The following is a 72089-nucleotide window of genomic DNA, read 5'->3' on the forward strand; positions in this document are numbered from 1 at the left end:
TCCATCGGGGGTACGATCGTCCTGCGGTTTGATGACATATTCTCTATGTTTAACCTTCATCCGCTGCACTACACCTTCGTTCGGCTATTTTCGCTGAGTATGGAGATGCGGATCATTAGAGACAAGACCCCAGACATTGTGATAGTCGACCCCTTCTACATGTGTGCCAAGATCTTGGGCAGTGCTGGGGACCGGCAAGTCGCGGGTTCATACCTCGAAGGCATCATTCTGGCAAACCCAGATAAGGATAACTCCCTCGTGCCTTACTTTCCCGAGTAAGTCATCCCCTCACGCCCCGTAACATATGATTTCTTTGATTTTGATTGTTCTTTTTTGTTTCTAACATTCCGTGTTTTGTGCAGTGACACACATTGCACACTCATCCTCTTAAGCCCGAAATATTCCATGGCCACGTATTTCGACTCAGACTGTCAGTCGAAGAAAGACAACACAAATATCAAGAAAGTTCTTGATGATGTTCTCCCCGGCTATGCCAGATCTGGAGGCACCTTCACCAGGCCAGTTCGTAGGTACGGCAAGCACGTGTTCGCCCAAAATACGATGTTCCCCTACGTCAAGCAGCCTCCTGGCGGTCAAAAGGATGCCTACTACGCCCTCCATCACATGCGGGCGATCGTACGGGACCATAATCACCTTCTGCTACCAAATAATCTCAAAGGTTGGGCCGCAAGCTTGTCGGCAATCCAGGACGCAGACATTAGACAAGAATTCTTTCGCATCGAGTCGGAGTTTGCGGAAATCATCCATCAAGATGTCCTTCGTACCTTGGGGCAGTTCTACCTCAGATATCAACCGTCCAACAGTGATATAGACACAACGCTACAAATACAGGATGACAACGCTCGCGATTTCATGACCATCACGAGAGACGGCGGCTTCATCCACACTCCGGTCCCTGAGTCGAGTCGAAAGTAGTGATGCTATGTGTAGTTCTGAAATATCGATTAGCTCATGTTGTAATTAAACTTTAATGAACTTGTATGTCTCTTTGGTTTGGGAGCCGTTCAACTTAGATGTAATCGATGCTATTTATTAGTAGGACCATGAATCATGCTATTAATGTCTTGCTTTTCTCTTCCGATCCTTTTGTTGCATACTTATATATTGCTTATGTATTGTCTGTGAATTGCTACTAACGTTTTGTTTGGCTAGTTCATAGAGATGCCGTCATATGTCGTGTACAAGGGTAAGGTTCCCGGAGTCTATGACGACTGGGAGGAGTGTCGGAGACAGGTTCACCATTTCAGTGGTAACAGATACAAAGGGTACACCCCTAGGGCGGAGGCGAAATCTAGATACACGTGCTATCTAGCGAGAGAGAGGAGGGAGCGGAGGAGGAACCGCATGAAGACTAGTTTCATCGCGATGATGCTCATCATGATGACCGCAGCTCTCTTCTATGTGATGGTAGTTTAGATGATCGATATCAACTTGTAATGTGAAGACAAACTCGCTACTCGCGGTCTCGAGACTTGTAGTGTTCTATCTTTGTTCGGTCTTTTGTATTCGATAAATCCGCTGTTGCTATGTGGTGCTGTCTATATTCCGTCCAGTAATATATTTTGTAACCTGTGGAAATAACAAAAAAGAAAAAAATCCCTAATATTCATACTAGTGGCGCACCACTCAGCACTTTAGTGGCGCACTACAAAAAGCACACTAGTGGCGCATCATCAACTAGTGCGCCATTAGTAAGCCGGAGCACATGGGTAAATATGGCCCCTGGGAGGCATACTAATGGCGCACCATGGGATATACTAATGGCGCACTGCGTGGTGCACCATTAGTATACCAGATACTAATGGCGTGATGCTAGTGGCGCACCTGTAGTGCGCCGTTAGTAGCCAAAATAGGTGCGCCACTAGCAGGCCTTTTCCTAGTAGTGTATTGACATGTTGAAGTCATGAAACAATGATGATATAGTGCAAGAACATGGAAAAAATGAGCATGGCATTAAAGTACAGTTTAAACATGGCAAAACATTATTACTAAGCATCTCCATATGACTCATAGATCAATGGCAATCAACATGACAAGATGCAACATGATATAAGCTGATTCTCAGACTTAGAAGAAATCTGGGAATGCAAAACATAACATTACGATGCTGACTTTGGAGGCACATAACAGCAAGCATAGCAACTTAAATAAACATGCAAAAGGCATGGACATGTAGTAGGCATGATATACTTCAATTTAGTCCATGGGCACTAATTCATATGAAACATGGAGTAATCACAATGATTCATGCAAAATGGAATATGCTGTTAACCGGATGACAGATTTAGCATGATGGCAACTTGAGAGCAAGAAATAGACAAACTACAGCAAGTTAGAATGACAACCAAGGGCATGGCATCAAAGTACACATAACAAGGGACAAATAATATCAAGGCATCATATACATCTGACTCATGGATTAGTGGGAACCATCAAGACAAGATTGCATGTTATAACAGTTTCAGCAAGTGTAAATCAGCAACAGCAACATAGCATGTTTGCAAGCTTGGAACAAAGGTCATATGAAGTCCAAAATTAACAAACTTGACATGTGGACAAATTATGCATAACATAATTCAAAACATGTAATTGGAGCATCACCAAAATAGGCATATATCAATCAATATCAAGATCACAACATGGCATCATGAAGTTAACAGAAAATTGGAACATCATTTTGGCATGTTCATAGCAATGAAAACATATGCTATAGGACATATATGAGGCAAAAAAGGCATGTCATGATAGAGCATAACATGGACATAAAAACATGTGAACCAAACATCTCCATATTATGCATGTAATTGATGGTATCTTCAACTTAACATAGCATCACAATGTAACCGTTTTAGACTTAGTAAAATTCCCCAAGTCTCTGAAATCAGCAACATTAAGTAGCACACTTTGGAAGCTTGATGCACTCACCACAAGGCACATAAAAATACGTGGATTGCACCACTTTGAAGATGGCATGAATATGCTCCTAAAACATATAGACATGATGCACAAAAGATGCACACACAAAATGCAACGAAAAAGACAAAACAAGAAGCTATGTTAAGTTTCAGCAGTTAACATCATATAGCAATCTTGCAACAGGTATTAACATGGCATAATGCATCCTAACATGCATGAAAATGACACTATCATGTATATCACTCTGAGATGAACATTTTGACATATTATACATTATCATAGGACCAACATGCACAAACTTGTGGCACCTCAAACATGGATATATGATGTGGGTTTTCAAGGACTTGGTCATTTTCAGGGATAGGAAAAAAACACGAAGTGAGCGTCGGGTCGCTATAATGCGCACGGGCGGGGAAAAGATCTGCTCACCATGGGCTCGGCCTAGAACTGTGGAGAGGTGGCACAGGCCGAGCGGAGCTGGGCCATGCAGGAGCGGGCCCGACAGGGGATGGAGCTGGGCCGGCCCACACACAGTGCAAGGGAGCTCGAGGCGCGCCAGCCTCCTCGATTCCGAGCGGGACGAAAGTCACGGCGGCCAACGGCGACGACGGGCAAGGGAGGGGCTCCGGCGAGGCGCCCCAGGACGGCGAGGAGGTCGGGGAATGACAGGGCGGAGCAGATCTGGCGTGGGAAGACGAGGGGCGCCGGATCCCGTCGTCGGGCAGCGCGCACTGGCGATGAGGACCACGGGGGGGCATTGACGGCCGGCGAGATCCTGCAGAGGCGACGCGGGATATGAGAGAGAGAGGAAGAAAAGAAGCAGGAGGGGAAGGAGAGGCGGGGGTGTGACCTGACGGATGCCTCGGCGGGAGGCGATCGACGGTCGCCGGCGACGTGGCGGCGGAGACGGCGGCACTGGAGGGGTCGAGCGGTGGGGCTCCTAAGGAGGAGGGGTCGAGCGGCGGTGCGCGTGGGCGCCTCGGGCCCAGATCTGGCTCGGGACGGGCCACGGATGGGCCTGCAGGCTACGGCGGTTGGTGGGAGGGGAGTGGAGGTGAGGTGGCGGCGCGGAAGAGGCCACAGACGGCGGCTGGTGGCGGCGCAGCCACTCACGGCTTGCCAAGTGGCGGCAGAGCTCTGGTTGGGCGCTGAAAGCAAGGAGGGAACCGGCAGCTGTGCAAGGTGGGAGGAGGCCAGGGGGGTAGGCTAGTCCAAAAATGGGCTAGTAGGTGTGCTTAAATAGGTAGGGGGAAGGGTTAGGGGGTTTTCATCCGTTTTCGGACCATTCGATCGCCATCGGGCGACCCAGATCGGAGGAGATTTAGGTGAGGGGTTGTTGGGCTGTGTAGATGGGTCGGGCTGAGAAGAGAGAGGAGGAATGCAGCCCGGCAATTGTTTCCGAAGACCGAAAACGTCCGACGAAAAGACCAGCTATATTGCCGATATAGTTATCCGTTGGGGCATCAAGCGGACTTCGAACACGATGAAATTTGATAGGCGGTCTACCTAGACTATAACAAGACTGCACGCCAACTTTCATCCCATGCCGAGAATGTTTTTATCCCACTTATAAAATAATATTTCGGGGGTGCCACGGGCACGTGCAAGTGTGAATGGGCTCCGAACGGACAATGGAAGGAGCGGGGAGACCGGGACGGATGCAAGTTTTGAAACACATGAGGATGCCATGCACATGATGACATGGCAAAGATGCAGCATGCAAGCACATGACATGGCAACAATGGTGAATAACTGGAAGACACCTGGCGCATCGGACTCGGGGCCTTACAACTCTCCTCAACTAACAAGAGATCCCGTCCCGAGATCTTAGGAATGAGATGGGAGAGAAAGAGGAAGAGGTGAAACAAAACGCAAGAGATAAGTTGACCAAAGACTGAGAGCACTCGGGTAGAAAAGAGGAATGACGATTAAGACTATTTGATCGTGAGCTTGTCATGGGCTAAGTTGCGACACCCTTGCAGGGTTTAAACTTTCAAGAGCCGTGCCCGCGGTTATGTGGCAGATGGGAATTTGTTAATATCCGGTTGTAGAGGACTTGAAGTAAACTCTTTTAAAATACACCAACCGCGTTGCGTAACCGTCATGGTCTCTTTTCGAGGAAGTTCGAGAAGAGAACATGGTTTGGGTTATGTTTGATCATAAGTAGTTCAGGATCACTTATTGATCATTTCTAGTTTGCGACCGTTTGCGTAGTTTCTCATCTTACTCTAGTATTCGTAAGTTAGCCACCATACTTTGCTTAGTGCTGCTGCAACCTCACCCCTTTACCCCTTCCATACCTTTTATGCTTTGCTAGTCTTGATACCCATGGTAATGGGATTGCTGAGTCCTCGTGGCTCACAGATTACTACACCAACAGTTGCAGGTACATGTAATGCGTTGATCATGACGTGAGAGCGATGTTTCCATGTTTTGGAGTTCTTGTTTCGCTTCTTCTTCGTTCGAGGGATAGGTTCCTGGTTGGCAGCCTGGGCTAGCAGGGTAGATGTCGTTTGAGCTTTTGTTTGTGATTCATCCGTAGTCGGATGTTGTCTTATGTATGATGTATTGATGTATTCTTGCAGCATTTGTATGCCTTGTATGTATCCCCATCTATTATGTAATGTTGACATAATGATATCCACCTTGCAAAAGCGTATCAATACGCGGTTCTATACTTGGTGGGACCTTCGAGTCTCTTTAGGATAGTATCGCATATTGGGCGTGACACATGTGTACCTACAAGCAACCAGTAAATGGTAGAAGTTAAACTGCAATTGCACAAATTATGTGAAATGCTGTAAGAAATGGGATGCAGCTCACCTCGACGGCAAACAAAAGCATCGGCCGTTATGACCCTGCATCCCATGTCTTACAACATTTCACATAATTTGTGCAATTGCAGTTTAACTTCTACCCATTTACTGGTTGCCTGTAGGTACACATGTCAGTGGCACTGATCCACGCTTCGACCTGGAGGAACAGCTCGCCTCCGTCGTCGCTGACTTTGGGCTAGCTCTAACCAAGATGAAGTGCCCCAGCAACTACCTCTCAGGACTTACCAAGTATGTACTCTCCTGTTCATTCTTAGCAATACCAGTTGCAATTAATGGCTATGTTCTGTACGGTCAATGTATTAAGCATGTTCTAGTAAACATGCCTAACACGTTTTTGCTACTTTCCCTACCTTTTTATAGACATCTGGGCCATTCTCTGCTCTGGCAGCACCTGCCTTGTGATGTTTAACTATGCCAATTGCATTTTTATCAGTACCGGTTTCAATGTCTATTAATCCTATTGAAATTAACAGTTGAATCAATTTTTAAACAGTTGTATTTCAATGGCTACAAACTTACAAAACATGACTTAGGATGTTGTTAAGCCTGTTGCAATTAACAGTTGTATCCATTTTTTAATATGTCCATTTGCTACCATGCTACTCTCTGCAATGAAGATATATTAGAGATGTTGCCCATTTGCTATTTTCGGTGGATGCTAACCCTGTTGTACTTAACCTGCTTGTCCATATACTTATGCAGGGTCATAATGGCCGATGTTGTTGTTTGCCGTCGAGGTTAGCTGCATCCCATGTCTTACAGTATTTCACATCATTTGTGCAATTGCAGTTTAACTTCTACCATTTACTGGTTGCCTGTAGGTACACATGTCAGTGGCACTGATCCATGCTTCGACCCGGAGGAACAGATTGCCTCCGTCGCCGGTGACTTTGGGCGGGCCCTGGCCAAGATGAAGTGCCCCAGCAACTACCTCTCAAGACTTACCAAGTATGTACCCACCAGTTCAATCTTACCAATACCAGTTGCAATTAATGGCTATGTTTTGTACGGTCGATATATTAAGCATGTTGTAGTAACACATGCCTAACACGTTTTAGCTATTTTCCCTACCTTTTTATAGACAACTGGGCCATTATCTGCTCTGGCAGCACCTCCCTGTGATGTTTAACTCTGCCAATTGCATTTTTATCAGTACCGGTTTCAATGGCCATTAAGCCTGTTGCAATTAACAGTTGTATCCTTTTTATAGAGTTGTATTTCAATGGCTAAAAACTTACAAAACATGAATTAGGATGTTGTTAAGCCTGTTGCAATTAACAGTTGTATCCATTTTTTAATCCGTCCCTTTGCTACCGTGCTACTCTTTCGAAATGAAGATATCACTACAGATGCTGCCGTGTTATTGCCATTTGCTATTTTTGGTGGATGTTAACCATGTTGTAGTTAACATTGGCTTTCCATGTACTTACACAGGGCTACAATGGGCGATGATGTTGTTTGCCGTCGAGTTTAGCTGCATCCCATGTCTTACACACCATCTATTCCTAAATATAAGTATTTTTAGAGACTCCAATATAGACTACATAAGGAGCAAAATTAGTGAATCTAGATTATAATCTAAACTATATCTATAATTCTATATACATCCGTGTGTAGTTCATATTGAAATCTCAAAAAACAATACTTGTACTTAGGAACATAGGTAGTTGTATTTTACATCATTTGTGCAATCTCAGTTTAGCTTCTAATATTTACTGGATGCTTGTAGGTACATATATGAGTGGTACTGATCCACGCTTCGATCCCTTTTGCGTATGGGCAATGAGATATTCATGAACAAGCGTCAAGTGAGGAAACTAAGAAAGACTGTTAGGCGAAAGAAATGGGTGATTGGAATTAAGCTCTTTATTTACACTTTGTCGAAGACAACAATGAACTTTAGGATGGTAAGTAATGTGTTGCCTTTTCCCCCTGCTCACAACAAGTTACTCTATTAGACCTCAGTATCTGATATTTTTCTCTTTTCAGTGTTTTCTGAAGCTATTTACTGATGATTACCTTGCAAACTACATGACCGGAGTGGAGGCAACTAAGGTTAAAGTATATAATTCATGCTACCATGATAATGCTCTAGAAGTGTTCCTGAAGGCGGTGAAGGATGGGCGGGCGATCATCACAGGGGGTTGGAAAAAAGTGGTTCGTGCCTATGGCATGCAGGAAGGCACATTATGGGCATTCCGCTTCTTGAACACCGTCGACAGTCAAAATGATTTACACTTGTCTCTTCACCTTTACCTCCTTTAAATATTGTGGTTCATCATAGTTAATTGCTGCCTAATCCTGTAATTACTGAACATATTGTACTGGCAATTTTATTTATGGATTCGTTGTTGAACCATTGTGCTAAGAATTTGAATTGCACGTTTCATATTTCAAAATTTCCAATTAGAATATTAAATTCCAGGCAAAAATAAAAAGAGAACAGACGGTCATGGAACTTTGCAAACGGTTCTGGCAGTAAAAGCGCTTGTGATGGATATCCCAATGCCACACAATTTTCTACATCAAATCGTGTGTGATGTAGTTGATGAAAGCAAACAGTTAACCAAGGCAGAGCGTGTGTGATAGTTACACCTTTCACACACGAGCATATACATAAAACTATGTGGGATGTACATATAAACGGAAATGTTTTCCCTGGATTGATTGTGTGGGATGTACATATAAACGGAAACGTTTTCCCTGGATTGATTGTGTGGGATGTACATAAGAATGGAAACGTATTCCATGGATTGACTGTGTGTGATATACATACGAATGGAAATGTTTTTCTGGGATTCACCTTGTGGGATGTACATACCTACAGAAATGATTTTCTCGGATTATCGTGTGGGATGTACATACCTACGGAAATGATTGGGTTTCGATGCCTCGCCCAATGGCACACGGCCCCAGCTTGGGTCCTAGGAGGGCCTATCCCCGATGATTTATGGGTCGTGTGGAAAGGACACCCTATCACACACACTCACTTGGTGATAGTTCCAAATGCCGTCGCGGGAAGGGGTTAAAAACTGTTTGTTGAGGACCGATGCGCACCAGTGATAGTAGATATGATCAACATGGAGATGTTCACCATTGATGACTACCCCATCTCATGTGATGATCGGACATGGGTTAGTTGATTTGGATCACGTATCACTAAGATGACTTGAGGGATGTCTATTTAAGTGGGACCTCTTTAGTAATATGATTAATTAAACTTAAATTTATCATGAACTTAGTCTTAATAGTTTTGCATATCTATGTTGAAGATCAATAGTTCGCGATATATATATACATACATAAACACTATTCTGATGACAACATGAACTTCCTGAGTTACACGCCTGAACTTCCCTTTGTAGGAACCCGACCTTCGGACTATCTTTTCAACCGTGTCTCCCTGCGTGAATTTTTTTGGCCAGTCATGTTCTATGTGATGTAAGTGTAATCTACAAATAGTTTTTAGCAACTAAATGCCCATTTTAAATAGGAATCTCGCTCATTGGTGGATTTGCTCTCGGTTCGTGATGAAACAAGCCTCTATTGCAATTTTACTGCCTGAGTTGTTCAACATGAACTTCCCCCTGTGCTAGGTTGAACTTCAGCCAACATTGCCCAAATGGGGCTTGTGAAATACCGTTGGAAAGCTATGGACACCAGTATCATGACCCAAGTTAAATTTTTGGCAAAATGTAAGCGATTTAAGAGCAGTTTTGGAAACCTTTTTTCTGCATACAAAAAACGTGACATGTATTTTTTATTGTATTTCCAAAATGTTTATCGGAATGAGGCAAATAATATGGCGTTGGAAAGCTACTGCAAAACCTCTTCTTCCACATGTTGAAAGTTTTCTCTAATTCCCTATGGTTAAAGAGGAATTTGGAAAATCGTAAAATTTTACAATCCGAACAGCCAAGTTCGTATTTTCGATGTCATTTTTAAACGGCTAATCCAATTGAGGCAAATGATATGGCGTTGGAAAGCTTATGAAAATGCGCTACTTTTTCATGTTTAAAGTTTTTTCTAATTTTGAATGGTTTAGAAGTAATTTAGAAAACAGTCCAAGTTGCACCGAGTTTGTATTTTCGAGCTCATTTTTTAACCGGACGTCCAAATGCAGCAAATGATATGGCATTGGAAAGCTTGAGTAAATGCGAAACGTTTTTGTATATATTGTTTCTCCCAATTCCTTACTGTTTTAAGTCAATTTTGAAAATGGCTAAAAACATATTTTCACCGTAATTTCTACAAACTTTACCGGAATGGGGCAAATAATATACCATTAAAAAGTTATAGAAAATGCAAAACTTTTTCATGTTGATGGTTTTCTCTGATTCCTAGCCGTTTTCAAGTAATTTCGAAAACGACGGGATCATTCGTTCTGCCTTTATCGCGAAACAGATTATTCGAAATGCACCGCGTGAAGAACTTGAACTTCTTGGCATGTCTACTTGAACTTCACTTTGTTTTCACGTGCTTTTTTTGTTCGTAGCTCTCCATCCACTCACCGGAATTGAGCAAGTGATATAGCGATGTAAAGCTGATGTAAACATGCAACTTTCATGTGTTGATCATTTTTTCATACTCGCGACGGTTTTAAAAGTTTTTTATCTGAAATTCATTGAGTGTAGTAGTTGAACTTCCTGCTCTCTTCACGTTGAACTTCTGTGACGTACTTTCGTTTGCAATTTCCTCATACACTCATCAATGTCACACAAATGATATTCCTTTTGTACAAACCTCTCTCAGAATAAATTTTTTAACTTTCTCCGACCGAGGACATGAAACTTACACCAATGATATTCATGCCATTTTGACGTAAATTAGAAAATGACGAGATCATGATTTCTGCCTTCATCGCAAATGGAAATGCATTGCATGAAGTAGTTGAACTTCTCGGGCATGTCTATTTGAACTTCACACTGTTTTTCACGTGTTGTTTTTTGCACTGCGTGAAGTAGTTGAACATCTGGGGCATGTCTGTTTGAACTTCACTCTGTTTCACTTTATTTGTACTTTACTTATATGAAACACACACCGGTTGTTATCACTTTGAACTTCTCTCTGGTTTGAGAGAAATATTTTAAAACACAAAAAACAACATATTTTTTATGTATTTTGGACATCTAAATACACGGTGAACCTCTCTCACAATTTTTTTTGAACTTTTCCTCACCGAGCACTTGAACTTCTAGCAACCATTTTTTTCGTCTATGAGTTGTTTTTAAAAGTGCAAAAATGGCGTTGTGTTTTTTAATTTTTGAACAGTTAAATCCTAGGTTTTAATAAACTCTGAACTTCTCTGTTATTTTAATTTGAACTTCACCTTTTTATATTTTGAGTAAAGAATTGTATTCGATTTTTCTATGGAAAAAATCAAGCATGTAAATACAAGGTAAACATATCTCACAAGAATTATTGAACTTCCCTAGACAGACCACTCGAAATTCTTTCAACAAACCTTTTAAACTTTTATTTTTCTATAGTTTTATTCTCTGATATGCATTCCTTAGAGTACTTGAACTTCTCGTTGTTTTCACTATAAACTTCTGTCACATTTTTGCGTATACGTCGAATTACATACAATTGAAGGTCGGACGCCATTTTTTGCCATTTTAAAACATCTAATTGGAGGTCGGACGTCCCGCAGTATAAATTCCGAACCATGCACAGAGGTGGACGTGAACTTCTTACAAAAAATCTGAGTTTTCTATATACTTCGAACTTCTCTGTTATTTTAATTTCAGCTTCTTAGTCACAATCTTAGAAAGGAAATATGTTTTTAAATAAGCATCAAACATTTTTTGTAAATTGCACTTCATAGTTTTCTTTTTTCTTAGATACGGTAATAATTTGAGTTTCCCGTATACATCGAACTACTCCTCTATTTTAAATTGAACTTCATCATTTTTATTCTTTACTAACAAAGAAAATCTAAGTTTCTTTATAAATATAAAACTTCTCTATTTTGTAATTTGGACTTCTTGGTTTCTTTCTTTTAGTATCAAAATATCCTAGTTTTTTCTGGACCCCCTCCACATTTTTTAAAATTTTGATTTATTTGTGAAAACATAGACACAAATGGGAAAGGGAATTATGTGTGCATAAAGTGGGTAGAAATTTCCAACTTTCCCTCGTCGAGCACTTGAACTTCTAGAAAGAAATGTTATTAATTTTTATGAGTTGGTTTTAAAAATGGCAAAATGGCATTGGTTTTTGTTTTTGTTTTTCGAACATGTAAATCTTAGGTTTTTAATAAACTTCAAATTTCCATGTTATTTTAATTCAAACCTCACGTTGGTTTTATTATCTATTAGCGGTTAAAATTCGGGGTTTCAATAAACGTTGAACCACTCCATTCGTTTAATTTGAACTTCTAGGTTTCTTTTAGAAACGGGGAAATCCATTTAGTAATTAAATTTTCTAAACTTTTTTTTGTTATTTTAATTTGAGTCAGTTGTTCCCAATCTGTGCACTTGAACTTCTAGCAACAAAAATTTTGGACTTCGCCTTTCTACTCCTATTTCCTCATACGAAACACACACCCATGCGGTATGTGAACTCCCGTCTGTTGTCAATTTGAACTTCTCTCTATTTCACTTTAGTAACGAAAAACATCTGATTTTGTATAGACATTGAACCGCTCTAACTTTTTTATTTGAACGTCTTTGTGCATTTTTTAGAAATGTGAAAATTTGAAGTTCTTGATTTTATTTCTTTTAGTACCAAGAAAATGTGAGTTTTTTTATAAATAGAGAACTTCTCTATTTTTGAACTTTGGCCTTCTTGGTTTATTTTTCTTGTAGTAAAGGGAATATCCTAATTTTGTAATAAGTATTGAACCGGTTCGTTATTTAAATATGAACTTCTAGAGTTTTTTTAATTTATAAATGGTGAAAATCCTTTTTAATGATTTTTAACTCCTCTATTTTTAGAATTTGAACTTCTTGTTTTCTATTTAGAAACGATGAAATATCCACTTCAAAGTGCCATGTTATCTTCTGAACTTCTCAGTTATTTTTATTTGACCTTCTTGATGTTCCCGTCACCAGATTCAGATCTTCTAACTTTTATACATTGAACTATTGTGTGATTTAATTTTGAACTTCTTGTTTCCATTCTTTCATAACGACCAAAGTTTGAGTTTTCTATAATCATCGAAATGCTCAATCTTTTTAATTTGGACTTCTTGGTTTTATTTCTTTTAGTAGCAAAAAAAATTATTTTTCTATTAAACATCAAACCACTCCACTATTTTTAGTTGAACTTCTAGATTTTTGGGAGAGACAGGGGAAATCTAATTCATTATTTTTTATGAAGTGCTCAATAGTTTTAATTTGACCTTGCTTGTGTTTTTTAAACGTGAAAATATGTTATTTGTTACATATTTTAAGCTTCTTCAGTGTTTTTAATTTGAATTTATTTGTTATCATTTTTCAATAACGGGAAAATCCGTGGGAGAAAAATTTTGTACACCCATAACACTTTCTCTGAACTCTCTAGTTTACTAAATTTGAACTTCAACAATTTACACTGCTCTAGGTGATGCTTGTTTTCTTATTTGGTGATTCTTGTTTGTCCGTAAAAATTCCACTTTTTTATGTGAACATTGACGGAGTGTAAGTGTGGACTTTATCTGTGCTTCTCATTCAAACTTAACTAGTGTATTTTTACTTTCTATGTTAATTGTTGATAAAAGATTTTAGTTGATGTTTTTAGTGTGTTTGATCTTCCATGCTTTTCACACATGAACTTCAACTAATTTTCATTTTTTAGTAGTGTTCTAATTTTTCAAATTTCCTAATTCTAGTCTCCAAGCGAACAATTCTAAAATTAAATGTCATATTAAACCTATTTTTCCTAAATGCGTGGATCGCTCAATAATGGTTGGGTCGTTGAGCATGGGAAGTTTTCCTTTTTTTCTAAACTTTGTGTGTGCGTGCGTGTGTGACTAGATGGGTTTTGAAGTGACTCCGTAAAAGCAGCACAAATCACTCAACAACAGCAAGAAGTTTATGTTGCGCACTGTTCTTATAGAATCCAAGTAGCACTAGCACTACGAAGTGACACTTGAATCATGATCTCAAATTCTCAACGGTCAACACGCAGTAACAAAAGGACATGCAAGAACGGGCAAACCATAGAGTACAATGTATGCACTTTCCAAACAAATAGTAATTTTTTATACACAAGTTGTGCATGTTTTTACACCACTCCTTTTGGTCTTTATCTCTCTGTCTTATCTCCTAGAAGTAACCACTTTATTCCTTGTCTTTTCTTCTCCGTGTAGATGGTCTCTACTTATCAAGAGACATGAACCGGAGGGATGCCGGACGCTCCTCAGCGATTAGCGACTCTCGGCCGTTGGATCTCTCCCTTGATGTGTTTTCGTCCGTTGGATCGATAGGTGGAGGAATCTGCGCCGTCGGATCGAAAGAAGCTCCTCAGCCCGCTCCTCAGCCCGCCCAATGCCACCGCTCGTAAATAGTCTGCCCCGCCGGGGGCATTTTCGTCATTTCGCTCACAGGGGGTATAAAAGGGCCGGCTCCCGTGGTGAACCCTAGCCTCCTCCTCTCCCCTCCCGCGCACCTCCTCTCCCCGCGTCCCAGCCCCCGCTCGCCCCGCTCTCTCCCCTTCCTCTCCCTCCCTCAGACCTCGCCGCCCCGCTCACATCGCTGCCGCCGACGCCCTCGGACCACGCCACGGTGGACCTCGCTCCTCCCCGCCCCGCCTGTCCCGCTCGCCGTGGCCGTGGCCAATGACCGCGGCCCCGCCGTCCCGCCCCGCCCGCCGCGGCGGCCATGGACGAGCTCGAGCTCGACAGGGGAGCAACGGGGAGAGGAACATGAGGCTAGGGGGAGGAAGAAGATGGCCACCGCCGCCGGATCACCGTCACGCCTCTGCTTCAACCCTAACCCTAGCAATTCTGCTGCTGCTCAAGGTGCGTCCATTTCGATTTTCTACTGGTCCCTCCCCTCCCCTCATGCTGCTGCTGCTCTTGGTCACACAGGTGCACGCATGCGTCCAACGGCGAACCCTAGCCTCGGACAGCAGCAGCGGCCATCACCAATGACAGTAGCGACAGGAGCGGCCAGCAGCTCAGGTGCACCTATCTCTTCCAGGAGCACGACGCCCCACCCCACCCACTACCCCTTCCCCCGCCAGCCATGGGGGCTGGCCCCCTGCCTCTCAGATCGTGACCTGAAGCCGGCTCAGACTTCAGGTGAGTACCTCTGTTCCTCCACCCCTGCTATCTCTTGTGCTCTGAGCGAAATGTCCATCAAACCAGTGTCAATTTTGGGGTCTGCATGAGGCTTCCAGGCCGTAATTTATGTATCAAATCTTTCATGTAGATGATGTAACAGATGCCTGTTATTAGATGATTTTTTTGCCATTTAAGATGACAAATAAATTTATCAATTGTTTCTTCTATGATGGATGGTGAACAGAGGATGACAACATGAACGGTCGTGATTCAGTATTTTGTGCACTCAAATTATTGAACAGAAGGGGCAAGAAGGAAATAATTATGTTATTTGTATGAACTGTGTGTGTGCTTTCTTCAGGATCCGATTGAGAAAGTTTAGGTCTAGATGACAAGAAATAAAATATGGAAATCCCATGTTTTTTAAGGATTTTTGTTTGTTAATTCAATGGTCCACTTCTAAACTGTTTGATTTTCAATGGTGGTGTTGTTCAAGTAGTGGGTTTGTTCATGATGCACATGGGGAATAACATGATTTTTGTGGTGAATATGTGGGAACTGTCATGATTTTAAGGATTTCCCTTCTTTCTTCCTCTTGCTGATATAAATTATGTTTTAGCATTTTTTTCCCAAGCTAGCATCTGCAAAAAGTTTCTTATTTCATTTTCCAGCTTCTGACCCTGATTTGACCAGATGCAGAGATGTGATGCTTGCTCTGTTGCCAGTGCATCCTACTCTCCTGGCAACCATAGTGCCCTCACCATAACATGAACAACAGAGGGCTGGTGCGCTCACCATGACCTTGATGGCGCAGCGGAAGTTCGAGTCCTCTGTAGAGAAGCATCCAGTGGCGGAGGCTATGAGGTTGCATTCTTATTTCTCCTAGGTGAGCTTCTCCTCATTTTTCTCGATCAATTATTTGGAGGCAGTGAGCGTCAAATAATATCTCCTCTATTTCTATTGCTTGACCAAGAGGAATTTGTATATATCAATTTGTGGGAGGCACACATTCAGGTTATATTTTTGCTAGGTTAAATAAGATTTACTTACATTAAATGAAGTACAATGATGTCCTGCTATTTTACAGAGTGAACGAAAAAACTTATGCAAGAGCATATGTCATATGGTAATAACCTCTGTTTGTTAACCATGACAGGACTATGTTTAAACATTCAACAACTCTGGCCAACATATGAAACAAGGCCAAGTCTCGCATGGGGATGCAGCCAATCCTCTGCTTGCTTCCAGCACGGCGCCGGCCGGATCCGGCTCGACCACAACCACGACACCGGCATTGGCAGCCATGTGCTTCTTCTCCATCACCACAAAATGAGAATGCAAGGTCTCTATTCTGCTCCCCCTCCCCCTCTGCTTGCTTGTTTTGATTTGGCCGCTCCCCTTCCTCCCTCACTCCCTGATGCACGCAGGCACAAGCAAGGGGAGACCATCGCTTCGCTCCTCTGGGCCGCCGCTGCTCCAACCCTACTGGACGCCATGCAAGGTATCTCTCTGCTTCCTCTCCTTCTCATGCTATGCTCTGCTTGTCCATACCCACCAATTTGGTTACTGCAACTTTCGTTCTTCAGAGAGGACAAATTATGCAGAATTATGAATCTTTAACTGTGGTCTGAGAAGAAAATTGAATCTTTCTTCAAAGAGTAGTCGTGTTGTGACAAAGAAATCTGAAACAATGAATGTCTGTGACCTCTGCAGGTCGCCGACGTTGTGGAGCTGGACGAGGTTTAATCCCCATTCTTATTTATCTATGCCTACATATGTTGTGCGGCTGCAAGGAAAGATTACTCCCTGTAATATTAGTGCTACATTGCCTACTCAATAGTGTCCTTTTTTTTCTTCCAAAATTTAGCTGCAGTCATGGATCACTAACCTGTACATTATGTTACATCTCACGGTTATCTGACTTGCCTATGCAATATATCTCTATCATTCATATATATATATATTAATTCATGGAGAAATACATTTTTTGTTATGCTGCTCAAGATGTACGCCCTCTGTTCCATATGAGCCGAGAGGATATTTTAGAGGTTTATGTTTTCTCATATTGGTTTGGTAGTTATATTTTGGTTAGAATGTTGCTGCTCCTAACCACTGGTTATGTGTTTTTGGGACAAGGTGCTTTATACATTATGATTGCTTATATATGTGTCATGATTTAAATGTATTTAAAATCAATTTTTTCGGGCTGAGATCCATTCTATATTATGCGAGCCATTTCTTCATTTCAATATGATGCTATCTTTTTTTCATTTCTTTTGGTCTAGGACAAAGGGTATGTGGATGTTTCTGTTCAGATAAAAGACTGAATTAGATGCAATCTTTGAGAAAAATTTACATCCTTCCACTATTCCCATCTTTGTTTTGTTATTTTTGCTATTTCAGACAACGGGATACACCACCTTGATGAAAATATATTTACCTAAAGATTTTATTTGTTTGGATACAACCTCTGAATTCAAAAGCAAAACATGGATGTCGTGATAGCGGTGGAAGAAACACTCTTAATTGTTTCTGATAAATAACGATGCCTTTCTTATACAGGTTTTTTGGTGCGTTTGTGCTCGTTGGCGGGACGGTGCAAGGCGCAACTCCGACGTGGTTCCTTGCCGGTTGGGCGGCGTTCACGCGCAACCCCGGCGTGCACTGAGTACTGCCTCGGCTACAACCTCCCTCGGTGAGCCCCATCTTCCTCCTGCTCCTCTGCTTCGGCTACTATATGGGACATGGCCATGGCTATATTGATCCATCCATCCATCCAGAAATAAGAATAGAAGCTCCTCAGGCCGCACCACAGTGATTTGGGATTCCTGGCCGTCGGATCGGGTGGCTTGATCGGATCTGGGCTGTTGGATCGACCCCTGTAACGACATCGTCCGTCGGATAAAAAAAGTTACTGCTGGAATGAATAGTTACTCCCGTTTCGTGCCACCGCTCGTAAATAGCCTGCCCCGCCGGGGGCATTCTCGCCATTTCACTTTGTCTATGGCGGTGGCGTTCGTGCTAGGGCGATGATGATTAACTGTGGCTGGAATAAGTGTGCCTTTGAGCAATCAAGGCACCTGTGGGTATCAAGTTGGATCCTCCCTGTTGTCTCTAGAATCCTTTTTGATCCTGTGATACCTATTGATCTGTCCTTGGATGGTCATTCTTGTTGAGTGATAACCAGGGCAGCTCCATTGTGTAAACAGATTGATCTGGTGATAAGAGATGATGGGGATAGGTTATATGATCGAGAAAAGGTGAATCTGAGCCCACTATGCAATAAAACTGCAGCTACCTCCCCTAATGTGTGTAGTATTGAAGGCAAAAGAGAACTTTTAATGTCTTGCTACTTTAAAATTCCAAAAAGGTGCATTCTTCCTTTGCTGGTTACTTAAACATGATTTTTTGTTTTGCTTTGGTTCTGGTTGAGATACTAAAGGTTGTTTATATATGAAAATAATAGACACTTGTAGTTTTGTATGCCTCACCTGTAGCTTAGGATCCAGTGTTGTAATGTTTTGCCTGGGTAAAAATAACTCTAATCAATAATAGTGGTTCTATCCTTCTGATTTGAACTGGGAGAGGGCCACTGATTCTTGATCTTAAGGTGACCCCATTTTTCTATGCCTCATGCTCATGCTGCTCTATGTTCCCTTTTAAAGATTCTTGCTTGCATTTTGGGTTGGTTTTCTGCTATATGTTCCCTTTTAGCATTTCTTTCCGCTGTTGCTGCATTCCCTTTTTTGTATATTACATGTTCTTTTTGTATCTCATTCTGCATGTAACATAACTAAATAATACATTGAGATGAAAGGTTATATCTGATATCATTGAGAGGAGCAGGCCAACATCCCTACCTCCCTCTTCAACTCCCACCCAACACAATTGTGGTGAGCTCCCCCTCTCATCTACCTGCTATTTGTACATTCGGTTTTGGATGCATACAAATTGTGTATGCCATGACTAAAACTCGGGCAGCAAATTGTGTGTGTGTGTGCGCGCGCGCGCGCACGCACATCACATTTTTGTTTAATTTTGGATGGCTCAAACCGGCTGGAGCCAACTTTGTGTGCGTGTGAGTGCGCATCCATTGCATGTAAAAATCTTGTTTTTTCCAAACTCTTCTACTGTCGGATATGTAGATAAATTGCTTATCTGGGCAGTTGTAGTACTCCATGCCATTGTCAAGGATCTGCACTTTCATCGCACTAAATGTAGTTGACTAAAAAGGTAAGTTATGCCTTCTCTCTCGCTAATCAATTTTCTCTTGGCTATTCTTTCTTTGCAGATGATCATATTTTGTGTATTTTCACTATGTATTCTTGTATCTATATATGTTGAGCAGATTGTTTCCTCTATGACCATGATTCTATATGATTACTGTGGTCTCTAACCTTCTCTTCTTTTCTAATTAGAACATGATACTAATCTGATGTATCTCCTATTTGCGGTGACTATTAAATATGGAGTTTCTGTGTTGTCTAATGAAGCAGTCAAGTATGCAATCTGAGTAGAATATCATTTAAAGGTCATTGACCCAACAAATTGAACTTAATCTGAACCTCCCCTGTTCCTGCTAAATATCCCTATTTTTCTGAACTTAACAAAGAACAACATCATATATTAGATCAGCACACAAGTGAACCGGAAAGCATTTTATTCAGTCTTGGTACCCTTAGTGTAAAATTATTCCTTACTGGTTGGGAATTTGGAGGTGCAGTATGTGGTTGGTGAAAGATTTTTTCTCTCCTAGGCTCCACACATTCTCTTCCATCTAAAACAACCGATGCGGTCAAGTGGTGTAGTAGTTGATGGTCGAGAGCTAAAATCAGGGCACTGTTTTGTTTTAGGATTTGTGTAATCTTTAGATCCACCTTTACCATCACAATTATTTGCCTGAGCTCTGGTGATTACTCCCAAGGATTACTCCACCAAATAACATTACCGAGGTATCACTGTGTGCCTGGCTGTTTATTCATGTGTAGTACTACAGTGTGTGGCCTTCTCTGTTTTGTCAAATGCCAGTACTTGCATTGTGACCCTTGATGTAATGTCTGTCAACCTGTAACCCTTTGAAACATGACCTGTTGCCTATTGGTATTACTGATATAAAAGAGATATTTTGTTTGTGCTGATGCAGGAGGGCAGCAGCCTCGATGCGGCGATCACGTCGCTCCTTAGCGTGGAGATGTAGTGCCACCTGGCCGGCAGAAGGAAGTCCGCCGATCGTCGAGATCTGCTTCAAGGACGGCGCCTGGAAGAAGCTCAATGACCAGATCATCGTCCTCTCCAATAGGAGGGGTCAGTTCAAGCAGGTACAACTAGCTCACCATTGCTAGCTCCCCCTCCCACTTTCTTCTTTTGACTGTGTCAAACTTGAGCCTGTAGCTACTATTCAGATATCGTGTCAGTTAATCTTCAAAAACGGAGGTGAGAATTATATGTTTGGACAATGTAATGGTTACTTTAATATTGAGATGTCGAGGGTCGTTCCCGAGCTCCATATTTAGTTATTGGATGCTCATATACCAAGGCGCGCTCCCGATCTGTAGTTATTTCTGCATCACCACAGGATGTTTGTTGTTTATTCTTCTTACCCGTGTCGGTATTCTGTTTGTCCTTTATACTCGAAAGATATATATGACAAGCCCTATTAGTATTTAGTAAGCAGAGGCAAAATGGGTTGTTCTGGCGCGGTGCTTATTTGTTTTGGACCGTCTAAATTCTGGTTAACTGCAGCTCATCCATGGTTGTACCTTTTCCTCTTTTTCCCCTTGCAGGTTGGTCCGCTGTCTACAGGTGCTCGTTATTCTGGCCAGTTTGTCGTGCTCTATCTTCGACCACCTCTTTGCAGGTTGTCCCCTTCTCCCCCTCTCTTCTATGCTTTCCAGGCCTAGGCTTACATTTCTTCCTGTATGAAGCGGCTGTTAGATTTTCTTTGGACAATGGATGTATCTTGCTTTTTGTTCTCTTATTGGTAGAAGCCTAGCATCTAAAACTATTATTCCCTGCCTTTATTTTTGTGCTTGCTTGGCATTTGGAATTGGGCATTTTGGTCACTTCTATAGATCCTGGTAGGACCTAGGATTTTTTGTACCTTTCTGCTATGTCCTAGAAGTAGCGTGTTGATTTGTTTGTTGGAACTGCTCGCATGTGTCGTGTTGTTGGGGCTACGAGACAAACCAATATCGTTCTAGATATGATTTATAAAAAATGTTCGTTGGTCTGTACCTAAAGTAGTATGTTGTTAGGAAGACATTCACTGGGCTGGTCAGCTTGGCCTGTGTCCATTCTGTCTACTTATTTTTGAATCTCATCTAGGTTTATTTACTCTTTTAGGTTCCTGCTTTAGTTATCATGGATCCTTAGGTTTGTTTGATTTAATGGAATTGGGACCTGCATGTTTTGCCTATTTCAGTGAATTTAGATCATATTCTTCTTAGGCACTAAACTTCTTTGCAAAGAATGTGTGGAGAGGTGGTTTAGCTCTCTGAGATGGTTTTGCTCAAATTTACACGGGGTGGTTGTCTCTCTTCCATACATTGTTGTCTCCTTAGGAGATTGAAGAGCTTCTCTTGGTTGCATTCATTACTAAAACATGGATGTTTCAGAGCAAGTAGCACACCATGGATTTAAATGTTCAGTTAACTTTGAATTTGTTGGAGTTACTAAAACATGGAGTTAAATTCACAGTACCTATGAATTTAAATGTTTGAGTACTCCAAGCATGTTTGATATCAACAAATGTTTGATACAGTATGTAGCGCCATCATCTCATGATTCTGCTCATGGTTTCTTTTTTACTGCCATGAATGTATTTTGAGTAAATCAACTGAAACTGAATTTTAATTCAGTTCACAATTCACACAATTTTGGTGACTCTTGCGTGCTCAAGCTTTGCATCGTTTGGATGTGTGCCAATTCCTTCATGGATTCATGCTGGTCCTTGTGTTGCATTGCAGTAACTTTTTCCGGCCTTGCTGGAGGAGATGAAGCACATGGCAAAGCAGGAGTTCATTGCGCACTTAAGAAGGTATAGCAGTGACCAATTTCGCCTGTAGTAGTAACTCTTTCCTGCCTTTGCTGCATTTTTCTCTTCACTACAGTATACTGCACCATCAGTGATGCAACGCCAACAATCACCATTTCAAAGAACTAGAGATCATTTGTACTCCTGATTGTATGCATACATGGAAGAAAACCCCAGATTGAAATTAGAATTACCTGTTGATAGCAAATTGGCATTTAACCCTGGTCAAAAAAACGAGAGATCAATTTGCAAGAGCTGGATCAATTTGCATGTGCACTGTAATTTTTTATTTTTTCAGGCGTACTTCTCTTACAGATCAATTTGTCAATTTTCAAGCCAACTTGTCGATTTATAGGTTACATTAGACAGAACTTCTCTTATAGATCAAGTCATGTTTCTCACCATCCTCCTCATCACGTAGCAGAGGAGGCGTCCTGGAGCGCGGTGGAGGCATTTTGGACGTGGAGCACGGCCTTGCGGTTCCTGGAGCCTAGGGAGGCCATGCGAGAAACCTGGGGCAGCAAGGTACTGCGTCTTGCTGCTCCTCCCCCATGTCTGGAGCTCGCCTGGAGCTCCCCCATGCCTTGAGCTCGCTAGAGCAGAGGCCTGCAGAGCGCTCCCTGGGGCAAGGCCTGGGGCGATCTGCAGGGAGGAGCAGAGGCCTGGAGCTGCGGGGAGAAGAGGTATGTAGCTGCAGGGAGGAGCTGAGGCCTGGAGCTGGCGGCGAGCTCTGGAGGCGACGACGCAAGGAAGGAGTGAATCATGAGGGAGAGGGAGGAGCGGATCGCCAACTTTTGAATTGTATAAGGATGTAATTGAAAAATGCTGTTTAGTTCAAAATGTGTGTCCGTTGCGACAGATATTTCGGGACGGAGAAAGTACTATTGACATGGATACACTTTATTTATCAAGGATTTTTGTATATCATATTATCACAGGAAAATGATCTATGTATGCACTTTTTATGGTCATGTACAGTTCAGAGCCAGTGTTATTTATCAAACACATAATTTAAATAAGGCTTGTGAAAAAAATTGCCCATAGAAATGATCACTTTGGATTGGTAGTGTCAAAAGGATGCAGAACATTTGCAACATTTCTTCCCATATTCATGAGACTTTCACTCTGTTGTTGCATTAGTCAAGTTTAATTTCATTACATATGTGTGCATGTATCAGTTTTCATATGTAAAGTGATATATTTAAGAATTATGAGAAATTTTGCCAAATTTGGTGGGCACAAAACAGAGGCATCCGGAAGCAGGACAAACGTCATTGGTATTTTGTTGGTCATTTTTTGCATCGCATCTCAAATGGAATGGCACTAATGGAGGCAATTGAACCAAGCTATCTATTGTATGCCTAACTATGGCTTTATAGTTGTATCGCCTCTGGTGCCAATGTTTTCTTCTTAGCCCTGAACCCGATAATCGGTAATCCTGTTACATGTTCTAAACTTGCCTTCATATAAATGCATCATGTCGTTTGATCTTCCGTCACTTGACCTCCCGCACGCCTCCTCTCCCCTCCTCCCACCCACATCGCCGCTGCCGCCACCTACCGCCTCGAACCGCGCCGTCCGCGGCCAGATCCGCCGCAACAGAGCCCCCCTTCCAACGACGACGAGCAGCAGTGGAGGGAGGACGAGGAGCACGACGGTGGCGGCGGCGGGGAGCAGCAGCGGCAGGCCAAGGCGGCGCAGCAGGCAGCGGAGGGAGGATGAGGAGCACGGCGGCGGTGGCGGCAGGGAGCGGCGTACAACGCCGCCAGGGCCGTGCTGATGAGTCCTCCTCCTCCTCCTTCCACCCCTGCAACTTCAACCGCCACCCGGAACCCTACCGATGGCGCCATAGATCAGATCCTCCTCTCTCCTCATCTCCCTCGCACTACGCCGGCTGCAGGCCATCTCCGACGAGCTCATCCACGGGTCTCCGACTATGGTGCGTGCGCATGATCCCTAAATCCCCTCTCTTGTTGGTTTCTTAATCTCGCCTCCTTGTGATTCCTTTGTTTGTTTTGTGTGCAGCTGCTCCGATCTGGAAGAAGGGGTCGGTGGAGCTGCTGCTGCTGCAGGTGGATGAGGCACGAGCTCTCATGGCTCCTCCCTCCTCCTACCCCCTGACGTGGTGAACTCCACCCCCTCTTCCTACCCCCTGCACATCTATCTTATTTTTATTGCAATTGTGGTTCTGGACACAACCTGGTGGTGATTGCTATTGTGCAATCTCATTCAATTTTAATCAATACACGTTTTGTTTCAGTTTGAATGTGTGTGCAACCAATCGGATTTCTATTGTGATGTTTAATGCTTGCTGGCCCCTTGTTGTTAACTAGGGGAAGAAGAAGAAACCTTATCTATTTGATTTGAGGAGAATCATGTGTATTTCTTTCATTAGAAGTACCACTGCTTGTATTTGCGTGTTTTCAGCAGCCATCTATCAAAAAAAGCTACAGTTTTGGATTGTTGATTTAGCGGCATCAATCATTAATTGTTCTGCTATGTATGTTCTTAACTATGACTACCCGTTTAGGCGGCTCTTAGGTTAATATGGTCTTGGTTCTGAGTGGATCTCCGACTATTCCGGGTGGGCATGAATCTCTTCGTTGTTTCTTCATCTCCTATTATTCTGATTCCTGCGTTTATTTTATGTGCAGGTTTCCCTGATGAGGACAAGCTGCTTCTGCAGGTGGACGGGCCCTCATGGTTGCTGCACTCTCTCATCGGGAGTAGGCAGGAGAAGTGTCAGCCGCCGAAGCAGACGAGCCGAGCCATCAGTGGTTGCATCTTTGACATCCTTTCCTAGCGTGGTCGCCAGCAGAGTGCTCGAGTCTGGAGGGGCAGCAGACGGTGGTGGGCGCTTGCGCCGCCGCCATCTCGTTCGTCCTGCCCGCCCGACCCCCGATGCTCACTTCCCCAGCGTCGTCGCCGTCGTCCACAACCACCGCCACCGCGCCCCCACCCTCTCCCCATCGCTGCAGGGCCCCACCTTCTCCCAATCCCCTCATCCTTCTCTCCCGTTGCCAGTGGATTCGCCCCTCGCGGGATCGATTCTTGTGTTTGTATTTGTTGGATTGCTTGCTTATGTCTAATGAAGAGAGTATATGTCCTGCCGTATACCTAGAACTCTTATGTTTGGTTAATTATTTTGATTTAGTTCCTTAGGTTAATATAATTTTATTGTGGTTTTTTACAGATGTTTCATTTTACCTAGGGATAAAAAGTGCAATATAAAGGTTCATTAAACAAACTGAACTTATATATGATCATTTAGGTGCTGAATTTGTCTATCTGAACTTTATTGGTACTGAAATTATCTCATATAAAGTAAGTGATTCATTTCCCCTCGAGTGGATAAACATATAGTGGAAGAAGGGCTTCTATGTCATACCCATGCCTTCATATTTAGTTCCATGCTAAAGGATCACTAAATCTCGGCACCTCCATTGTTTTTCTTATCAAACTAGAGGGCTTCATAAATATTGTATATATGTCTTACCAAGACATTTTCTAAGTAACATAGTGAGTTCAAATTGTTTTTTCTGTAACCTTTGATAGAAGGATCCACACATGTTTTGTTTTCTGCGTGTATATTTGTGCTACCAAGATTGCATTATATTTTTCTGAGTCCAGAGAGATGGACCTTGCTTATGATGGCAGTCAGTGTTATGTTTACTTGATAATCCTTAATTTTCCAATTCACAGCTTTGTGTACTGCTGTTATACACACACTTCCAAAGAAATATCAGATTTTGTTCTTTCTTCTTTTAAAATTAAATATGCTTGAATTTCCTTTTGTCGATTTCTAAACTCACCTTCCTGATAGTTTCCATACATGCATATACCCTTTTTGGTCATTATAGAAATATATTGTTTTAACGATGCCTGTTAGCTACATATGTCAGAATGTAACTAATTAATTTTACTTCTCGCGAAGTATATTTCTTTTGTTTCAATAAGAATTATGCACAACTCGATATTTAAAGGTGCATTTGTCTAATTTTCTTTATTTCAAAACTGCATATGCAGGAGAGGCTCACACTAAGGGAGGGCTAAATTGTGAGATATCCTTGTTTGGTCCTTTCCATATACCTACAAGGCATGAATCAAGATGGCATGGTTTATCATTGAACTGAATGCTTCCATGGAACTTTGGTTTCAGGTGATAACATGAATATATAATTTTTATGGTTTGGCTAGATGGTCCTTCTAGATTTTGTCTGATTGTGTACAAGTAGTCGGGTTATAATTACCAAAACTTACTATTTTCGACCGTGGCTGTTACTACCTTAAACAACGCTGATTTTCTTTTAGTACTACAGTTGTTGCCCACTGCCGCCACGTCCGTCCAGCTAGCGCGTCACATCTGCCACTTCTCCTCCACGGTGTTTAACATAGGTAGCACGTGGGTTGTGCCTATGTGAGCCATGACAGTGCTGCCCGCACCCCTGCCTCATTCGTGAGCATCACCAAGCACTAGGAGTCTAGGACTGACATGTAACTGGAGTATTGAGTACTGAGTTTCAATACACCACGTCGATTAACCTCTGTCCAAGGCGAACATGAGAATGATACTCTAGATATGGTCCCACTTATTCTGGTTCACAAAATGCAGTAGGTAAGGAATTCATTTATATTTTCCATTACATTTGGTCATAAGATTTTACTTTGCTTTGCCAGGAGAGTTTCACTTCATGTAGCGGCGTGGATGTCCGGGGAAGTGGTTCCTCGCCGGCTGGATGGCGTTCAGGCGCAACCCCGGCGCCCACTGATTACTGGCTCGGCTACAACCTCCCTCGGTGATCTCCAACTTCCTCCTGCTCCTCAATTTCTGTTTGGGGAATTCTTCAATTGATAAATTGAAATGACTACTGGTTAGGTAATTAGTTCACTGAAAAGATAGGCCATTGTCGTTTAATATAGTTTTTGGTCTCATTAACAACACACGTTGGTGTCAAGACGAGCGACATGGCCTGCTATGATCAACAACTTCTGAGTCATAGGATTTGATGCATTATTCTGTGTGAAAAGGGGCAATGAATGCGTGAATTAAGTTTTTTTGGTTTGAAGCTACTAGCAGCAATTTCTATGTATAACTATACTAATAGATGAGAGCATGTGTGCATATGTGGTTTTCAAGGAGAATTATGTGACCGTGGCGTTCGTGCTCGTCGGCGGGACGATGCAAGGCGCAACTCCGACGCGGTCGCGTGGTGGATGTGCGGTGTAGGAAGCGGTTCCTTGCCGGTTGGACGGCGTTCACGCGCAACCCCGGCGTGCAGTGAGTACTGCCTCGGCTACAACCTCCCTCGGTGAGCTCCATCTTCCTCCTTCTCCTCTGCTTTGGCTACTGTATGGGACATGGCCATCCAGAGATAAGAATAGAAGCTCTCCTTCCAGCTCCTCAGCGATTTGGGCTCCTGGCCGTTGGATCTGCGCGCTTGATGCGATCCGAGCCATTGGATCGAGCCCTGGAACGACCTTGTCCGTCGGATAAAAAATAGTTACTGCTGGAATGAACAGTTTCACCTCGACCGTGCCACCGCGCGTAAATAGCCTGCCCCACCGGGGGCATTCTCGCCATTTCGCTTTGTCTGTGGCTGGCGTTCGTGCTAGGGCGATGATGATTAACTGTGGCTGGAATAAGTGTGCCTTTGAGCAATCAAGGCACCTGTGGGTATCAAGTTGGATCCTCCCTGTTGTCTCTAGAATCCTTTTTGATCCTGTGATACCTATTGATCTGTCCTTGGATGGTCATTCTTGTTGAGTGATAAACAGGGCAGCTCCATTGTGTAAACAGATTGATCTGGTGATAAGAGATGATGGGGATAGGTTATATGATCGAGAAAAGGCTAATCTGAGCCCACTATGCAATAAAACTGCAGCTACCTCCCCTAATGTGTGTAGTATTGAAGGCAAAAGAGAACTTTTAATGTCTTGCTACTTTAAAATTCCAAAAAGGTTCATTCTTCCTTTGCTGGTTACTGATTCTTCATCTTAAGGTGACCCCATTTATATAGTGGTTCTATCCATCTGATTTGAACTGGGAGAGGGCCACTGATTCTTGATCTTAAGGTGACCCCATTTTTCTATGCCTCATGCTCATGCTGCTCTATGTTCCCTTTTAAAGATTCTTGCTTGCATTTTGGGTTGGTTTTCTGCTCTATGTTCCCTTTTAGCATTTCTTTCTGCTGTTGCTGCATTCCCTTTTTTGTATATTACATGTTCTTTTTTATCTCATTCTGCATGTAACATAACTAAATAATACATTGAGATGAAAGGTTATATCTGATATCATTGAGAGGAGCAGGCCAACATCCCTACCTCCCTCTTCAACTCCCACCCAACACAATTGTGGTGAGCCCCCCCTCTCATTCTGGTTAACTGCAGCTCATCCATGGTTTTGTTTTGGACCGTCTAAATTCTGGTTAACTGCAGCTCATCCATGGTTGTACCTTTTCCTCTTTTTCCCCTTGCAGGTTGGTCCACTGTCTACAGGTGCTCGTTATTCTGGCCAGTTTGTCGTGCTCTATCTTCGACCACCTCTTTGCAGGTTGTCCCCTTCTCCCCCTCTCTTCTATGCTTTCCAGGCCTAGGCTTACATTTCTTCCTGTATGAAGCGGCTGTTAGATTTTGTTTGGACAATGGATGTATCTGCTTTTTGTTCTCTTATTGGTAGAAGCCTAGCATGTAAAACTATTATCCCCTGCCTTTATTTTTGTGCTTGCTTGGCATTTGGAATTGGGCATTTTGGTCACTTCTATAGATCCTGGTAGTACCTAGCATTTTGGTCACTTCTATAGATCCTGGTTGTGCTCAAATTTACACGGGGTGGCTGTCTCTCTTCTATACTTCTATAGATCAGGTTTCTCCGCTTATGTTTAGCCTTTGTTAGGTATACCTCTTTGCTGTCTTGATGTGCGCATGTGCTACCTTCTAATATTCATGCCTCATTGCATTCTAATATTTTCCTTGCTTGTACTCAGGTTCCAGCTGTTATTTCAATGCATCTTATTCATGGATGCATGCTTTACATGCTCTTCTAGCATATGTTTGTTCTTGTGTTGCTTTCTCTTATCTCCTAACTGCCTCTTGAGTGCAGGAAAATGCCTCAATTAATTAGTTTGTTGCTCCGTTAGTCGCCATGGTCAGATGATGCTTCAGGTTTGCACTTCACATTGAGGTATTAGCCTGGTTACTAGCATAGGTTTTCCTGTTGTGCCGCTTACTGCAATTTCATTATTGATTTGATAGGAAAACTGGTGTTTATCTACATGAGGGACCTGGTTGTATTACCTACTACATGCATCGTTAACTGGGCACCAAAAAACCTAGATTGTGCATCTCTGTTTGTTCATGTGGTGATTATCCTATTGTTTTCGGCATCAGTGAGTTATCTCTTCCCTGTGTTTTTTGCGTGAAGTCTTAGCCAACACCCAAGGTTCTGTTCCTGTGTAATTATTTTGCATTGTTTCAGTTTGTTGTATTACGATGCCTATTTTGCAGTCACACAATCCAAATGTAATAGTAGGGAGAAAGATGATGATGTTGTGCTTTATATAACAATTCAAATTCTAGAGTCGCACTTTTTGTTGATTAATCATTCTGACCAGTAATGATTATTCCTCTTTGTTTTATTGTATTGTTGGCCAATTGTAGGTGTATATTTTCTGTATGGTATATATTATGCGAGTTATTTCTAACGCATCTTGATTTTATTTTAGAATCATCTAACTCAAGCTCATGCCTTTGATCTTTGTTAACTAAAGCTTCTGTTATATTGGATATCAAATTATCTACACTTGAACTTAAGATGTGATGTATCATACTAGATTTTCACTCCTTTAAAAAATCTTAGTTAGCATTCAGATTTTTTTTAGAATAGATGCTCCTATATTTTTGTCAGCGCTTGATGTACTTTGTTTAAATGTTTCTTCCTGGTAGGATCGATTGTAAACAGTGGATGAATGCATACCTTTTCAAGCTTAAGCATTTGATGTTTGGTGATGTGGTATTTGCTCTTTAAAGACGTTCCTACTACTTTCTTTTTTGATAAATAGACAAGTTGGATCCAGTGTATGTCCATGTGTGTGCCTTGGTTCAGTACGCAATGAAATCTGGGAAAGTGGCTTCTGTTTAACATTGTCATGAAAGATACATTCACATGTCTTGAACTTTCTATCTTGGTTCTATTTGTATTGTTAGTTTCAAAAGATATATTCACTTCTTTGCGACTTTTATCTCTATAACATGTCTACTCTTCGTTTAGATATATTTTTTATTCCACCTATGTTGTTGTGAGGGAGCAGGCTTCTTATGGGGAATGGTGATGATTTCTTGAGCTTTCATTTTGTTCTCCTTTCTATCCCAAACATAGTTTTCGCAGAGTCGATGTATGTGCCGGTTTGCCCGGATAATCCATGTAGCGGTTAGTCTGTTTTTATTCATATAATTACTGGACTCCTATAAAAAACACGAAGATGTACTGCGCTATATGTTCTCTGATCCGTTGAGCCCAAACATGTACAAGTGGATCTGATCGTTAGATTTTAATTATATTTTGGACGTTGTCATAGCTAGCAATATATAGTGCAGTTTACTTTCTTTGTCCTCTTGTGGCCACTAACTAAATCTTTTGTGTTTTCTTCTTTTGCTCAGGGCCCTATGCTCCTATAGCTTGAATTAGGGTGGTGCCAGTGATTCACAAGGTAATTTCACCTCCTTTGAAAATAAAGTGTCTCCGTGCTTCACTTTTGGCCACTTTGATTCTAATGCACATATGTGCATTCCTTTTTTGTCATTTATGCGAATTGTGTACTTCTACAATGACAAATCGGTATATCTTAGCTGTATGTTGTTGAGTCATTTAAAATGGATGCAGAACCCTACATTATAAGTTGATCATGCTAATTTATAATACCTCTGATCCATAATAGGTGTCGCAGCTTTGAACATTTTGGATCGGAGGGAGTAGTTTTGTTGCCTACTATTGGTGTAAAGCTCTTGCTCTAGGCTCACACGATCTAATTATTGTTCTATATAGAACACCACCTTTTAGTTTTTTATAATCCCTCAATTTTCTACAGAAATATGTTGCCCCAATATGCCTAATTTTATATTCAGAGGTAGCATTGATGCACTTGCCTCCTTCAAAAGGCCATATGTGTTGCTTTGTGCTACTTCTCTTTCATATCTAGTTATTTAGAAATAGCTATGGTAACCTTTTCTATTGCATTCATTTAGCTGCATTTTAGATTCAATCTGTTTTCTTAACTACTTATTATAGTGTCACATGAACCTTTCTTTTACTGGCCTACATGAACAGTGCGAACACTGGTTCTTTATAAAGGCGTTATAAAGATGTAGGTACTCTTCAAAGCAATTAGAAAGAAATAAAGCCTCAATCAACGTAGTTCAGAGGATAGAGCCCATGGTGGCTACCATTGATGTCTGAATTGTGAAGTACAATCTTCTGCACTTTGCTCTACAGGCACAGTGTTACTAATTTGTGTTCAATCTTAGTATTCCATTTATCTAAATTTTGTATAGTTTGCATAGTGCTTAGGTTCATTAGCTAATTATATTGTTTTTGTAAATCTTCCATATTATCATTAGCAAGGTGAAGTCATTCAAGTATTGGCCACTACTATCTGCATTAGCTTCGCCTCAGAAAATAACCTTTTCACTTGGAAGGAGGAAGTAGGAGTTCTCAGTAATGGTTAACTACAAGCTACAGTAGATGTTCTTTGATTAACAAAGACAAATGTCCTACTATTATCGATGTTTCCAGAGCTTCGTTCTCAATTTGTCTGTTATCTCATTATGTTTATGAGCAGCTCCAAAATCTGATACTTATGCTTGCCAGTATGAATTTCTTGGCTATATTTTATAGAACTTATGTCTTGACGCTTTGTACTGAACTTGATGCAGTCCAATTCAAGTCAGTTGTCCTGAGCAAGCACTATGTCTTGCTTTTGGTACACTTTGTGCCTTTATGCTTTGTAGTAAAGTTCAAGGCCAGTTGTCTTGGAAACAACTATACCATGCTTCTGGTATATCATTAATTTGTATGCTCTATGCTAAACTCAGTTATCTGGGCAGCAACTATATTACTTACTGTTTGTGATCTGTACAAAATAAATTTAGCTTGAGTGATTGCTCTGATTTCCTTTGGATGCACAAAATGCTTTGTTATATTTGAGTTTTATACGTTGGGTCATTCTGCTGAGCCAGGCACCGGTGCGCCAGGGCGCACTTCCGATCTAGTGCATATGAAGCTAGCAAGTGGACGGAGCAGCCTCAGCTAGAGAAGTTCAGGTTCAGGTTCAGTTTTGGGTTCAAGTTGGATTAACTCTCAAGTAGTAGTAGTCAGAAGAAGCGGGCAAAAGTTTTAGCACAAAAATATAAAAGCGAGCTACCAAAAATAATACACATGTTTGTAGCAGTAGTATTCGGCCACGTACATTACAAGCCACCCCAAAGTATTAGCAGCTCGGCGCCCATGCCTGCAGGCTCCAGCTAACCTGTCTCATGCATTATTTTGCTCGTCGCATTGCAGGCTCCAACTAACCTGTCTCTTCTTTCTCTTACTGCTAGCCATACCCACTCGCTAGCTCCATGCCTCCATCTTGTCCGCCGCCCACCACACACCGAGTCCGATAGGAGCAGGAAACAAGTGTTGGTAGATGGCAACCCACGCAGTGAGCACACACACTGGCGAGGACGAACTTCACAAGAAGACACACACCCAGCAGGCCAGTACATTGCACACCCCCCACACACCCATGTCTGACACTGCAACCTGCATCTACAGGAGGCCGCGACCTGCATCTATAGGAGGCCACGAATTACCGCGACATTCACCAACAGGGTATGGTATCGGGGTCAATCGGCCATGGGGGCAACGCCATGGAACCCGAACAGCATCTCTTTGTACTGAGTGTGTTTTTAGCCCAAACACGAAAAAGAAGAAGAAAATCTTCTGAACCTTAGTCCCCATTCTCTTTGAACTGTAGGATCTGGAGGCGTGCGTCACGCCGGAGCAGAGGGCAGACCGCGTCGGAGGGAAAGGAAGGCCCCGTCGGAGCGGACGGAAGGTCATGCCGAAGGGAAGGTTGGGGGCGTGTGGAAGGGATGTGGTCGGGGCATAGGGCAGCGATGGAGGGGCTGCGGAGGAAGTGGTATGGGACCACAACCGTGGCGGAGGACGTCGGCGTGGGCGTCCGGTGGAGACACGGTCCAGGTGGTGCAAGGCCGGCGTGGAGAGGTGGTGAGAGGCCGGTGAGGAGGGGCTGTGCTTGGTCGGCGGGGAGGGGCGGCGCGGTCCTGCGGGGAGGGGCGGCGCGGTCCGGCAAGAAGGGGAGGGGCAACAATGCGCTGTGATGGTTGCGCCTGCGGGAGAAGCTGGCCGATGGCCGCTGCGGTGGGATAAGGTGGCGTGTGGCTGGAGCGGCGGGAGAAGGTGGTTGGCCACGGCGGAGGCGGTCGCGCGGCGGCGCGCGGGGGGTTGGGGCGCGTGGTGAGGGCGATTTGGGGCGGGGCAGGAGGTTGCGGGTGATGGGATCGGCGTTGGGTGGTTTTCTTTTTCTGTTCGGTGGCATTTTCGGATCTCACGAACCTCCAGCGGGCCCTGTATAGGGAGCTATGATCCAAATAGTTATTCTAATCCCGGGATTAGAATAACAACTCCCCTATATATAGGCGCCGACGGAATTAAAAATTATTTTAGAAATTATTTAGAAACATATTTTAAAATTTTAAAAATGTTTAAACATTATTTAGAAACATATTTTTTCCTAAAAATAATACTAAGAAGTTCAAATTAAAATAATAAAGAAGTCTGAGGATTAGAGAAAATTCAGATTTTTCTCGTTACAAAAGAATAAAACGAAGAAGTTCAAATTTTAAAAAAAGAACTACAATAGTTTAAAAATAGATTTTCACTATTTCCAAAAAATCTAGAAGTTCAAAGCAAAATAACGAAGTGGTTCGGTGTTCATTAAAAAATAGGATTTTTACCGTTATTAAATTCTCAGATATCCCTTAATATTAAAAAATCAACCATGAAGTTCAAATTGAAAGAAATAATGAAAGTCGATGTTTATTTAAAAATAAAAACAATTCTTTAATTAAAAATAAAATGTGGAGTTCAAATAAAAATAACACATAAGTTCAAAGTATATTAAACCCTAGGATTCACAAGTTCACAAAAAACGTCATTTTTAGTGTTTTTAAAAAACTCAAAGTTTCCTTGCTACTACAAAATAAAACCAAGATATTCAAATTAAAATAACGAAGCGGCTCGATGTACAGAGAAACCTCATATTCTTCATTACTAGAAAAAAGTATTTTAATTCAAATAAAGTTGTTCGATGCTTTCTTAGAAAAGTTGATTTTTTTCTTTAATAAAAATAGAAATAAGAAGTTCAAATTAAAGTAACAAAAAAGTACAGAGTTTATAAAACACACAGATTAACATGTTAAAAAAATCAATACCATTTTTGGTATTAAAATAACAAGTTTCGACATGTATATCATTTGTGCAACTCCGTCGAACAGGGTGAGGAACTACAAACAAAAATACGCGACCGAAGTTTAAGGTGAAAACCACGAGCAGTTCAACTACTACACGGAATGCATTTTAGGTGATATTAAAAAACAATACAAAACTAAAAGCATAAAAGGGTTGTCGCAAGAAGTTCGCGTGCTCCTCCCTGTGTGGTTCAAAATTTCTAGTGTGAGACTCCGAATTTGAATCTAATGTCTATATGAAAAAGTTGCTCCTATTCATAAGATTTCCAAGGGTATATTATATGGCACATTCAGATGTACGATTTAAAAGTTTCATGTATAACAATTAAAACACGTTTTTATGTATTTAAAAAATTATTTTGAACCTTTATGAGTATGAAAAAAATGATCAACACAGAAAAGTTGCGTGTTTTTAGCAGCTTTCCATCGGTATATCATTTGCTTAATTCCGATAAGTGGTTGTGGAGTTACGAGCAAAAAACAGCGTGTGAAAAACAGAGTGAACTGCAAACAAAACTGCTCCAAGAAGACTCTTCACGCAGTGCATTTTCAAAGACTCTGTTTTCGCAATGAAGGCAGAGCGCATGATCTAAGAAGTTTAGATTGAAAACTGCTAGAAGTTCGCGTACTACATGGTGTGCATTTTGTATTAAAAAGGAATGAAAAAGCAAAGGCTAAAATTTTTGTTGCTAGAAGTTCAAGTGCTCGGCCCGAGAAAGTTCAAAAATTCTTGTGAGAGAGGTTGAACAAAAATACGTGACAGAAGTTCAAGGTGAAAACATCGTGAAGTTCAACTACTACACCGAGCATTTCAGATAAGAATATAAGAATAGAAAACTAAAAGCTTCAAAGGTTTGTTGCAACAAGTTCACGTGCTCCTCCTAGTGAAGTTTAAGATCTCTAGTGCGAGACGTCCAACCTTCAATTACATGTAAAAAACTGGCAAAAAACGATGTTGTCTTAGCCATTTTTAAAACTGCTCTCAAACAACAACAAATTTGTAACATCTGTCTGCATGAAAAAGATGCTCCTATTCATAAACTTTCCAACAGTATATTATATGCTACATTCCGATGAGCGGTTTAAAATTTGCATGTATACCGTTTAAAACACTTTTTTATATTCAAAAAATTCTTTTGAACCGTCGCAAGCATGAAAACTGATCAACACGGGAAAGTTGTGTGTTTTCAACAGCTTTCCATCGGTATATCATTTGATCAATTCCGGTAAGTGGTTTGGGAGTTACGGGCAAAAAACAACACACCAAAAATAGAGTGAAGTTGAAACAGGCATGCCCGAGAAATTCAACTACTTCACGCAGTGTATTTCCATTCATGATGAAGGCAAAAATCATGATCTTGTCATTTTGTAATTTACTTCAAAACGGTAGGAATGTCATTTGTGTAAGTTCAACTCCTCGGTCGGAGAAAGTTAAAAAAATTATTGTGTGAGAGGTTTGTACAAAAGGAATATCATTTGTGTAACACTAACGAATGGATGAGAAAATTACAAATGAAAATACGTCATAGAAGGTCAACATGAAAACAGCAGGAAGTTCAACTACTACATTGAATGAATTTCAGATGAAAAACTTTTAAAATTGCCGCGAGTATGAAAAAATGATCAACACAGGAAAGTTGCGTATTTACAGCAGCTTTCCATCGGTATATCACTTGCTCAATTCCGGTGAATGGATGGAGATCCACGAGCAATGGATGGAGATATACGAGCAAAAAAAGAACGTAAAAAACAAAGTGAAGTTCAAGTAGACATGCCGAGAAGTTAGAGTTCTTCACGCGGTGCATTTTCAAAGAATCTGTTTTGCGATAAAGACGCAATTAATGATCTCACCGTTTTCGAAATTACTTAAAAACGACTACGAATCAGAGAAAACCGTCAACACGAAAAAGTTTCACATTTTCTGTAGCTTTTCAACGGTATATTATTTGCCACATTCCGATAATGTTTCTAGAAATTATGGCGAAAATATGCTTTTAGCCATTTTCAAAATTGACTTAAAACCATAAAGAATTGGGAGAAAAAATATATACCAAAAAGTTTCACATTTGTTCAAGCTTTCCAACGCCGTATCATTTGCTGCATTTGGACTTACGGTTAAAACATTAGGTCAAAAATACGAACTCGGTGGAACTTGTATCATTTTCTAAATTACTTTTAGACCGTTTTAAATTAGGAAAAAAAATTCACATGAAAATGTAGCGCATTTTCATAAGCTTTCCAATACCATATCATTTGCCTCAATTGGATTAGTCGTTCAGAAATGACATCGAAAATACGAACTCGGCTGTTCGGTTTGCGAAATTTTACAATTTTCCAAATTACTCTTTATCCATAGGGAATTAGAGAAAACTTTCAACATGTGTAAAGAGCGGTTTTGCAGCAGCTTTCCAACACCATATTATTTGCCTCATTCCGATAAACTTTAAAAATGCGATCGAAAATACGATTCATGTTTTTGTATGAAGAAAAAAATGGTTTTCAAAACTGCTCTTAAACCGCTTATATTTTGCCAAAAATTTAAATTGGGTCATGATACTTGTGTTCATAGCTTTCCAATGGTATATTGCAAGCCCCATTTGGGCAATGTTGGCGGAAGTTCAACATAGCACTAGGGGAAGTTCAACGTACTACTGCCTGGGCAGGTCAAGTTGTGATCAGAATAGTGTTTGACTATATATATATATATTATATGCTCCTAGAGAAATCTAAATTGAAAGATGATAGTAGCAATGATGCGGACAAGGTCCATGATCTGAGGATTATCCTCATTGCTGCACAGAAGAATTATGTCCTTGATGCACCGCTAGGTGACAGACCTATTGCAGGCGTAGATGCAGACGTTATAAACGTTTGGCAAGCTCAATTTGACGACTACTTAATAGTTTAGTGCGCCATGCTTTACGGCTTAGAACCGGGACTTCAAAAACATTTTGAACGCCATAGAGCATATGAGATGTTCCAAGAGCTGAAATTGGTATTTAAGACCCATGCCCGTGTCGAGAGGTATGAGACCTCTAACAAGTACTTTGCCTACAAGATGGAGGAGAATAGCTCAACCAGTGAGTATGTGCTCAGAATGTCTGGGGTACTATAATCGCTTGAATCAAGTGGGAATTAATCTTCCAGATAAGATAGTGATTGACAAAGTTCTCTAGTCACTATCACCAAGCTATTAGAACTTCGTGATGAAGTATAATATGCAAGGGATGACGAAAATGATTCCCGAGCTCTTCGCGATACTAAAATCGGCGATGGTAGAAATCAAGAAAGAGCATCAAGTGTTGATGGTTAACAAGACCACTAGTTTCAAGAAAAAGGGCAAGGGAAAGAGAGGGAACTTCAAGAAGAATGGCAAGCAAGTTACCGCTCCCATGAAAAAGCCCAAAGCTGGACCCAAGCCTGAAACTGAGTGCCTCTACTACAAAGGAAATCATCACTAGAAACGGAACTACCCCAAATACTTGGAGGATAAGAAGGATGCCAAAGTGAACAAAGGTATATTTGATATACATGTTATTGATGTGTACCTTACTAGTATTAGTGGTAGCCCAGGGTATTTGATACCGGTTCAGTTGCTAAGATTAGTAACTCGAAACAGGAGTTACAGAATAAACATAGACTAGTTAAGGGCGAGGTGACGATGTGTGTTGGAAGTGATTCCATGGTTGATAGGATCACCATCGCACACTCCCTCTACCTAGTGTTGAACCTAAATAAATGTTATTTAGTGTTTGCGTTGAGCATGAATGTGATTTGATCATGTTTATTTCAGTACGGTTATTCATTTAAGTCAAAGAATAATTGTTGTTCTATTTACTTGAATAAAACCTTCTATGGTCATACACCCAATGTGAATGGTTTATTGAATCTCGATTATAGTGATACACATATTCATAATATTGATGCCAAAAGATGCAAAGTTAATAATGATAATGCAACATACTTGTGGCACTACTGTTTAGGTCATATTGGTGTAAAGAGCATGAATAAAATCCATGCAGATGGACTTTTGGAATCACTTGATTATGAATCATTTGATACTTGCAAACCATGCCTTATGGGAAAGACAAATAAAACTTCGTTCTCCGGAACAACTGAGGAAGCTAATGACTTATTGGAAATAATACATACCGATGTATGCGGTCTGATGAGTGTTGAGGCACGTGGCATGTATCGTTATTTTCTGACCTTCGCGTATGATTTGAGCAGATATGGGTATATCTACTTAATGAAACACAAGTCTAAAACATTTGAAAAGTTCAAAGAATTTCAGAGTGAAGTAGAGAATCATCGTAACAAGAAAATGAAGTTTCTATGATCTGATCACGGAGGAGAATATTTGAGTTATGAGTTTGGCCTTCATTTAAAACAATGTAGAATAGTTTCACAACTCATGCCACCTAGAACACCACAGCGTAATGGTGTGTCTGAATGTCGTAACCGTACTTTATTAGATATGGTGTGATCTATGACGTCTCTTACCAATTTACCACTATTGTTTTGGGGTTATGTCGAAAGGCTTCAGCCAGATAAGCTCGAAATCAAATCAGAGAAGTGCGTCTTCATAGGATACCCTAAAGAAACTATTGGGCACACCTTCTACCACATATCCGAAGGCAGGATCTTTGTTGCTAAGTGAGGGAGTCCTGGATTAGGGGGTCTCCGGACAGCCGGACTATATCCTTTAGCCGGACTGTAGGACTATGAAGATACAAGATTGAAGACTTCGTCCCATGTCCGTATGGGACTCTCCTTGGCGTGGAAGGCAAGCTTGGTAATACGGATATGTAGATCTCCTCCCTTGTAACCGACTTTGTGTAACCCTAGCCCCTCCGGTGTCTATATAAACCAGAGGGTTTAGTCCGTAGGACAACATACAATCATACCGTAGGCTAGCTTCTAGGGTTTAGCCTCTACGATCTCGTGGTAGATCAACTCTTGTAATACTCATATCATCAATATCAATCTAGCAGGACGTAGGGTATTACCTTCATCGAGAGGGCCCGAACCTGGGTAAACATCGTGTCCCCCGCCTCATGTTACCATCCGCCTTAGACGCACAATTCGGGACCCCCTACCCGAGATCTGCCGGTTTTGACACCGACATTGGTGCTTTCATTGAGAGTTCCACTATGCCGTCACCATAAGGCTTGATGGCTCCTTCGATCATCGGTAACGATGCGGTCCAAGGTGAGGTTTTCCTCCCCGGGCAGATCTTCGTATTCGACAGCTTCGCACTGCGGGCCAACTCGCTTGGCCATCTGGAGCAGATCGAGAGCTACACCCCTGGCCGTCAGGTCAGGTTCGGAAACTTAAACTACACTGCCGACATCCGCGGAGACTTGATCTTTGACGGATTCGAGCCCATGTTAGGTGCACCGCACAGTCACGACGAGCATGACGTAGCTCTGCCGTCGGATAGTGTTCAGGAGATCACACCTGCAACTACTCCGGCCCTAGGTCGTTCGAGCTTTTCCTGGGAGTATGGCATTAGTTACATACTTCAGCGTCGTAGCGCCTGGTATGAGCCTCGTGGAGAAGCAATCGCTAGTCCACGGGGTTCATACTTCAGCGCTGCAGTGCTTGGTACTCGGACCTCGGCTTGAGGCATTTTCTCTACCCCTTCTTACCCTGAAAAAGCAGGGTCACCTTGTGTCCGAAGCAAATTGCGCCATCCGAGGATGGGGGGATAGACCCCGCCATGGAGGCCACACTCTCAGTGGCGATGGAGCCGGATACTGACTTCACACCTTACGAGAGCCGTGTTGCCAAACCACTGGATTCGTCCCCGGCCACGGACTCCGAGCCGCCTGTGTCCATGCCTATCGAATCTGATTGGGCGCCGATCATAGAGTTCACCTCCGCAGATATCTTTCAGCACTCACCTTTCGGCGATGTGCTAAATTCATTAAGGTCTCTCTCCTTGTTAGGAGAAACTTGGCCGAACTATGTCCGGCTAGAATGGGATGCGAACGACGAAGAAATTCGCTCCCCACCCACCACCCACTTAGTAGCCACTGTCGACGATTCAACCGACATGCTCGACTTCGACTCCGAAGACATCGACAGTATGGACGACGATGCAGGGGACAAACAGCGGAGGATGACCCCTCCAAGAAGCAACCCAAGCGCCAACGTCAGCGGCGCCGCTCTAAGTCCCGCTATAGAAAAACTAGTGATACCGGCACAAGAGACATTAACACTCCGGATAGTGCTGAAGACGACAACAATCCCCTCCAGCACAATTTAGAGCGGGAGGGTGAACAAGCTAGCCCTCTAGAGCGGGCAGCAGATGGATAATCGGAGGAGGACAATCACATGCCTCTCTTTGAAGACGAGGTGAGCCTCGGCGACGAAGAATTTATCGTGCCTGAGAATCCCGTCGAACAGGGGCGCTTCAAGCACCAGCTTATGGCCACAGCAAATAGCTTGAAGAAAAAGCAACAACAGCTTCAAGCTGATCAAAATTTGCTAGCAGACAGATGGACCGAAGTCCTTGCGGCCGAGGAATACGAACTCGAGCGCCCCTCCAAGAGTTACCCAAAGCGCAGGTTGCTACCTCACCTCGAGGAGGAAGCATTGAAATCTACATCACCAGCGTATGATGCGGCTGACGGGCCACCTCGTGGCCGAGACAGAGAGGCATTTTAGCCCGAAGTCCAGCCCGCACCCTGCCGCCAATCAAGCAAAAATGCCAAGGCTGGGGGCAACACGCGGGACCTGCGAGACGTATTGGAAAACAAGGCAAAACATGCAAGATCGATCTACGGATCACGGGTGCGCGCACCAACATGCAACGATGATCGTCACGCCAGATACACTAAAAGCAAATCCGGTCGAGCCGAACACGGCAGACAAGACTCGTATGAACCGCGTCGTGATAAAGCCCGGCACAGAGGCGCCGCACACCCCTTATGCTTCACTGATGAAGTAATGGATCACAAATTCCCAGAAGGGTTTAAACCCGTAAACATTGAATCATACGATGGTACCACAGACCCCGCGGTATGGACAGAAGACTTCTTCCTCCACATTCACATGGCCCGCGGGGATGACCTACATGCCATCAAGTATCTCCCGCTAAAACTCAAAGGGCCGGCTCGGCATTGGCTCAATAGCTTGCTAGAAAATTCCATAGGAATTTGGGAGAACCTGGCAGAGGCATTCCTGGACAATTTCCAGGGCACTTATGTGCGACCGCCGGACGCTGACGATTTAAGTCATATAACTCAGCAGTTAGGGGAATCGGCCAGGAAATTCTGGACCCGGTTCCTAACCAAGAAGAACCAAATTGTCGACTGTACGGATGCAGAGGCCTTAGCGGCATTTAAGCACAATATCCGTGACGAATGGCTCACCTGGCACCTCGGCCAAGAGAAGCCAAAATCCACGACAGCCCTCACGACACTTATGACCCGCTTTTGTGCGGGCGAAGATAGTTGGTTGGCTCGTAGCACCAATACAGCAAGGAAACCTGGCATATCAGAAGCCAGGGATAGCAACGGAAAACCACGACGGCAACAAACACAAGCGCCGCAAATATGGTGAAAACGCCAAAAATACGGCAGTTAATGGCGGGTTCAGGGGCTCAAAGTCCGGTCAGCGGAAAGGGCCACCCAAAAAATAAAATTCCGGGTCCATCTAGTCTGGACCGCATACTCGATCGCCAATGCCAAATTCATGGCACCCCAGAAACGCTAGCCACCCATACCAACAGAGAATGCTGGGTCTTCAAACAAACTGGTAAGGCAGGCGCCAAAGACGAAGAGGGGTCTCAAAGCGACGATAGCGACAAAGAGCCCAGATCACCGAACATAGGAGGGCAAAAGAAATCCCCCCCCCCCCCATATTCAATCGGTGAATGTGGTAAATACCACCCAAATTGCAAACTCGGACCAGATATGCACCCTTAGGGATGGCGACTCAACGTAACTAGCCGTCCCACAATATAAACTACGGCCGGTCACCTTCAACCGCATGGATCGTCTGGTTAACGCCAATCAGGGCAATCCAACCGCACTAATCCTCGACCCAATAGCAGACGGGTTCCACCTCACTCGAGTCCTTATGGACGGAGGTAGCAGTTTAAATCTGCTTTACCAAGACACAATGCGCAAGATGGGCATCGATCATTCAGCGACCAAACCCAGTTAAGCCACTTTTAGAGGCATCATACCAGGTATGGAGGTTAGTTGTACAGGCTCCATTGCCCTCGAGGTAATCTTCGGATCACTAGAAAATTACCGTATCGAAGAGTTAATCTTCGAAATCGCCCCTTTCCGCAGTAACTATCAAGCACTGCTCGGGCGAACCGCGTTCGCTCGATTCAACGTGGTGCCACATTATGCCTACCGTAAGCTCAAGATGCCCGATCCATGCGGCGTTATCACGGTTCACAGCAAGGCCGAACCTTCCTTCGGCACCAACAAATACACCACTGCCTTAGTAGCAGAAACAACGAGCAGCACCTTGCAGCCGAACCTCGAGTCGACGTCCAGGCTCCCGGACACCGTTAAGGGGCTCCGAATTACTTCGAGGAAGGATACCCTGGCTCGTCCAGAGCTCAACTAAACACTCCGGTGAAGGCCATGACAGGCCGAACTCAGCGGTTCAACCGCCCTCCGACACGTAAACATTCCTTATATTTCCATCGTAGGTTCACCTTTGCACTGACCAGGATGGACTACACGGAGGTAGCTTGAACGCGTTAGGGAATCCTTAGACATTCCCCGCAGTGACCGTCCAGCTATATTACGGATCCGTACTCAACCTTTTCCCCCTGGTCACAGCAGGTTTGGCTATCACAACCCCTTTTTATCACATTACTTGTACCCATACGCATAGACGTATTATTCAAATACAACATGTGGATTTATATGACGTTTACCTGCTGATTATTTCTTATCGAAATCATTTTGTCAAGTGGCATCCGTACACGGCGATATGCCAATATGCCAGGGGCTTCGTCTTTCCCGTAACACGGCAATAAATGTCCGAATACCTTCATGGAAGTTCGGCACCCTGAACCTATAGCATTATATGCATCCGCTCCGAATCATGTCTTGGGTCAATAGTTGGGTTTTCCCGGCTCCCATGTTTTGGTACCTTACATTCCGCTATATCGGCAAAGGTAGCACTAGGAGAACTACTGCGGTTGTGTCCCGGTTCTTCCGGATGAGCACCTCAGTAGAGAAAGCCGAAAACTAACTGTCATGATCCGGCGAGAGCTAGTCAACTGTTCGAGCGGTTACAAAATCTTTAAGGATTTCTCCCGCATAATGCCATAACCAATGCAGCGTGCGATGGATCGGTTTTTCTCCGATCAGGCGCCTATAGAGCCCCTAGTACGGTCTTCCGAACACAAGGGGTTGCGCCGACCATACTAAATCTCCTATGGCTAAGTGAGAGTGATAAATAACTCCTAGCAACCAACGCGATAAGGGGTTGTCAATCCCTTCACGGTCACTTACGAGAGTGAGATCTGATAGATATGATAAGATAATATTTTTGGTATTTTTATGATAAAGATGCAAAGTAAAATAAAGGCAAAGTAAAAAGCAAAGGAAATAACTTAGTATTGGAATATTAATATGATGAAGATAGACCCGGGGGCCATAGGATTTACTAGTGGCTTCTCTCAAGAGCATAAGTATTCTACGGTGTGTGAATGAATTACTGTTGAGGAATTGACAAAATTGAGCATAGTTATGAGAATATCTAGGTAAGATCATGTATATAGGCATCGCGTCCGAGACAAGTAGACCGACTCCTGCCTGCATCTACTACTATTACTCCACTCATCAAACGCTATCCAGCATGCATCTGGAGTATTAAGTTAATGAAAACAGAGTTACACCTTAAGCAAAATGACATGATGTAGAGGGATAAATTCATGCAATATGATAAAAAAACCCATCTTGTTATCCTCGATGCCAACAATACAATACGTGCCTTGCTGCCCCTACTGTCACTGGGAAAGGACACCGCAAGATTGAAACCAAAGCTAAGCACTTCCCCCATTGCAAGAAAGATCAATCTAGTAGGCCAAACCAAACTGATAATTCGAAGAGACTTGCAAAGATAACCAATCATACATAAAAGAATTCAGAGAAGATTCAAATATTGTTCATAGATAATCTTGATCATAAACCCACAATTCATCGGTCTCAACAAACACACCGCAAAAGGAAGATTACATCGAATAGATCTCCACAAGAGAGGTGGAGAACATTGTATTGAGATCCAAAAAGAGAGAAGAAGCCATCTAGCTAATAACTATGGACCCGAAGGTCTGAGGTAAACTACTCACAATTCATCGGAGAGTCTATGGTGTTGATGTAGAAGCCCTCCGTGATGGATACCCCCTCCGGCGTAGCTCCGGAACAGGCCCCAAGATGGGATCTCGTGGATACAGGAAGTTACGGCGGTGGAATTAGGGTTTTGGCTCCGTATTTGATCGTTTGGGGGTACGTAGGTATATATAGGAAGAAGGAGTACGTCAGTGGAGCAACAGGCCCCCCCCCGAGGGTGGAGGGCGCGCCTAGGGGGGTAGGCGCGCCCCCCTACCTCGTGGCCTCCTCCTTTGTTTCTTGACATAGGGTCCAAGTCTCCTGGATCATGTTCGGTGACAAAATCACGTTCCCGAAGGTTTCATTCCGTTCGGACTCCGTTTGATATTCCTTTTCTTCGAAACCCTGAAATAGGAAAAAAACAGCAATTCTGGGCTGGGCCTCCGGTTAATAGGTTAGTCCCAAAAATAATATAAAAGTGGATAATAAAGCCCAATAATGTCCAAAACAGTAGATAATATAGCATGAAGCAATCAAAAATTATAGATACGTTGGAGACGTATCAAGCATCCCCAGGCTTAATTTATGCTCGTCCTTGAGTAGGTAAATGATAAAAACAAAATTTTTGATGTGGAATGCTACTTGGCATAGTTTTAGTGTCATTCTTCTTAATTGTGGTATGAATATTCAGATCCGAAAGATTCAAGATAAAAGTTCATATTGACATAAAAATAATAATACTTCAAGCATACTAATAAAGCAATCATGTCTTCTCAAAATAACATGGCCAAAGAAAGTTATCCCTACAAAATCATATAGTTTGGCTATGCTCTATCTTCACCACACAAAGTATTTAAATCACGCACAACCCCGATGACAAGCCAAGCAATTGTTTCATACTTTTGACATTCTCAAAACCTTTTCAATATTCACGCAATACATGAGCGTGAGCCATGGATGTAGCGCTATAGGTGGAATAGAATGGTGGTTGTGGAGAAGACAAAAAGGGAGAAGATAGTCTCACATCAACTAGGCGTATCAACGGGCTATGGAGATGCACATCAATAGATATCAATGTGAGTGAGTAGGGATTGCCATGCAACGGATGCACTAGAGCTATAAGTATATGAAAGCTCAAAAAGAAACTAAGTGGGTGTGCATCCAACTCGCTTGCTCATGAAGACCTAGGGCAATTTGAGGAAGCCCATCATTGGAATATACGAGCCAAGTTCTATAATGAAAAATTCCCACTAGTATATGAAAGTGACAAAATGAGAGACTCTCTACTATGAAGATCATGGTGCTACTTTGAAGCACAAGAGTGGTAAAAGGATAGTAACATTGCCCCTTCTCTCTTTTTCTCTCATTTTTTATTTGGGCCCTTTCTCCTTTTTTATGGCCTATTTTTTTTCTTTTTTTTCGTCCGGAGTCTCATCCCAACTTGTGGGGGAATCATAGTCTCCATCATCCTTTCCTCACTGGGACAATGCTCTAATAATGATGATCATCACACTTTTATTTTCTTACAACTCAACAATTACAACTCGATACTTAGAACAAAATATGACTCTATGTGAATGCCTCTGGCGGTGTACCGGGATATGCAATGACTCATGAGTGACATTTATGAAAGAATCATGAACGGTGGCATTGCCACAAATACGATGTCAACTACATGATCATGCTAAGAAATATGACAATGATGGAGTGTGTCATAACAAACGGAACGGTGGAAAGTTGCATGGCAATATATCTCGGAATGGCTATGGAAATGCCATAATAGGTAGGTATGATGGCTGTTTTGAGGAAGGTATATGGTGGGTGTATGATACCGGCGAAACGTGCGCGGTATTAGAGAGGCTAGCAATGGTGGAAGGGTGAGAGTGCATATAATCCATGGACTCAACATTAGTCATAAAGAACTCATATACTTATTGCAAAAACCTACAAGTTATCAAAGCAAAGTATTACGCGCATGCTCCTAGGGGGATAGATTGGTAGGAAAAGACCATCGATCGTCCCCGACCGCCACTCATAAGGAAGACAATCAATAAATAAATCATGCTCCGACTTCATCACATAATGGTTCACCATACGTGCATGCTACGGGAATCACAAACTTCAACACAAGTATTTCTCAAATTCACAACAACTCAACTAGCACAACTTTAATATCACCATCTTCATATCTCAAAACAATTATCAAGCATCAAACTTCTCATAGTATTCAACACACTCATAGGAAAGTTTTTACTATTCTTGAATACCAAGCATATTAGGATTATTTAAGCAAATTAACATGCTATTTAAGACTCTCAAAATAATCTAAGTGAAGCATGAGAGATCAAAAGTTTCTATAATACAAATCCACCACCGTGCTCTAAAAGATATAAGTGAAGTACTAGAGCAAAACTATTCAACTCAAAAGATATAAGCGAAGCACATAGAGTATTCTAACAAATTCCAAATCATGTATGGCTCTCTAAAAAGGTGTGTATAGCAAGGATGATTGTGGTAAACTAACAAATAAAGAGTCAAATAACACAAGATGGTCCAAGCAAAAGACATATCATGTGGTGAATAAAAATATACCTCCAAGTAAAGTTACCGATAGAAGTAGACAAAAGAGGGGATGCCTTCCAGGGCATCCCCAAGCTTTGGCTTTTAGGTGTCCTTAGATTATCTTGGGGGTGCCATGGGCATCCCCAAGCTTAGGCTCTTGCAACTCCTTGTCCATAATCCATCAAATCTTTACCCAAAACTTGAAACCTTCACAACACAAAACTGAAAGTAGAAAATCTCGTGAGCTCCGTTAGCGAAAGAAAACAAAAGACCACTTCAAGGTACTGTAATGAACTCATTCTTTATTTATATTGGTGTTAAACCTACTGTATTTACAACTTCTCTATGGTTTATAAACTATTTTACTAGCCATAGATTCATCAAAATAAGCAAACAACACACGAAAAACAGAATCTGTCAAAAACAGAACATTCTGTAGTAATCTGTAGCTAGCGCAAGATCTGGAACCCAAAACATTCTAAAATAAATTTCTTGACATTAGGAATTTATCTATTAATAATCTGCAAAAATAGTTAACTAAATAGCACTTTCCAAATAAAAATTGCAGCAGTTCTCGTGAGTGCTAAAGTTTCTGTTTTTTACAGCAAGATATCAAGACTTTCCCCAAGTCTTCCCAACGGTTCTACTTGGCACAAACACTAATTAAACACAAGAAACACAACCAAAACATAGGCTTTATAAATTATTTATAACTAAATAGGAGCAAAAAACAAGGAATAAAAGTAAAATTGGGTTGCCTCCCAACAAGCGCTATCGTTTAACGCCCCTAGCTAGGCATAAAAAGCAAGGATAGATCTAGGTATTGCCATAATAGTAAGATAGATCATTAAAACTTATTTAATATTCTCTACATTCAGCAGAAAGTTTTCTTTGAGGCAAGAAAAAATAATCAAAAGGGCTAAATTTAATGGGACAAAAGTCCCCAAGATCAACTTTAGGAGGTATGGATTACTCCTTCGGCCCTTTGTATTGCACAACCAATTCATTATTATAAGCATTCTTTTGACAGAACTTTGTGAGCCTATATTACAGAGAATATTCTAGTTCATTATTTTGAATGGCCAAATTGTCATTAAGTTCATAAATTCTATCAACTAAAACATTGGTAGGAACCCTTTTTCTAATATTTTCATTGAAAGCAACATAGTCTAGAGATTGAAAACGCATTATTTCTTCTTGATCAAAAAGGATAGCCTCTATGGGAGGACGGCAAGCGTCCACCATATAATGTGCAAAGATTTCTTTGGCCTCTTTTATTATGAATCTAAACTCATGAGCCAAAAAGATAGTAGCGGCACGCTTAACAGAGGAATGCTCAATATTGGAAAATTCTAGGAAAATCCTTTGTATGCAAGGGTGCATGTGCATGAATTGTCTTTCAAGTTAAACCACAAGCATGGCAATAGCATCCGCAAGACTACTAGTTCTATGAAGGATAGAACTACCCATAGAAGGCAAAGCACCGGCACATGTAAAGAAATCTTGAATAACTCCTTTTCTAATAATATTACCACTACCAACACGGAATTTTTTTGTATGTAAGATAGAGGGTTCTTTAGCAGGAGCATCCGAATTTTTCATAATATTATTATTATCCATATCGACAATAATTTCCCCAATTTCATACATGACGGTAGAAAGTGCAAAAGGCAAAAAGAGACAAATATAGAAAGAGAGGGAGGATAGAGAGAGAGGGCGAATAAAACAGCAAGGGTGAAGTGGGGGAGAGGAAAACGAGAGGCAAATGGCAAATAATGTAATGAGAGAGATAAGGTTTGTGATGGGTACTTGGTATGTTGACTTTTGCGTTGGCTCCAGAAATGGCTCGTTGTTGGAAGTCAAATCTTGACTTGCACGAACCTCCCCGGCAACGGCGCCACAAATCCTTCTTGCTACCTCTTGAGCACCGCGTTGGATTTCCCCGAAGAGGAAGGGATGATGCAGCAAAGTAGCGTAAGAATTTCCCTCAGTTTTTGAGAACCAAGGTATCAATCCAGTAGGAGGTTGCGCGCGCGTCCCCTAGTACCTGCACAAAGCAAATAACTCCTCGCAACCAACGCGATAAGGGGTTGCCAATCCCTTCACGGTCACTTACGAGAGTGAGATCTGATAGATATGATAAGATAATATTTTTGGTATTTTTATGATAAAGATGCAAAGTAAAATAAAGGCGAAGTAAAAGCAAAGGAAATAACTAAGTACTGGAAGATTAATTGATGAAGATAGACCCGGGGGCCATAGGTTTCACTAGTGGCTTCTCTCAATAGCATAAGTATTCTATGGTGGTGAACGAATTGCTGTTGAGCAATTGACATAATTGAGCATAGTTATGAGAATATCTAGGTATGGTCATGTATATAGGCATCACGTCCGAGACAAGTAGACTGACTCCTGCCTGTATCTACTACTATTACTCCACTCATCGACCGCTATCCAGCATGCATCTAGAGTATTAAGTTAATGAAAACAGAGTAACGCCTTAAGCAAGATGACATGATGTAGAGGGATAAATTCATACAATATGATAAAAAAACAATCTTGTTATCCTCGATGGCAACAATACAATACGTGCCTTGCTGCCCCTACTGTCACTGGGAAAGGACACCACAAGATTGAACCCAAAGCTAAGCACTTCTCCCATTGCAAGAAAGATCAATCTATTAGGCCAAACCAAACTGATAATTCGAAGAGACTTGCAAAGATAACCAATCATACATAAAAGAATTCAGAGAAGATTCAGATATTGCTCATAGATAATCTTGATCATAAACCCACAATTCATCGGTCTCAAAAAACACACCGCAAAAAGAATATTACATCGAATAGATCTCCACAAGAGAGGGGGAGAACATTGTATTGAGATCCAAAAGAGAGAAGAAGCCATCTAGCACTACAAAAATAAGACACATCCATGACATTTTGGGCCGAACGAATTTTTTTCTGTCATACATATGACACTTCTATGATGATAATTGTGACAAAACCCGATATCATCATAGATGTGGTGGGCTCCTACTTCTATGACAAAAATTCATGACAGAAAATGGGCTTTTCGTCCTGGGCGGGCCAAAGACGCAGCTGCATGACATTCTTTGGGCCGTCCATGACGGACAAAACCGTGGTAGAAGCGAGGGGCAGGAAAATTTCGGGGAGTTCCCGGTTACAATGGGAGGTCGGGGGCCGAGCGATGCGCCTTTCTCTCGTACACGTACGCGCGTGTGTGCGAGGCGTTGGCTCTAACTGAACTCGAGCGAGGCGTTGGGCTCTAACTGAACCCGAGCGATTGCACTGCAGGCTACGCGTTACTGAACCCGAGCGATCGATCGATGGCTGTTAACTGAACCTTATCGAGCGATTCCTTCGCTACTGCTGCTAACTGAAGCCGATCGATGGGATGAACAGTGAGCGTTGCGGGGGGGGGGGGGGGGTTTGGGTGAAAAGGGAGGGGGGGGGGGGGGGGGGGGGGGGGGGGGGGGGGGGGGGGGGTGTTTGGATGAACAGTGAGCGGTGGCGTTGCCTCTGGATGAACAGGACCCTGTGGTGTGGTGGAGGGCTGGATGAAGAGTAGACGCTGGAGGGGTGCCTGTGGAGGGGTGGATGAACAGGACCCCGTGGTGTGGAGGGCTGGATGAAGAGTAGACGGTGGAGGGGTGGTTGAACAGGACCCCGTGGTGTGGAGGGCAGGATGAATAGTAGACGATGGAGGGGTGCCCGTGGAGGGGTGGTTGAACAGGACCCCGTGGTGTGGAGGGCTGGATGAATAGTAGAGGGTGGAGGGGTCACTACAAAAAATACACTTCCGTGATGATACATGTTTGTCACAGTAGGTCGCTTTTTTTCATGCATGTACATCCATGACAAATTTATGACAGAATCAAGATAGTCATACCTGTGCTATCGTAGAAGTGTTCCATGACATTACCAAAATTATCATCACGGAAGTATCCACTTCCATGACAATAAATCACGCGTCACAGAAGTGCTTTCATCAAGGGTGACCGACGTGTGGCATCCACCATAACGGAACGCCGTTAAGCTATCGGGTCAGGTTTTGGATCCGATAACCCGTTAACAACCCCGACCAATGGGGATTTTCCACGTGTAAAATCATCATTGGCTAGAGGAAACACGTGTCAGCTCATCGTCGGGACAGATGTCATCCACTCACTGGACAGAAGGCGCCTATGATACGTCGACACGTGGCACGGCCCAACAAGTTTAAATGGGCCGGCCCAACTAGAGGCCCACAAGATTTTGCGGACCATAATGGGCCGGCCCAGCTAAAGGCCCACGAAATTTTGCGGACCATAATGGGCTGGCCCAGCTAAAGGCCCACAAGATTTTGCGGGCCATAATGGGCCGGCCCAGGTAAAGGCCCACAAGATTTTTTGTGCCATAATGGGCCGGCCCAGGTAAAGGCCCACAAGATTCTTGCGGGTCACAATGGGCCGGCCCAGCTAAAGGCCCACGAGATTTGGCCGACATTAATGGGCTGGCCTAGCTGTAGGCCCACAAGATTTTGAGGACCCTAGTGGGCCTGCCCATTAACTGGCTACCATGTTTTGGGCCAAATGTCGGCCCATATTTGATCCGGTCCATTAATGGCCTGCCACGCTCCGGGCCTAATAGTGGCCTATATGAGATCCGACCCGTTAAAATCCTACCACGTTCTGGGCCAAATTACGTCCCAGATCAGGTCCGGCCCTTTAAGAGGCTTTGGGCTCAATTATGGCCCATATCAGATTCGGCCTATCAACTGGACATATGCTTTTGGGCCCACTTGCTAAAGTCCCACATAGTAATTCGTCCTGATATTAGTTTTGGCCTGTTAAGGGCCCGTTTAACATTTAGGCCCTCTATTAATTTCGGCCTGTTAAAAGCTCGTCATATAGTTGGGCCTAACTACGACCCGGTTTGCATCCGGCCTGCTCGCAGCTGATATCTGATTGGGCCAAACAAGGACCCAGACAATTTTGGCCTGTTAAAAGCCCGTGATTTGATTCGCACAATCATGGGCCGGGGTTCATTTCGGGCTGCTGTGTAACTAGTAGGAATTAAGAATAAACCTACTCTATACAATAAAGGAATTACGTCATAGTAACTAAGAATAAACCTACACTACACAATAAAGGATTTAAGGTATATTACATCCACTGGGCATCAAAGTTCACCACCAGTGATCATAAAGCGCAACGAAGAAGCAGATTACAAAAACTGGGCACCATTGCAGTGTAACAAAATAATACTGAACCGAGACCACTTCCAACACAGTTCAAGAAAGGTTAGCCTTGCGGGGGAAGTGCTGCGCAAGATACTGAGCAAGGCTGTGAGACCGACCTAGAATGTCGGTCATAGCTTCCAGGTGTAGCTGTTTAGCGATGAGGTTCTCATTGGTGTTCTCTACAATCTTTCTTAGAGATAGGACTTCAAGTCGAAGTTGAGTTGCAGAATGCCTTTCTGCTAGAACTTGGGACTGAAGAAGTCGAACTGATTTAGACAACAAATTCTATGAGCTTGTCTGACTGTTAGTATCAAGTAACTTGAACACTGCATCAAGACAAGACTTTGGGGTTGTCTCGCTATCTTCAAGATTTTTTGCCTTCTTTGCTGCAATATATGTTGGGTTTGTCTCACAGCCTTCAGCAGACTTGTGCATGCCATCAGGCATATCACCCTGAAACAAAGCAGAGAGATGACAGGTTTTGCACGTGTATAAACAAAGATGATAACTGTTCTGTCAATTCTATCCAATTTCAAATTAGAAAATAAAGAGTATGTTCAAAATATCAATAGCATAATTTGGCATTGTTCATAATGCGGGGAGCTTCACCACACTACTGGATTACCATGTCAACATAACAAGCATAGATGAAGGGTAAAGAAAATCATTGTATCTATTTTGGATAATGTGCATGGCATGTTGCTCATATCATCAGCCACATCAGTAAGATAAAACAGGAGATGACAAGGTGCAAACGTGGGCTGCTTCACCACACACTGGATTATAGATCCACAAAAAACAAGCATACATATAGGGAGTATTAAGTAATGTGCATGGTATGAATAAAGAATTTGGTTTTACAAGTAAAACTTAGAACTTACGGTTCTTACGAACATGCATTTTGGTAGAAACAACAAACTAAACAGCAGTAAATGATAGGGATTATGAGCAAATTAAACAGCAGTTGAGGATAAAGGCTTTAGAAGGATTGACTTACATTAACAGTTAACACCGGCTTTATAATGCCCTTCTCCATGGCAAGGGAAGGATAACTCAAGAATTTCAGCACAGAATCTTCTTCATAAGCATTGCCTGTACTCTACATTTTGTAGAGAGTAATTATAGATATGATAATACTGGGAGGGATAGAGGATAATGAAGATAAGATGCAGATTGATGCTACATAATCAACTACCAATCCCTGGAAGTACAAGCGTTATAGGACAAAATGTACTGACAAGAGCAATGGGCTACACTTCTGCACTAGCATTGTCTTTGTATTCTACTTGTTGGTAAGATTAAATATAGATCTGATCTTTTTTAGTAAATGGTGGGCGAGGGAGATAAGATGCAGAATGCTACAAAATGAACCAATCACTCTTCCCATAATACAAGAGTGTTTTGAACACTAGTGTACTGTACAAAATGTTCTTATATTATGGGACGGAGGGACTAGCTGTTAATGTAAGTACAGTGATAGACCACGTTCAGTCCTTACAAGAGGACTGCAGAGCTAAACCTCTTCAAAAGCATTGGGTTGATTATAAATTTATGTAAGAGTCCATACGGATCTTATAATGCCCACCAAATGGACGATTACGAGGCTAATATGTGCAGTGATGCTACATAATCAAACAACTATGAAAGTAAGTATGGTCATACAGGGCAAGAGGTACTCACAAGAGCAATGCAGTGTGCGGTATAGTTGCGAGATTATGTGGTCCCTTGAGAATGAATGTTCTTCTGCTAACAGTTTTCATACAAGTGAGACATTAAGGCAAATGCAGAAATGTAGTTCAAATTGTGATGTGATATAATAGACAGTACCTTACGCTGCAGCCGAGACCAATGTGTAACAAGATTATTCCAGTCACCGTCAGATAAATGTAGCACCGGAGACTTACAGAAATTTCGTTCAGAGGCTTGCCATCGAAGTGCGCTTGCCTCAGGTAGGAATGATACTTTCATCAACGAGTGCTTGAAAAGCGCAACCAACCCTTGCTCATCATCACAATCCAGTTTGCGCCTCGCGTATTTAAAAGAATGAAATCTTGTGTCTTCTGTCAGCAGAAACATATGCAGTAATGACCATGAATAACATTAGTACATTACTTATGCGTAAGTTGCGGAGGAAGACTGGAAATTGTTCTGTGTCTGCGGTATAATCTTTCCATGAAGGAAAGATGCACACAAAGTTCCTGATAGCAACATAAGCATCGTCTTCTAAACTGGGAAGAAATGGAATAGGGGTCCTATTTGCTGCAATTGGGGCTCTCTCTGGTTTGAAAAGGGATTTGGCAACTGGATTTGGTGTACTCTTTGCTGGAATGGGGGTTTTGCGTCGTGCAGCTGGTGCTATGTCAACTGGCATAATCATATTGTTTGCTGCAGTTGGGGTCTGCTGGGTTGGGGCATCAGAAATGGCCAGTGTAGTACGGCTAGAGTCTGCTAGAGTTGGGGTATTTTGTGGGTCAGGTGATATTGCAACTACACCTAATGGGCTATTTGATTTATCAGGTGCCCCTACCTTTTCCAAATACTTTGCTTGTGCTCCTCCACGATCAGCAATCGCCCTCTTCCCTTTGAACGTCTGATACACAAGAACAACATTTGAATGGATAAATATGGTATGATGACAGATGGAATATGTACTGAAAATGGATAGGCAGGGCGTATTCACATACACGATGTGTAAGCTAAGCTAATGGCAGTTCAACAAAGTAGAAGCAATGCAAAGCATCAGTTGCAAGATATGTGCGAGCAATGTAACCTTGGAAAGTTAGAGCAAGTACCTTGATGGGTGAATAAGATAGGGCATCTTCCTCTGACTCCTCCACTAGGGAGCTACATTGACTTAGGTCTCCCTCTAGCTCAGAATCACTGTTAGGGTCATATTCTGAGCATGAATCTGTAGGTGGAGAGTGTATGCATTGCATTGCATCCAGACTTGATTTCAGTCCCTTAATGCCAAGTTTGACAGCCATGGCATTGTCCTGCTTTATTCTTTTCATGTGCGCAAGCTCATAATCATTATGATGCTGTTCAGAATCTGAGATTCATGAAAACATAAAAAGTAGTCAGATTATCTATGGAATGCATTGCGGTTTCAACTCGGAGAGTGTCTCCCTATAAACCCCCGCATATGCAAAGTTCACCTCCCCAACCGTGCTGACCAGACCACACACAGAGATACACACCCGAGTGGCAAACATGCATTTTCGAAACTAATTTAGGAACATTTAGCTGACAAATTAAACAACTCTATTTTAATAATATTAGATTCGTATTTGAACAACTAAGCTTGTTTAGCTTGATGGGTGGAGCAGTGTTATTATGACACGAAGCATGTATTCTGATCGTATAGTGATCATGAAAGGGGGAAACTCTAAGCATATATTTTTTAGCAAAAGAGGGTTTCCCCTCTGATTTCTATTAAAGAAACCACCACGGAACCAACATGATCAATTAAACCCTAAGCATGATCAATTAAACCGTATTATGGTTATGCCATGGCAGATTTGAAGTTGCAAACCGGAGAAATGATATTTAGCATCCATTGTTTGCTTCGAACTAAGAACTAAATTCTAAGAGATGAAAAGAAAGTAGAGTAACCAAGTTAAGATCTATTTTCTGGTTGAGATCAAAAAGTTGAGCAGATATGAAGTACCACCTCGCTTGCGGCTCCGTGTAGGCATCGGGGGTGCAATGGCTGTCGGTGGCGTTGAAGCAGATCTGCGACGGTAGACGGGTGCATCGGGGGATAAATTCCGTTGCGGTGGAAGAGAAGGTCGTGTGAGCGGCCCCGGCAAAGAGGACGACGACGCCGATGAAGCTAGAGGACGCGATGCAAGGCTATTGGTCCATCGCCATGGATGAGAAACGTCCATCTCTAGCAGTGGACGACGCGGTCTTGGTAGGCGCTCTGTCATGGTGGAGGACGGTGGCGATGGATGTGGTGGAGGACGGCGGCGATGGATGGGGTGGCGGACGGAGGCTGGTGTGGGAATTAGGGATGGCAGTTTTGCCCATGGGTATGGGTACCCGCGGGTACCCTACCCGAAAACAACGGGTATGGGAAAGATTTGAAGAGATTTTGTACCCATGGGTAATGGGTATCCATACCCGCAAAATATATGGGTAGGATATGGGTATGACATTGAGCCCATGGGTAAACCAATGGATACCCAAAAACAATTAATAAATGAAAATAACTCCTATGACATGGGGGGTCATCATCCAACTCCTATGGCCCACCCTAAGTCTTGATTCCTTAAATTGGTCATAGCTCATAGGCCCGTAATCACCTGCTCGCCACTCCTCATGCGTCCTATGTGACTCGTTGAAAATATGAAATCTTGACTCTTGGCTACCAGACTCCTATCCAACACTCGATCCAGCGATTCCCCATTCCCATCACGACCTCCCACTGTACCGGGTTTCTACTAACCGCCACTCATACTCCCTTGATGCCTCCAAGAGGCCACCCACCATAGTATCATGTGTTAGTGATGTACTACTCATCCATGACCACTTGAAGTTTAAACCCATTTCTCTACATTTTAAAATTTTAAATGCTATATATTATATCCACTGGATACCCATTGGGTATAGGATACCCGATGGGTATGGGCATGGGTGCCAATTTATGCCCATGGGTATTGAAATGGGTGGGCATAGAAATTTTCTGTGGGTATGGGTTTGGGTAGAAGGAGGTTGTACCCGCCCATACCCTACCCATTTCCATCCCTAGTGGGAATGGGGTGTTCTAGCGTAGACGGTGTATGAATGGGAAAATGGAGGGAGAGGTACGGGGAACCATGTTTTTGGGATGCGCCTGTCTGAAATATGGGAAAGTTACAAACTTATCCCCCGTTTCAAATTTGGACGTCTCATCGGTTGGGGATAGGACGGTAATCTCGCATCTCCCAAATATTTGCCGGTAACTATTTCGGGCGAGGAGAGGGTGTTTTGCCGCCCACGGTTGGCGCCCATGGTGTATGAACGGGGCTGACAGGTAGGGCGGTTGTGTCACGTCTGATGGAAGTTACACATCTGCCCCTATTTAAAATATTAGCCTACATCTATTTTGGACAAGGAGAGGGTGTTTTGACGCCCACCGTGTATGAATGGGGAATGGAGGGATAAACAGAGGTCTTTCGGACGAGCTTGAATCAAATGAGTTTTGCCGCCCATGTTTGACACCCACCGTGCCGCCCATGTTTGCCGCCCAACAGTCCTTCCTCCTTGGCGTAAGTTGCGAAACTCACGCTTCTTTATGGCCATAGCTCCTGCTGAAACATGGGCAGTGCGGAAAGCTTGCTGAAACTGATCCCATGTGATAGTGTCAACTGGGTAAGTGGCTGTGAAATTCTCCCACCATGCTGCCGCGGGTCCGTCAAGCTGGTGTGCGGCAAACTTCACTTTCTCACCATCCGTGCATCCTGCGGTGGTCAACTCCCTTCCTATCTTACGGAGCCAATGGTCTGCTACTATTGGCTCGGTGCTACTGGAAAACACCGGCGGATTCAGCCTAAGGAAACAGGCTAAGTGGTCAACAGGTGGTGGTGGTGGTGGGTTGTTGTTGTTGTTCTGCTGATTCTGAACTAACATCTGCATCAATTGATTCTGCTGCTGGATCAACTGAGTGAGCTCCGGTGGAAATCCATTGTCACGTCTCGGAGGCATCTGAGGGTTTAGAAAAGACGAGAATTAAGAATAGAGGGGGTCTAAAGGGAAAACACTACCCATATGCACATGAGGCAAAAGCACACAATTCACTTCAATCAATCAAACAAGGGCTTACAAACGGTCTAACTATCGCAAAAGTGCTCGACTATAATGTGTTTACATGGGGGAATACTACTACTATCTGGTGGTCATCTAGAAATTTGAACCGGTGGAAGACTCCATGATATCTACTCTAGCTTCGTCTTCAAAGTCGGGTTCACTTGGATCCGAATCGGTGTCGTCGATGATGATGTAGTTGTCTGGACATGCACGTACTTGTCGTCCTCCTGGGATGCTAACTTCCTCTTGAGTTCTTCAATCTCCTGCTTAAGATCGCAATTGTGCCTTGCTAGAGCTACGATCTCGTCCATGTAGTCCTTGCGTGTAGACTTTAGTTCTCCTTATAGCTCGATGATCCTTGCCTTCGCATTCTTCAACTCTACCATATCATTGCACATCTGGTTCTCGTGGCGTTGAATGTGCTGGTTTAACTCCTGGATGAAAGATGCAATGGATCTATCTTTCTTGGTCCTGACTAACTCCCATTGTTCATCACGGCGTCCGCAAATCTGGTACATAGTGTCCTTGAGGTCTTCTTGATAAATTTCTCCAATGCGTCCTATGGTGATATGAGCTGCCATGCTCCTTCCTAGACTCCAGGTTGGTGCATTGAAAACACTATCTATGGGCTTCGTGATTGGCGCGAATGTTCTTCCCGGAACGTGAGCTTGAATCTTCCAGCGCTCCTCTTTAGGCAGAGTGGCGTTGAAGGTTCCCGTGAAGCTTGGTAATCCAATGTTTAGGTACTTGGTGACTTCCTTCAGGTGAAATCCAAATGGTGTGCCTTCATCCGGTTGAGCGTACTTAATCTTCGCGTGCGTCATCCTAAAAGAGTAGAAAAGATGAGGAGTTAGAAAATGAGAAGAGAAGGGTGATCTATGGCTTTAACTTAGTGGTCGTGTCCTACAGTCAGCGTGTGCTCTGATACCATCTCTGTAGCGACCTGACCCGAATGGATCACGTCTACTGTGCTACGGTGTCATCCCTGGATCAGTAATGCTGACACCAGACAGTACATCGAGGTTTTATAGCAGAGTTGCAATCACACACTTATTACATCGATGGCTCAAAAAGAACTTATTACAATAAATATGACTTAAGGCCATATTTTAAAGATAACAGCGGAAGACTTGGAAGATAAATGGGTCCATCAACTCCAGCGGCATCACTGAGTATAGGGCCACGACCTAAACGCACCTCAATCGTCGTCTGAAAAGTCTGCAACATTAACGTTGCAGCCCGAAAACGGGTCAGCACATGGAATATGCTGGCAAAGTAACACATAGAGAGTAATGGAATGAAACAGCTATACTACATGCATATATGGCTGGTGGAAATCTCTATGGTTACAGTTTTGCGTAAAGCCAATTTTTCCCTACTGCAAAGGAATAAATTTTATTTACTATCATGGTGGTTGTGAAACATTGAGAATGGTTGACAGCATTCTCAATCCCAATTAAAAGTAATTAAAACCCAATAACATTAATTAGAAGTAACATGTTGAGATTCACAATGATATTCAAGTACTAGATACTCAAGTTGTCCATAACCGGGGACACGGCTAATCATGATTAGTTTGTTACTCTGCAGAGGTTTGCGCACTTTTCCCCACATGACTCGATCGCCTCCGTTTGGTTTCTCGCACTACATGGTGTTTGAGAAGACGGATGACCGAGACATAGTCTTTCAGAAGCACTAGCACCTTACATGTGGGGTAGACCGGTACACCTACATCCCCTACATCTGCTAGTCCACCCCATAAGAGTTCGCACAACTTAGTCAACTATGCCAGAGCCCATAGTAGCATGTGGCTGCACACGGAAGTTTCTAGCATGAAAGATCTTATGATCCCTTTGAGCCTGGGTGGCGGTCCAAAAAAAACAGGCAAGTCCTGATAGACATCAAGTGCCTCAATCCACCCAGATGTGTGTTTAAGTTGCCACCTTAAATAAACCATTAAAATTATCATCTCACATCTGTCATGGATATCACTCACCCAATCCACGTCTACTAGCATAGCATGGCATAATAAGCAAACGTAGAAGTAACTCCCAAAGGTTTCATAATAATACAGGTAATAGGTACTACCTCATCTACTTCCCATCCCACAATTTAATTAGATCCTAATCATGCAATGTGTGAGGATTGATCTAATGCAATAAAACATGGGTTGTAGAAAAGGTATGATCAAAGTGTTACTTGCCTTGCTGATGATCCGCGAGTCCTAGGGTTTCGAAGTAACAAGCGGCGCAATTCGGGTAATCTATCGCAGACAAACAACAAGCATACAATAAGTACTCATCTAATGCACAGGTAAAACTCGAACAAGAGATCGAACCAGGTAGTTCAACTTAAGAACTCCGGTTGCAAAGAAAGAACGAAAAACAAACGGCGGAAGAAAACAACTCGGTTCTAGCAAGTTGAATCTAGGTCAAAATTTTACTGTAACAAAAGCTTGTTCAAGTTGATTATACGGAACGGCGGTTTCGAGACGAAACTCCAGGCGTTTGAATCACCTGATTCCGATAAACGAGCGGAAAAATAGACTAGGAAGAAGATCGGATCTGAGATCGCGATCGCGGAATAAATCCGACGAAAAGAAAAAGAAGAACGGTTAAACGAACGGACGTTCATTAACCTAGAAGAATTCGGTGATCACGTTCGTTAGGACGAACGGTCCGGCGAACGGTCCAAAGCAACTAAATCGGAGAAGAAAACGAATCCGATCTAGGGTTTCGGCGAAGAAAACCGATCAAAAAACCGATCTAGAAAACCGGAACGGTTTAGAGAAGAAAAGAATCGGAACGATTAGAAGAGAACGATCCGAGGAAAAGAATAGATGTAGCGCGGGGCTACCTTGGCGAGGTCTCCGGTGAACGAGGCTCCGGCGGCGTCGGCGTAGGGCGGCGGTGTGGGCAAGGTGCGGCGGCGGCGCGGGTGTGGGGCGGCGGCGGCAAGGTGCGGCGGCGGCGCGAGGGTGGGGTGGCGGCGCGGGTGAGGCGGCGCGGCGGCGGTGACGCGCGGGCGGTGCGGCGGCGGTGACGCAGGGCGCGGTGTGATGCGGCGCGGCGGCGGCGACGCAGGGCGCGGTGTGATGCGGCGCGGCGGCGGTGACGCAGGGCGCGGTGTGATGCGGCGCGGCGGCGTGCGGCGCGGCGGCGGTGCAAGGCGCGGTGTGGAGGAGAGCTTTGATTTGATGTGTTTAGAGGGGGGGTGCTTGGGTATTTATATTGGGGAGGAGGGGTTTACTTGGGGTAGAGGACAAGGAATTAGAATAGGAGTAGGAAAGATCTAGAAAATAAACGGAGTAGGAAAAGAAAACGAAATAAGGAAAAGGGCGACAAGGGGGCCCTAGAATCCTAAAAGGATTCGGTCCTAGCAAGAAGCGGCGGCGGCCGACCGGCTCCTGGCTCGGCGCCTGGTGCCTGGGAGCGCAGCGGTAGGTGGCTTGGCTTGGGCCTTTGGCCCAAGGCGCTGCTCAAATTTTTTTTTTAAATAGTTTCCTCGCGCAGAAAAAAAAGGATCTAAACGAACTCCGAAAAATCTAAAGTAAATTTTCCCCGACTCCTAAAAATGAGCCGAACAAAATGAACTTTTCTCCGGACCTAAAATGCAATTTTTGAAAACGCGCATTTTTCCCTATCCAAATAAAATGCAAATAAACACCGGAAAGCAAAATTGATCTATTTATTATATCTTCATTTTTCCTAAATTTGGGAAAGTCATATTATTCCCTCTCTCATATATTTTGACACCGGAAAATTTATTGAAGATAAAATAAATAAATCAAATGATCCTATTTTTCAAAATTCGAGAAAACTCTCAAATATGAAAATAACGAAATCTCCAACTCTCTCCGAGGGTCCTTGAGTTGCGTGAAATTTCTAGGATCAACCAAAATGCAAGAAAATATGATATGCATATGATCTAGTGTATAACATTCCAAATTGAAAATTGAAAATTTGGGATGTTACAATAAGCATCCACGTTTAGCCTGGCAACTAAATTCGAATCCATTTTGTATTCCTATATGAATCTTTATAAATCATTCTATGTGTTTTTATATATCTTCAAAAGGACGACAAAGATGTATTCCACTGTCATATATGAATATGGTTTACAAATGTCGATACTCAAATTTAGAAACTAGAATCCAGTTTAAGGTGAATTCGAATATTTGGAACACTTCATGTCCAACTCAAATGTCACACACAGCATAATGTGTACTCCCATTTAGATATGTACACAAGCGATGTATCAAGATTAAAATACCGAGTCAATCAACCAAGAATGTACGGAACTAACAGACATATAAACACTTATAGAGGATATGGATCAATAATATCAACTAACATACATAAGCTAGGCCGCTGTACTTATTTTTGGCTACAACAACATCCTTTTTTTAGCCAGCATCTTGGCCCTTTCCGATGCGTGCCACTTATGGTCCATCTATACTACTATTGCTGAATGCACATTCAGCCCGATTGGCATATTTGTAGGTCTGGCACAGCAATCCAAATGAAATGTCTCAGAGTCTTATCAATTAATACAGACTTGTGCTCAAATAAAATTATAAACAAAAAAACAAAAAAAAACAATTATTACATGATCTCTAAAACAAATGGTTTTATTGATTACATGAACAGACAACACAAAGGTTATTCAACAATGGAAAGAACATTTCACCTATGATTTACCAAGTAGGAATTTAATTTCCTTTTTTCCTTCAGGACCTTAACAATATGGTCAGTCCCAGCTTGCTTCGTTTTGAAATCCACCAAATATTTAATGGTTGTCTTGAGTATTGCTTGTGATTGTGCTGTTTGCTTCCTCAACATGTCAACTTCATCTCGAAGAGCAGAAGCAGAATCTCTTTCTACCACTAGTTTAGCCTCTAGAGCATCAGCAGTTGGCAATTCATAATGCACGATTGGGCCGGTTCCACTGCTGTGGGATGATGCAACGTCCATGGGGACCTCGCTCTTTGATCTGGGGCTAACCTGTTTTGCCATTAAAGTTCCGATTGGATTCAGAAAAGTTGAAGTTAGCAAAACATCTCAACTGGGAGTTATAACAGCAAACCAGTTAAACAAGCAAGGAATTAAAGAGTTTCAATTCGATGCTGAAAAGTAGTTATTAACATCATTGTAACCTGTTGTTGCAGCAGCAAAGCAGTTAAACAAACAAGTAGATATTTAAGTTAAGGCAAACAGGTAATTCTTAACAGTAAGTATCAAACACATAGATAGGCGCAGTCTACAAAATGATGAACAAGCTGTGCCATTATGTAATCAGTAGCAAACTAAATTAAGCCAAGCAACGTAATTGAACAATTTTGCAATAAGTGGCTAACTAAAATTCTGAAAAGCAGGTAACTAAACTTACGCTAGTTCTTTGTACAGGCACACTACAACTTCTTTTTCGCTTACAAGGTTGTACGAAAGAGTCCATGGCATCAATTGCTTGGATACACAGTCCCAATACTTCTTTCTTCACACACTGCATGGATAAGTCGAATGGTTAATCTGGTAAGATGGTGCGTCCTTGATATGTTATATGAGGACGTGTAGTCAGACTAGTTGTAGCCAAACACATCACACTGGCTTTTACTGTATATTTCATGAGATTACTTTTGGCATATCGAGATCTAAGCAATCTACAATAGGATGAAAAGACTGGCATCCTTCACATTATTGGCGAACTCAGTTCATAGAAACAAGCAATTCAACCATTCTGTGGGTAAATCAAAAGCGCCACTGGAATATTTTTCACTATCCAATCATACACGCAAAAAGGGGTGACGCCACCATAGGGGCTGGTATGGGCGGCCGCCTCAGGTGGCTGGAAAGTGTGCATCTAGTTTGAGTCGTCCAGGTTGGCCCACGCTAGTTTTGTTCGTCCCAACGCACGAGCAGGCAATGTAAAAAATGAAGAAAAATGTTTCAATTTGGATAGGCCAATAACATAAGTGCAAGGCAGGCCCTATAGCAGGCTCGCGGCCCAAACGAGCGCCTCCCATATCAATCAACACCAGGAAAAAATCCCAATTCATTCGCTCCAGCCTCCAGTCTGGTTCGCTCCTAACCTAGCCGCCGCTGGACAGACCGACATAGCACTTCCTCGCGCCCTCGTTGGAGGGCGGTCGCCGGGCTTCAAGGGAACGAAAGGACAAGAAGATGAAGATCCAACCCTGGGTGTAGCCTGCGTGGGAGGCAGTGGCGGCAGCACGGGCATGGCATTGATCTTGTGCAAACGGACAGTCGTAGCTTGCAAGAGTAGCATGCGCAACGACCAGGTACATCACATCCCTGATTATATCTAATTCAACTCTTCAATTTCTGGCCAATAGTTAAACCTGACGGTGTTGTAAAACTGCTTGTATGTAGGGAATCTATGAGAAAATGAAACCAATTTCTTCTTATTTTATAACTCCCCCAATCAATACTGAACTGACTGAAACTGATGTATCTAATCAAGTTTCTGGTGCAAACATACAAGCTCATGTTGTTCCTGAGCCTGAAGTGTCTAATGAACAGACTGCTAATGAAGGATTTGATGCAAAGATTTTACATGCTCCTGGTGATGAACATATAGTGTCTAATGAGGGATCTAATGCAAGCATTTTGCAAGCTCATTGAAGGATTTAGTGTCTAATGATGATCTACTATGTTGAGAGAGACAGAGATTTGCAGGCATTGATGACAAGCAAATTATAGTGCATTTTCATAGCTTGAGGAAACGTCGAGGCCATCTACAAGAAAGTCCCCGTATCATGACAACATAGCATAAATATTTTTCCAATCTGTTGTTTGAAACTATTGGCATACTTGTGCAGGATAGATATATTGATATGCAGTTTGCGCACTAGTTATATGTGCAATTACACTTCGATATTTTCAGCCAGAGAACGAATAATTCAAGCAGGTACAGACCATGTTTGTAGTCCTTGTACACCATGTTGCATTTTGTGTTTTTGGTGCTTGCATCATTTAGTGTTTATAATCTGAACTACTTTGGATCATTAGCTGGTTTTCAAAGTGCATGTAGCTTCACATTTCTCAAGTTATGTTGATTTCTAGAGTGCAAGTGCCTTCGTATTTTTTAAATTAAATGTTCGCCACTGGTAACTTGAATTCATGGCTCAGCCACTGCACACAAATCATACACAAATGCCAGTACAAGTTAAATGAAATGCAGGGACTTACGCTAGCTTGTTGTATAGGTTCACTGCAGCTGTGCTTGCGCTTGGGATGTTCCATGCACAAGTCCATGTTACCACTTGCTTGGATGTGCAGGCCTTGTGCTCCTTGCATCCCCCTCTGCATTTGTGACACGGTGAATGGTTGATCAAATAAGAGGAATCGACATTGATGTTGTATTGGAGGACATATACTTAAAAGGTTATACGGGTGTGCAGGATGTGTACAGATCCCGTAGCGCCGTCATGCTTCGCTAAAATATGGATTTTCTTGTTTCAGATGATATCTCTAGAAGAAATAAGAGTTAAGGTCAGAGTTGCATAGGCGTGTAAGCTAAGAGAGCAGTGAAAGGATATCCAAACATCGTTGGAATAGTGCACAAGGGAGTGATGTGTGGATACCTAGTTCGGGCTGACGTTTGGGCATGCTCGCCTAGCTAGAGTGCGGGTCACTTCAGAGCCGTTGAGGGTGATGCGCTGGCGTTGGCTGGCCACACACGGATGCAGATCTTGAGTGGCAGTGGAGTGCTACGATGCGGTGGACGAGACCGTTGGTGAAGCCCCAACAGCCTCGGGGGGTGGAGGTGCGACGATGTGCTCGGTGAAGTAGCCCCGGTGAGCTGGGAGACGGCGTCGGTGAAGCGCACCTGATGCGGTGGAACTCGGTGTCTGTGAGGCACGTCGGTTGCGGCGGCCGACGTTGTCGGTGGACCACCCGGTGTGGTGGGCGAGGGCGTAGATGAGGTAGCTCCGGTGCGGTGGTGAAGCGCGACCGTCGTCTTCGTCGTTGTTGTCTGGCACAGAGGTGGGGAACCATGGGGAAAGAGATGAGATGAGGGGCGATTCGAGGGTTGGCGGCGAATTAGGGATTTGAGCAATCTGTGCGCGGAAGGGGACGGTGGAGAAGAGAGATTTTGTAGGGCTGGAATTGGGACCGCCAGATATTTCAATCCGAAACATGGAAGCGCGAACTTATATTGTCATCGTCCTTTTTTTGGGGGGGAGGGGGGTGGGTGGCTGGGTGCTACGCGTCCGTCCGACACACGCGACCACCCCGACGGGACTATGCTTCGGTGCCTTAAGGCACATGCCTTTGTGTCCATGACATATGGGCCCAATAGGTGGCTGGCCCACATGTAAGTGACCCAAAGGCAGTTGCCTTTAAGGCACCGAAGCAGTGTCCACCCCGGCACGACCCTGGTTTGCCTGGCGCGCCTACATTTGAGAATGCAAACGAATCTTCTTTCATTTGCAAATGAATCTGTATGTATTACCATGCCCGTGTTTTCCTTGCAATAATTAGTCATTCGAAACGAGATACTCCATCCGTTCACTTTTGTAAGTCGTTTCAGACAACTTAAAATGAACTGTTTTGCACATTGTCTGAAATGTCTTCAAGGTCTTATAAAAGTGAATAGAGGGAGTACTATAAATTAATTAATGAGGAGTTATTTGAAAAAAAAATCGAAACGGTATCCACGCTAACGTGGATTAGAGTGTGTGTCACATAATTAGTTATTTGAATTAGTGTGTGTCACGTAGTTAGTTATTTGAATTAGAGTGTGTGTCACGTAGCGATCTCCAATTCTAACGTGGATTTTGCATTTAACTGTATCCATGCTACTTTTTTAATATAAATTCATATGCATATGATGAACGCCATGGTAGTGAGAAAACTTTTGGATGGATTCAAACATATGACCTACAAATTAACACAACAAACTGAGTCAATCTCAACTTTTAGAAACTTAGTATGGCATGAATTCGAAATAATTACCCGTATGCCTGGTCCTCGGTTCAAATCTTACAATGTACACCAAATTGAAACATCGATATTAACTCTCGTACTATGTACATTCAAATGTTGTTTTTAGCCCCCCCCGCACAAACCCTACATACTTCCTATATCGGTCAATCTTCCTCTCCTAACCACCTTAGGAAGCTATCAGTTTCCAACACATGTTCATTCTTTTTCTCCATGTTTCGATCTCTTAGTCTCTCAACTACACAACCCCTTTTTCCACTCTGTTACCAAATTTATTTACCTCACACACCCGCCATTGCACCCCATGCCGAGCTCTCTCTCTCCCCCTCTCCCTCTCACCCTCTCGCGCTAAATACATGCATTGCCTATCTAGCCCCCCAACATCTCGTGCATGCGCACGCACGCACCTTGTATATCTAGGTCACTCCCTCGAGACTGTCTCACTCTTTCTTCCACACAGCGGGCCACACTCGTTCAATCTCGCTCTCTTTATCTGAGTCTCGTTTAACCTCGTTTTCTTTCACACACAAATGATATATCTCCCTGTTCGGGCCTTGATCGACACACTCTATACTCTCTCACGCAGATTGTCTATCTAGGTCAGTCCATCCATCCCGCCACCACTCTTTCGACCTCATGGTGGGCCACGCTCACTCAATCTCTCTCTCTCTCTCTCTCTCTCTCCGTATGTCTCGATTGACCTCGCTCTTTCTCAGACAAAAACGATATATCACCATGCTGAGCCCAATTTGACCTATTCACATTGTATACTCTCTCACGCACATCGTCTATCTAGGTCACTCTCTCCAACCCGTCTCACTCTTTCGATCGCACAGCGACCCTACGTGATCGGTTGACCTTGCTTCCTCTCACGCACAAAATATATCTACACGTCTGTGACTGGATCATCTCTCAAGCTCTATCTTACAAACCTCACCCTTGCCAAAAAGCTCAATCGGACAATATCTCTCCAGAGCATATATATTTGTTCAATGAATGTCGGACCACACTCACTTTGTCTCTCTATCTATATGTCTCTCGATTGACCTTGCTTTCTCACAACGTATCTTCCACGCGTTGAAGCTACTACCTCTCCATCCCTCGCAAAGCCAGAGCTATTTACATTGCGATGGGCACTCCAACCTTGGATTAATTTGTGTAGGCATTTATTCCGGTCGGTTTAGATTATAATTTCGTAGCATTCGGCCCACAACTACTCCAATCACCGTAGCGGGTAATTAAGCTACGGGGAGCACCTAATATGAGCACCGGGGAGCCATTGGATCGAAGATGCAGCGGCACACACAAGGCATGAATGTTTTATTTGCAAAAAAACCTTTGGAGAGTTTGGAAATTGCGCAGAATTACAAAGACTACTCCCAAGCAATTGGATCTCACTTCCAACGGTGTAAAAACTCGTATCACCATAGTATCTAAGCTGCGGGGTGGATGTGATATTCTATGCCGCTGTCATTTTTGTTCGTAAACTTGAAAAAAACGTGTAACTCGTGCCGTTACTTGTCTAACCGTGCAAAGTGTTTGTTCAAAAAAACCATCCTACACTGAAATATCAGAACAACACACGGGGGTCCCACTTGTCATTAATCAAATTCGGACCTACAACTAACAAATCTGAAAGACGAGATTCGAACTGGCAACCTGGACTACAAAGCATAAGTCGATAGCCTGAAAAAACGAACGGTTGTTGGCTTTGTCCCATAACTTGATTTTATATAGTACTTGCGTTGAGTAGAGTAGAGGGAGTGCCTCGTCAACACGTGCATGACCGTTATGTCACTTACTGGTGGGTCCCAGGTCTGCGATCTCAATCTCTCTTCTCTCCATCGTCTAACCTTTGCACGGGCACACACGAAGAGCGGCGCTAGCTTGCCATGGTATTATTACAACTAAAAAAACTGGAAATAGAAGAATCACCTAGAAACAAGAGACGTTGTGGCTGGTCGAGACGGAGCTAACCACATCTATCCTCCGTGCCACGTTTGCATGATGAAGTTGTGTGGCTAGTGGGGTGTTTTCAACCGACTGGCTGGGTCCCGAGGTCGAACCATAGGTACACTACTATGTCTGATACAATATATTTTTACACGCACATTTTTCCTCCGTGCCGAGACATGGCACACCCTACCGCGCGGTTTCGGGGTCCTCCCGGGTGGTGCACGCATATATTCTTCCTGACATGGGACGCCCTACCACGCGTTTTCTGGGTCCTCCTCGGTCGTAGCGCCAAAGCAAGTAAATGAGTCATCAAATCACGAAATACCACCTTTCCTGCCGAGTACATCAGTGAAGCACGGTGGCTAGCTAGTTGGGCTAGTTCGACCGATTAGCTAGGCCGCCGCCACATTTGGTTTTTCACCCCTCTTTTTATTTACTTGCCGACAGGTAAATTTAAATATCCACCACGGCAAGCGGGAGATACGATAGGTCGTCAAGGGAGTCGGCTGGAGCGCGAGTGTGCCGATCGTGACGAGGGCCAGGATCGCCTCAGCCACTTGGTGAACCAAATTCCACACATGTGTTGCGGCTGCACGATGCCTACCGTCGTGCCAGCGCGACGATGCCGGTCGTCGGGCTAAACCCTCTGCATGGGCATGTCCATGTCTCGGCGCAACATGACCGTTGGATCAAACTCAGACGGTGCAGATCAGTCACTGTAGCACAAAGCGCGTGGGTGTGTTTGGTTGCATTCTCATCTCAATATAGTTGTTTCAACTTCATGTATTTTTGTCAACCTACTAGTGTGGACTCATGCACCCTTCATGCACTCTGCCAAACACCCAAAAGTGGGTCGAGAAGGGAACTTTTGCTCCCATCCCGTGCACCCTTCATACACCCTGCCTAACACTATTCGTGCTTCATGTGGTTCATGTTTCATGGAGTACTGTAGCACCGTACTCTCCGTGCGCTGTGGACCTAGTTCTGTTAACATTGATCTCACCGTCTATTCTCGACCGGACAGTCGAAAAAGCGGTACTATGTTACATATAGGAGTAGTTGACATGTGCACAACATCATTTGTTATCGTCATATCTTACTACACTAGCAACAAGATTGTGTAGTACTGACGTATGAACCACTGCACATGCCTAGTAGTAGGAGAACTGTGTATGTTCAAGTGGCTGCCGTGTTTCGCACTCCTCTGTCGTAAGAGTGAAAACACTTGCTGTAATCATTTTTCTTCTTCTGAAAACAGTGGACACGCTCTACCGTGCAGATCCTCCTCCAGCCATGCACTAAATTACTCACTTTCGCCGACGTGTGGGACAGCCAGCATCGAGGTCCACCAGCCATGCACTAAATTACTCTATAGTAGAGTGACGGTAGACTACCCCGATCGAAGCGCCACAGAAATGCACAATGAGCCGTCAAATCACAAAACCCCCTCCTTTCTAGCAGTAAGTTGGACGGACGAAGCAACCATCATTTCACTCTTCTCTCTCAGCTTCATCTCTACCCAACCCTCACTTCTGCCTCATCTTTTTCCTCATTTCTTCAAGAAAACCCCGACCTGCTTCTGCCATTGTTCTTCTCTCCCAAAGAAGGAAAGGTGAACGCATCAATGGTGTTGATTCTGGCCAAGGCCCGGTCTTGCAACCCCGAGACTGATCCTATAACTCCCTCTCTTTTCTTCTTTTGGGTTTGTGATTATGGTTTCTTTTATTTTATTTCTATTTGACAGTTTCTTGATGGACGCTGGAGCACCGGCCGAAGTGATGTCTATGGCTCCGGCCAAAACCGTCGAGGCTCATGGTACGAAGAAGCACAAGCACCCCGCCGAGACTACCGAAGACAAGCTCAAAGCCATCGCTCTGTCCAAGCCCCCCTCTCCGGGATCCCTCATTAAGCAAGTCTAGGTAATATCTCTTCTTGACGATCTTTTTCTCGATCTTGATCGTGTTTTCTCGTCTAACACACAGTACTAGTACTAGTAGTACAACTTTTTGGGTGATTTTGCATGTGATTTTTCTGTGCCAAATGACCATTCTAAATTCCTCTTTTGACAAAAACATGCGAGAGGTTCACACCAATTTCTTATAGATTACTTTCAACTACTCCCTCTGTCCCAAATTTCTTGTCTTAGATTTGTCTACATACAGATGTATCTAATACTAAAATGTGACTTGATACATCCGTATCTAGACAAATCTAAGACAAGAATTTTGGGACGGAGGGAGTACTTTATGAACATCAATGCTACCTTTTAAGAGGGTATATTTGCCTCAGTAACTTTTGTTATGGATATTGCATGTAATCCCTCTGCTCTCATTCCTTTGAAGACATGTTCTAGTGTCTTTGTTCACTCATTTTTGTGCATATATGTAGTCATATATGAAGTATAATATCGAAAATCATCTTATATTTCTGAATGGAGGTAGTAATAAAATATGGTTTCTGTTTGAATTAGAACCAGGTCCGTGGTGGAGATGAAGTTCTCAAAGTCATGTCGTGTGAACTGGAAGACCTGATGATGAGTTATACTGCTGAACTATCCATCTGCTGTGTCCTTGTTGCCACATGTCCTGAACTAGTGTTTTCATGTAGCATTGTTGTCAGGCGTGTTCTCGAGGCTGTACTTGACCACAACAATTTCCTGGCTGTGCCTTTGATTACGAAGGGTGTGGTTCTTGTAAAGCTTCCCACAAATCTGATGCGGCCAG

At 43.0% G+C, this 72089-nt stretch overlaps 1 protein-coding gene across 26 annotated transcripts; it reads left to right on the forward strand.

Moving 5' to 3' along the window:
* Positions 1-14341: 14341 nt before the first annotated feature.
* Positions 14342-32003, forward strand: LOC125543495. Of its 26 annotated transcripts, none has more exons than XR_007298530.1 (18): positions 14342-14718; positions 14788-15000; positions 15676-15868; positions 16139-16324; positions 16410-16483; positions 16696-16722; positions 17545-20300; positions 20766-20839; positions 21948-22018; positions 22440-23954; positions 24041-24140; positions 24670-26174; positions 26693-28369; positions 28492-28565; positions 29115-29400; positions 29957-30023; positions 30671-30720; positions 31628-32003. XR_007298530.1 is itself a non-coding variant. In XM_048706868.1 (11 exons), the coding sequence occupies exons 4-10, from the start codon at positions 16197-16199 to the stop codon at positions 21976-21978; spliced, it is 642 nt and encodes a 213-aa protein (XP_048562825.1). In that variant the 5' UTR covers positions 14342-14718; positions 14788-15000; positions 15676-15868; positions 16139-16196; the 3' UTR covers positions 21979-22018; positions 22440-23243. The 26 variants fall into 26 exon arrangements, 4 of the variants coding, with proteins under 4 accessions (XP_048562825.1, XP_048562826.1, XP_048562823.1 ...); XR_007298529.1 differs by having other exon boundaries at positions 29115-29176; positions 29267-29400; positions 29957-30720; XR_007298519.1 differs by lacking the exon at positions 29957-30023 and having other exon boundaries at positions 29115-29176; positions 29267-29400.
* Positions 32004-72089: the final 40086 nt, after the last annotated feature.

Source organism: Triticum urartu, chromosome 3 (assembly GCF_003073215.2).
Source record: "Triticum urartu cultivar G1812 chromosome 3, Tu2.1, whole genome shotgun sequence".
Taxonomy (NCBI): domain Eukaryota; kingdom Viridiplantae; phylum Streptophyta; class Magnoliopsida; order Poales; family Poaceae; genus Triticum; species Triticum urartu.

Bases quoted from the DNA above. Each gene is read 5' to 3' on its own strand.
- LOC125543495 (XM_048706866.1), top strand. From the start codon at position 16,197: ATGGGGATGCAGCCAATCCTCTGCTTGCTTCCAGCACGGCGCCGGCCG. The intron at 16,325-16,409 runs GTCTCTATTCTG...TGATGCACGCAG, and splicing joins CCACAAAATGAGAATGCAAG to GCACAAGCAAGGGGAGACCA. The intron at 16,484-16,695 runs GTATCTCTCTGC...TGACCTCTGCAG, and splicing joins CCTACTGGACGCCATGCAAG to GTCGCCGACGTTGTGGAGCT.